General features: G+C 41.1%; 1 protein-coding gene across 1 annotated transcript; it reads left to right on the top strand.

The window, feature by feature from the left end:
- Positions 1–35,428: 35,428 nt before the first annotated feature.
- LOC119723510 lies at positions 35,429–43,737 on the top strand. The gene is made up of 2 exons (XM_038194207.1): positions 35,429–35,766; positions 42,928–43,737. Exon 2 carries the CDS (start codon positions 42,935–42,937, stop codon positions 43,637–43,639), a length of 705 nt encoding a protein of 234 aa, XP_038050135.1. The 5' UTR covers positions 35,429–35,766; positions 42,928–42,934; the 3' UTR covers positions 43,640–43,737.
- The last annotated feature ends 28,352 nt before the right edge of the window (positions 43,738–72,089 follow it).

Here is a 72,089-nt window from a genome sequence, read left to right as displayed (position 1 = left end):
AACGCTAACTGTTTTGTTTAAAAACACATGATGTGTTTAATTTTGTCACATAGTGTTTAAATCTAAAACACTGCGTTCATTTTTTAAACGTGTCACATGTTCTCGCGTTTTACAGTGAAACGAAGTGCATGTGGCATCCTCAGACTAGCATCAAGTTCCTCGGCGTGATCATAGATTCGCGCACTTTGACATTCACCGTGCCCCCACTAAAATTACGAAACTCAAAGTATCAATCGACAAAGTCCTGTCAGATCACGCCCTCTCCATCCCAACCCATGCAAAATCTCTCGCTAGCATCACCGGTCAAATAATATCCATGTCAGTAGCGCTAGGAACAGTAACGCGCCTCATGACACGCGCCACATATCAAACTACCGAATCCAGGTCCTCGTGGTCCGACTGCATGCTCTTATCGGATCGCACAGTCACGGAGTTGAATTTCTGGCAATCAAACTTAGATGCGTACAACGGTTTTTCTATAAAACACCAGCACACGCCGTCTCGCGTAGTTTATTCGGACGCAAGCGATACTGGCTGGGGTGGATACGTGCAAGACCCTCCCCAAATGATTTTTAACGGAACGTGGTCGGAGTCTGAGAAAATACGCAGTTCAACATGGCGCCGGCCACTTGGCGCCGTGATGTGATTATTTGTTTTCACAGCAATACAGCATTCCTTGTAGCCCAACCACTATAGATTTTCCAACCCCCTTTCTTTTGCGTTCCTCTGCAGGGTTCGCTCACGACCGATCCCAATGTTCATTAAAACAAACCTAAAATTGTTGTCATTTTACTTTTTGTCCAATGAATCGTCGCAGTTCGCATGAAGTAACAAAAAGAAAAGAAATGTACTTTCTGACGGAAGAATGGAGGAAGAAAGGTTTACTTCTGTAACCGTGGACGTGAAAATCTGCGGGATATGAAGCCAAGTGTTTTCATAATTTCCCAAGATGAAGATATGACATTCAGTATGTCACCAGGCGTGATCAAATGACCAAGAACAATCGCGAAAATGACGATGAATCATCCAGCGGTTTCATGTATGAAATTCCTGACAATAACAGACGCCCTGATACGTTCTGGCAAAGACCCAAGGAAACTGCACCACCAGATGATGGCCCGTGGTACTGCAATGGCCCAGTAGAAACTAACACTCTAGATTCCAAAATGAACATCATCTCAACCAAAGCTGGATGTAGTAACGTTTACACCAATCACTGCCAGAGAGCAATTTGCGTAACTGTTTAGACAGTGCAGGCTTTGCTAGTCGTAATATCATGTCTGTCACCGGACATCACAGCGAACAGTCAATCAAACACTACAGTAACACAAGCGACAACAAAAAGAAGCAGTTGAGTGCAGCATTGGCATCCCAATTGACTTTGAACCAGCAGGACCAGCTCTATTCAGAACTGGATGATAACTACAATCAATCCACCCATCAGCAACAAAACAGATCCACAACACTGGAGAGCATTAACCTACTTTTGACTTTATAACAAGGGGAAGAAATTCTTCAGGAACTTTCAGCTACCGGTTCAGCTAATTCTCTTAACATCACTAATGATGTGAAATTCACTACAAGCCAAAACTTTAATTTTAATGGTTGTGTTGCTAACTTCTACAATGCCAAACACAAAGGGGACATTGACTTTCACAAATGACATTAAGTTGAAGGAGAGATTACTTTAATAAAGACACTACGCATTTAGTACAATTAAAACCTATACAGACTGTAACTGTTAATTTTCAAAAAGCATTATTGATTTCATATGTTGTAGGCCTAATGTGTGGAATATTGAAAACATTAAATTTGTTCAAAGATACAATTTGTTCCGAACCTTTATTTATGTGTGATTTGAATTTATTCCTCATTTTTTTTAAAAATAAAATCAAATGACAAGGATCTGTGTGTAAGTTATATAAAACAAATATTGAGTGGCTTTAAATTGTGAAATGGGAGGAATATCAATGCTTGTATACCATAAAACCCACGCCAACAGACAACCTTCCCATCCTCTCTGGTATTGAACCACGAAACATTTGCCGCGACTTTATGTTTGCAAAACATGCTCAGAAAGGTCTTAATCCAGACAGCCTAGTGTCCTAGATCCCTGATCTGCAAATTAGCAGCAAACTGAACCGCAATCACTTTGCCCCAGAAGCACTCCGCATCATCACCACTCATCCTCTTTCCCCATCATCTTGGACTGGTGAAAGGAAGCCTGGTCAACATCCTCATCAAGACTCTGTGACTTCGTCCAAACTCCATCCTTCAGACTTACAGTCTGGGATCTTTCTCGTGAGGCCTTGGTCCAATGCAATCGTCTCAGAATTGGTTTTATAATAATTATTATTATATTTACGCTCACAACATTTGAAGGGGGTCACACAAGCATTCTATTCATGTTATAAGCAATGGGTTTTACTTGGAAACAGATTATATTCATAAAGAATGATATAAATAAAATTCAAGCAACTTGAATTTGGTTTCCACTTTTAAACAACTGCACACAAGTTGTAAACCTTCGAAAAACTCGCAACTTGAGTTCTTTTTGGTTGCATTTTCCGGTCATTATCCCCACTTAATCCCCCCATAACTACATGTAATTGTATTCTCTACTAAGCATTGCTAAATCACATAATGATAATATTTTGGCCGACAGGTATTTATCCACTTTTTAGTCGTTTATTCATTCCTTTATTTATTCCATTATTCGTTTCTTCATTTCTTTATTTCGTTCATTTCTTTAGTTAATTTTCTCCTTCATCAATGAAAATCCGGCTCGCATTTTTCACCCGATGTTGTGTAATCTACGTGTAGATTGTGTGTAGCCTCAAGCGCGTTTACCTACCCAACGGTAGGGGCGCCTTTCCTCATGGCCCAATTTAATGACGTCACTGTGTTTTATTGGTCACGGTACCAAAACTTCACAGGTCACGCGTAAGCGACCCGTAAGCGTCGCGAAGGCAGAGAATTAAGAATCTCTTTGAATGCCAAATGCGTTGTGTTCAATTACTCTAGGTTGTATTGTTCTTATTTGCACATCAATCACAAGACAGTATGTGTAATCCAGAATACCTTACGTGTTTACAAACTGTTGAAGTTGAACTTTGGCTGATGTAAAAATAGGTTTCCAAGCAACATTATCGCCATTTCGCTGTTCAAATAGACCACTCATTATTGTTTGCATCGTATTGAGTTCAAAATGCATCGTCGGATGGAAATTGAAAGATAAAAGCTCTGGCGTTGTTTAGGATGCCTGCGTTCTGTATTTACTTGTACAAACGGTTAGTCAGGGAATATAAAACTCAGTAAAATCAGTTAAATAAAAACTGTAAGACAGTAAAAATCATTCGCATAACTATTGTAATAATAATCCGCCTATTTCTCAAGTTTCTTTAAATATGTTTCTGTCATCGACCTGGATTTAAAATATCAAAAAATGTCCTCCAATAGTCCTTCAGACCTGTTTGCAAATGTTCATTGACATACATAAAACCTGTATTTTTTTTTGAACGAGTGTGTGTGATGCAAAGTAGATTTTCAATTTACTTCAGTCACATTTCTGATTGCAATTCATATATAACTTGGTTTTTAACAGGCCAGTCAAGTTTTCATTGTAAACCAACGGACCACAACCACGAGGCCGAGGCCAAGGCCGAGGCCACCACCTCCGAGGCCAAGTCCGAGGCCGAGGCCAGCTATTAAAACACGTAAAAAAATATAAATCACTTAAACAAGGCTAAGATTATGTGGGAGCTTTAACATCTTTTTTAGTTGAATTCACTGAGTTTTGGAGTGCCTGGCTTACAAATTTCTAGCTTGCAATGTTATTTTATAAAGAAAGAAATCTCAAGTATTGTATCACTGAAAAGCGAATTACACAACAAAATCAATGGCGTTTGAATCAGCCTCATTGGAGATACTGTTTTACGAAGCCAGAATGCTTGATTATGGAAATCTAGCGCCCTCTGGTTTCCCCCTGTCCATGAAGTACACAATCTTAGTGTTGTCTTTTGCTGTTCCCTTATTTTACCTAATTATCGTAAATTGCCAACTGGCGCTTTTATTCCCAGGGTCTCTTACCAGCGCATGATGCAATGCCACGCGCGCTACTGCATGCATTATTCATAACAGCAATGTACATGTGCGCGACTGACTACACCTCCCTTCGCCCCAGCGAGCTAAGTTCCTTTCCCCATAGCATGCGTGCTTTGGCGTTCTCCGAGAGACTGCTCAGCGGCACGGAGCATTTCTCTACCCCGTGTGTTACCCATGAACACTAACCGGAGTTCACGGTCCGGTTTTCCAGTCCCGTACTTTGGCCCAAAAAAGTCTCCGGTTTCTGGTATGGAGCTTGCCCAAAAAGTGGTGCGGCGACGCGGCTTTTTTTTTTTTTACCTGATTTGTTTGCTTCAATGTCGGTTGATGACTGCAAATGGTGCCCGCCTAAACTAAGTGCAAATAATGGGAGTCCAGAGAGGCCACATAAAGATTATTCTCGACCATAATCAAATCTAAAAACACGTTAAAATTTCCTCACTTTCGGTAGTGCGGCGAACCACGAAACCAAAGTAGTGCGAACGAACCCTAAACCCAAAGTTGTGCGGCAAAGTTATATGTTGTGCGGTAACTAGTATAATGTGCGGCGAACTCGACTCAGACAGACCGATTGTTGTGCGACTCTTGTCACTGCGAAGCATCGGCCTCCCTCGGTGGTTGAGGCACGGTGAATTAATAGTGCAATCACTAGTACTAGTGTTATTATGAAGCATCCTTCTCCTAGATCCCTCGAGGAGTGTGTAGAAGCTGATGAAATAGTAATATACTAGTCCCAATGGTGCTGTGCGGTTTCGAATGGCCATTGGACTGCTAGTCTTAGCTTGAACATGTGCGGTTGTCTGGTGTTCTAGCCCATCCAGAGCTAGTTCATCCCCGTTACCACAGCGGACCGCTCCCGCTGTGGCCAGCCGGCTCCCCGTAGCCATTCCCCCCGTAGTTCAGCTATGCTAGCCCGGTCTTGTCATAAACACTATCCTTGGTACATAGTGCCTCGATTGACCCGATACGCCACATGCACACTTTGGTTCGAACTGTAGTGCGGCCTGGTACACTTGCTGGCCCCGTCCAGTTGCTGTTGCCTCCCCGGTCACCGTAGCAGACCGCTCCCGCTTCGGTCTGACCGTCGATAACCCGTACCGTGCCGATGCTCACTCAGTTCGTATTGGTTGACATGGTTTTGCCATAGTACATAGTACATGTATAGACTTTGTTGACACCAACCTGTTATCTCTATAACGCCACCAAAAACTACCAAAAGGAGAAACCCTATAGGTTGATGAAATCTAACAAAGTTATGTAAAGTGAAGAGATGAATAAATCAGTGTATTGACATGTGTGACTGTCACCCCAAAGCTCTGTTTCCCTCCAACTTATTGAATTATTGTTGACTCTAATAAATGTTTCATGAACTGCTATTAGGGAACGCAACAATACAACAATTTAAATGGCCAAATTTGGAGTTTCTAGTCTGTAAGATTTACATTATTTACTTTTGGCATGTTTTATAAATGTTATTTTTCAAACCTATCAAAATGTTTAATATCATAGGAATCCCCATTAAATAAACAACAACTTGATTTTTGAATCAGGTTTTTACCACTCATAACCAAAAAGTTACGAACCCCCCCCCCCCCCCCCCCGACCTTCGCACTGTCCAGGCGCGCGCCGAGCAAACACCGCGATGCGACCAGACAATGCCAGACGGCTCGCCGTTAGGCACGGGCAAAGTATAGTTCCGATCCAGCTCCACCCAACGGAATAAGTCTCCACGCATTATCACTGTTAATACCGCGGTGCCAGACAAAGTCTGGCAATGGCCACGCAACACGGCAACACACAACACGGCAACATGGAACATGCGTGCATGATATCACTCAGTTCATCAAAATGACCACGAATTCTCGGGTCATCCGATTTGGATCCAATGGCTTCGAAGAATTTTAAGATCATGGCAAGAGGTAGGGAGTCCAGTGGTTTTGGCTGTATATCTGTAACCACACAAAATTAGTCAATTTCAAACCGTGCTTATACATGTAATATTATCAACATGACTCTAAAAATACAAAAAAAGTATCCTGGTGCCACGAGGAATACTGACACCTATTATTAAAACATTCATTCAGAACTTTGCATTCATTTGGATGGAAAAACGAATTCTGAAATCGCGTTTTCCATATCGACCAATTGCGCCAAACATTACCGTGTGAGCCGGAACTTTCATTAAAACTACCGTGTAAAAATAAAATAAACTTGATAAATCGAAACTGTTTTTATCATATCTTTATGAAAAAAAAATGTTACGGACTAGTGAGGCCAACAAAAAAAGTCTCCGGTTTCTGGTATGGAGCTTGTCCAAAAAGTCGTGCGGCGACGCGGCTTTTTTTTTTTCTTTTTTTTTACCCGACTTTTTTGCTTCAAATGTCGGCTGATGACTGGAAATGGTGCCCGAGCAAATATATGGGAGTCCAGAGAGGCCACATAAAGCTTATTCTCGATCATAACCCAATCTAAAAACACGTTAAAATTGTGCAGCAGCAGAATTCCAGTCAAACCAGTGAGTTTGGCGGTTTTGAGACATCATCTTTCATTGAAAAAAAAAAAAATTCATTTTGCCGACGCGCATGGCTACGGCGACGCGCGCGCATACCAGAAACCGGAGACTTTTTTGGGGGGCCTAAACTCGATCGTACCCAAAAAGTTCAGACTTTTAATAAAACAGTGGCCTAAAGGCCTTTCTTTTGTTTGTAAACATTGGCGCCATTTTGTATGGGAAGCCGTGGTTGGCAACATATTTTTCCAAAAAAGTCCTCATAACGCCATCAACACATAGTAAAAAGGCAAATGTGGGAATTACTTTGTAGCTTTGTTGAAAATGTTGTATTTTCAAGTATCAAATAATATTTTGGTGATCTGTAATAACTCTTCTTCATTTTTGCAGTGTTGGACCTTCCATAGTTTTGCAGGCCGTGGTTGGCAAAAATGCATTTGGCCAACCAAGCGCAGAAAGGTCTATCAAAATAAATGATTAAGCTTGCCGTACCTTGCCGCAAATCATTTTTAAAGGTCGGGGTACAGAGGCGAAACTCAACACTGCAACCAGACTAGTCTACTACCGCATGTTATTGCACGCGGATGGGATTGGTGCCAGACTTATGTAGTCTGGCACGTGGTAACAGTAATAACGCTTGCACGCACGTGGAAAGCTGAAGCGCAGGCTAGGCGAAGATGCTGCGTACGTACGTTCAATGCAACCATTACCAGTGTGTTCATTCGATCGTGCGTACATTGTATATGCGTTCGTTTCACGGAACCCTCTGCGGCAGAATCTCGAAGGTTTGATACTGTAAAAATATAAAATTAATTAGAATAGAAAACACATCAAAATGGGCGGCCTCGAGCCGGCCTCGACCGATTCGCCGAGGCCGGAAGGCTCCGAGGGCCAAGGCCGAGGCCATGAAAATCGGCCTCGAGGCCGGCCTCAAGACATCCAACACTGGTCATTTATTTGTGTTTTGTAGCAAATCAATTTATCTGCTTGAGGGTTGGAGTCAGGTTGGAGTATTTTGTTGACTTACCAAGAACTTCCAGGAAGATTTCTACTTGTCTATTGAGAGTATGTGTTATGACGCAGCAAAGGTACTTCCCTTTATCAAAATCGCTGAAACCTTTAATCACGAGGCCGAAACCTGATAACATTGCATATCTGTTGCTCTAGGGCGAGTCTACACCATTGGAGTAACTGATAAGTTGTTGTCTTGAAGGATCATCCAATGAATTTCCTTTGTACCAAATAACTCCCACTATGATGTCACCTTAGTGGAGCGATGTACATGGAGCCCTGTGCCAAAGCCCGCTCTGTACATGTGCTTTACTTGTAGACCGGCATGATGAATAATCTCTTCTAAAATGAAAGCAAAAATAACTGAGTCGTTCATCAGTGTATTCTATTTAAAACTTTCAATTTCTATTTTTTTCTAAGAACCACTTAATAAAACAAGCATATCGTAAGAACTTCAGTATTTCATGAAAACACTTTTTCAAGAAGATCCTAGAATATCATACAAAGCCTTTGTTTTACATTACTTTGGTTTGACAGCACTTTGGCATTCCGGTCTACTTTAATGAAATGTTGATCACCATCTCTTTATATATATAAACTGTACAGATACATTGTTCATGTTACACTTTAATTCATTTAAATGTAACGGGTTTGAGGCTCTCCTATTATTTTGGTTCCTGGGGCAGACGTGTAGCCGAAGCTGAACCAGAATCCTCCGTTTGAAATACGGCCTTGATGATGATTACCAACTGTAATCGCTCTTTTCCCACTTCCGCCATGGGCATGCACGCCTCGAACTGGCAACTTTACACAATATATATAGCCGGTTCAGTGATTCCCGTGTCGGGGTTCAGATCACTGAACCGGCCCTTTTTATTTTGTAAAGTTGCCAGATCAAGGTTTGCATGCCCAATGGCGGAGTGTGAAAAAAAAAGAGGAAAGGGTCACGTGCTCGGTTATACAGATTAATGCCTCTATAACCCATGAGAATGACTACCATTAAAATGATAACCAAAATACTAGTTTATGAATACAGTATAATCTTTATTTATGCTTATTCGACAATGCGAATGTTAAATGAAAGGTCTATTGAACAAGCTCATTGCAATGCCCGATCCTACATGGAATGGGCTATATAACTTTCCAGCGCCTAGAGGACATATGTCACAAGCAGCCGACAGGCTGCTTGCGAAGATAGCAGTTGCTATTGGCATATATAATCTTATACATCTATGGGGATATACTGCATTTTTCGTCAGCGATCCCCGGTGTCTAAAACTTGTTTCTCTTGAACAATGGTTCCTCTTCAACACGCCTATAATACTGTTTCCTTAGTCTGTCTTTCCAACTGTTCATTTATTATGGCGTCAAGCATCGACCGTCCATTACGCACACGTACAAATAATCGTTGGGGTGTGACGGTTCAAAGGTCACCTATCTATACAATAACATATACACTAAAATATGTGATTATCATCCAGTTCTGGTCAATTTGCAGGTTTACGTTTGTATCATTGTTTGTATAACAGAATCTCATTTTGTTTTCGGAATATTGCTACAAGGTTGAATTTATTCCCGCTAAAGTGCCCAGCTGTGACAGAGACTGTAAAAACTGCGGTGTAAATTCAACACATTGGGATTTTTGACCCTGATTGGAACACTGGTGTAAAACAATAGTGGTACTCTACAGATAATCCCCTTATTACATTGATCACCGCTGTCGTCCACATACGTTCTAATTTTTTTTTCAGTTGAAATTCTGGAAAGGACTTGTATAGAGTCCATAGGGTGATTAAAATAGGTTTGAAGGCAGTGGCGTTAGTCTGTGACGGCGAGTGGGCAGGAGAGGGGGAAGGGGAGGACCAAAATACAAACATTACCGGTTCGTAGAAATTCGAAAAGCGGGAACGGGGGAGGGTGGATACCAAATAAGACTATGGGGGAGCTGTTCATAATACAGATGTACATCTATATGTACACTCGCGCTTAAATCAAAAAGCTCACATCATTTTTGTGTGTGTGTCAAATTCATCGACAGATATACACCCCACCCCACCAACCGGATTTACGCCCCTGTTTAAAGGATGCATTTTAGAGGAATTTCAATCGAAAAAAATGTATCAATTAACTAGAGGACAAGGATTTGTTAATCAAAAGATCACTGGCCTTTTAAGGCTAGTTATGAGTAAATGCATTGATAGTATTTGTATATACCCGTTCATATCTGCCGCGTCGTCGCCTGTTATTATTATTATTATTATTGTCGTTGTCGTTGTCGTCGTCGTCGTTGTTGATATTATTACTACTATTACTGTAATAGGGCGACAGGTTTTGCGAACTCCGTCCACAATAGGGCGATACACCTTATTGAGGCGACAAAATGACTGTCGCCCTTTTATGAAAACGACCCTTAGGACAAGGAATTTTGCTGTTGCTAACCATCTAGATCGATTCCTCATGGTCCAATTAGTATAAATACTAAATTTCGTGGAAAAAACATAAGGTAAACTTGGGTTAGGTGACAGTTTAGGTTTGTGCACAAGTCTATGGGAAAGTCACCCTATTGGGGCGAAAAGAGTTATTATTATTACTATTATTATTAATATTATTTATTCGGCCAAATTTCAAGATATAACGAGCAATCTACAAAAGTAAACAAAACTATACAAAAACAATCCTATTTAAGCTGGCCAGGATTGACAAAGGTATAATAAATATAACACTGTGACTCGAAAGCCTGTCAATCCTAACTTGAATGGTACATGTAACATACAAAAATATTTTTAAAATAGATACAAAGTTCAATGAAAGATAAGACCGCCTTAAAACTAAAACTTAAAAAGATAATTAGATTCAAAGGATTAACAGTTAAAACCATAACAAAAATTTTCAAAGGCAAGAAAAGCTGGCGTTAAAACATAACAACAAGCAGATTATACAAGACTGGGAAAACAGACAAACAAACCAAAACAAAACAAACAAACAAACACCCCAAAAACAAAGCAAAACAAGACAGGAAAAGACTAAACAAAATGAAATCACAAGACAAGACAGGACAGGGCACGGCAGGGTAGAGCACAGCACGGCACGACTAAATAAACACAAGAAACGAAAGATTGGTACAGAAAACAAACCAATTTAAATAATTTAAAATGAAATAAAATCAATAAATGCCGATATTTTTGTGAACAGAGCCTCGCACCTTTAAATGAAATCATTCTAAATTCATCGACGGGCCAACAGGTCTTCATTTTTTTCGTTATACATGTCAGAGACCGTGGATTGACGAGTGCGACCTCTATGTTTTGTTTTCAGACAGTTGGACAATTACTATTCATTTATATGCAAATAGGGCCATACGTAGTCATTTGCATAGGTTTTAATTTACATATTTTCATATGCAACATAAGAACCTTTGACCTCTGTGACTCCTGCTCACAGACAGATCACTGCGTGTATACCTCCGATAAATAGTTAGTGCAAACATTTTTTTGTAAAAGTCAATATTAACGTATAAGGCTTTTAAACCCTGGTCGAAACTTTAATAATTGTATCATTCGGATGTTTTGACTTACAACTATAATGTAGGTTATTAAGATATTATTTTATGAGGATTTTTCACACAGCGTATTAATATAATAACAAGCTGTTCTGTTTACTTAATGTAACAAAAAGTTTCCTCGCTCTCTCTCTTTGGAATGCTCACTCCAAACAGGCGGGCGGCCGCAAATTTTGGATGGCTTCAACCGGTAAAACACCATAGTCAAACTATAAGCAAGGAAAAACAAACAACTATAATGTAGGTTATTAAGATATTATTTAATGAGGATTTTTCACACAGCGTATTAATATAATAACAAGCTGTTCTGTTTACTTAATGTAACAAAAAGTTTCCTCGCTCTCTCTCTTTGGAATGCTCACTCCAAACAGGCGGGCGGCCGCACATTTTGGATGGCTTCAACAGGTAAAACACCATAGTCAAACTATAAGCAAGGAAAAACAAACACACAACGTGTCAGCTTTGTATACCTAAGTATCTAAGTATATTGATCTTATAAGATGGAATTTTGCATCGGTGCGATATAAATCAAATTAGGTTTTGCCCTTCACCGACGTTTTTTAAACACTGTATACTCAGTGTGTTACCTCCCGAGTGAAAGTTGGAAAAAATCACTCGGGTGGGACTCGAACCCACGACCTCCTGCTTTCTAGTGCAGATGTCTTACCACTCGACCACCGAGCTAACGGGATCGGTTGGCCGGTTCGAATCTGATGTACATAGCAGCGGGTACCGCATAAACTATTATAAGATGGAATTTTGCATCGGTGCGATATAAATCAAATTAGGTTTTGCCCTTCACCGACGTTTTTTTAATCACTGTATACTCAGTGTGTTACCTTCCGAGTGAAAGTTGGAAAAATCACTCGGGTGGGACTCGAACCCACGACCTCCTGCTTTCTAGTGCAGATGTCTTACCACTCGACCACCGAGCTAACGGGATCGGTTGGCCGGTTCGAATCTGATGTACATAGCAGCGGGTACCGCATAAACTATTATAAGATGGAATTTTGCATCGGTGCGATATAAATCAAATTAGGTTTTGCCCTTCACCGACGTTTTTTTAAACACTGTATACTCAGTATGTTACCTCCTGAGTGAAAGTTGGAAAAAATCACTCGGGTGGGACTCAAACCCAAGACCTCCTGCTTTCTAGTGCAGATGTCTTACCACTCGACCACCGAGCTAACGGGATCGGTTGGCCGGTTCGAATCTGATGTACATAGCAGCGGGTACCGCATAAACTATTATAAGATGGAATTTTGCATCGGTGCGATATAAATCAAATTAGGTTTTGCCCTTCACCGACGTTTTTTTTAATCACTGTATACTCAGTGTGTTACCTTCCGAGTGAAAGTTGGAAAAAATCACTCGGGTGGGACTCGAACCCACGATCTCCTGCTTTCTAGTGCAGATGTCTTACCACTCGACCACCGAGCTAACGGGATCGGTTGGCCGGTTCGAATCTGATGTACATAGCAGCGGGTACCGCATAAACTATTATAAGATGGAATTTTGCATCGGTGCGATATAAATCAAATTAGGTTTTGCCCTTCACCGACGTTTTTTTAAACACTGTATACTCAGTATGTTACCTCCCGAGTGAAAGTTGGTAAAAATCACTCGGGTGGGACTCAAACCCAAGACCTCCTGCTTTCTAGTGCAGATGTCTTACCACTCGACCACCGAGCTAACGGGATCGGTTGGCCGGTTCGAATCTGATGTACATAGCAACGGGTACCTCATAAACTATAATAAGATGGAATTTTGCATCGGTGCGATATAAATCAAATTAGGTTTTGCCCTTCACCGACGTTTTTTTAAACACTGTATACTCAGTGTGTTACCTCCCGAGTGAAAGTTGGAGAAAATCACTCGGGTGGGACTCGAACCCACGACCTCCTGCTTTCTAGTGCAGATGTCTTACCACTCGACCACCGAGCTAACGGGATCGGTTGGCCGGTTCGAATCTGATGTACATAGCAGCGGGTACCGCATAAACTATTATTGGGGCCACAAAGACAGACCCAATCCGATCAGCCAACCGTGGTTTAATAAAATCCTTGCTTGTGTGGCAAAGTGCATATTGGCGAGGCCGGCAGAGACATCACTGCCAGGCATAAAAAAAACACATAGCACACGAGTGCAGTGGGAAACTTGACAAAATCTGCCATTGTCAAACACTCTGCTGATTTTGATCATGGCGTTGATTGGGAACAAGCGGAAATAATAGCCCCAGAGAAACACTGGTACACGCGTCGTATCAGGGAAGCTATTTAGATCTACAAACATGACCCTGTATCACAAGACATCGGCTATTTCATAAGCAACATATGTCATTCACTAATACCTTGTTGCAACACTCATGGCTCACAGCCAACGTACACCTGAGCGAGCAGGCACTCAGCGGGCTTCACAGCCAATTGACAATGCCCAACAGACAACCAATAATCTTGAAGCACTCCCTACCCTACTACAGCCTACTTAAGCAGCAGCATCTTCAACTCTACTGAGTCTCCTGAGGATGACTAGAGAAAGCTAGTCGAAACGTTGAAACCAAAGACAAGTTCTTTTATAACTTAAAGCAGGACTGTTTAACTAAAATTACTTAGCGAAGTTGATTAAAAGCAGGATAAGATTAGTTCTTTCAGAACTTCCTATCTACTGAGCATTAATGATTTATGGTGTAACAGCAACCCGAAACGATATGTTATAGGCTGGTATTTTTGACATATTATTTGGTTTTATGTATAACCATTGTATCATTTCGAAGAAAGGTGATGGTATATCAAAGAACACAAGCTAACAAACACACTGACCATAGTTTAACAAATTTATTGGAAATGTGTACTGCTGTGAAGCAGTGTGATAACGAATAAAAACCTAACATGGGTGACTGACTCACTTGGACGTCCTCACATATTCGAAAGAGGCAAAACTAATTTCGTGGGCAGACTGGAAAATGAGCTACTTCTATGAAAATAGCACAACTCCTAACCACAGCCACTAATTTCAACAATTGTATATTCATGTGAAAGCAGTTGCTTTTTACACGTACATAATAACAAAAAAAACTAAGATATCTGTAGGAATAAACTGCATGTTTTATCAGCAATTCCCGATGACTAAAACCTGATCCTCTTAAAAATGGCTGCTCTTCAAAATGGCTGCTCTTCAACTGGCCCATAATATTACTGTTTGCTCAGTCTGTCTTTGCAACCATGCATATTTTGGAGTCTAATGTTCAAGCATGGATCACCAATCAAACACACAAGTGTAAACATTTTGAAAAAAGTGTGACGGTTCAAGTAACACCTAAAATTAATGGGTACATGATATAATACACTGCGTATCATCCATTTCTGTTAGATCTGCAAGTTAACGATATCTTATGGAATTGCATTTGTTCCACAGTATTGTTTACATCGTTGAATTTACTCACCGTGAAGTGCACTTCTGTTAGAGAGATAGAACAAAACTGCGGTTGAAATGTAATATATCGTGGATCCCTTGTAGGTAAAACAGTCAACACCTGTTGTTCTATATAGATAGCACCTGTGTTTATTTTAATCTCGCTTATCCATGAAGGTTCTCCTTTTTAAATTCAGAAGAAATTATTTGACAACGGCGATAAAATTGAAACTTTGTAATCCACAGGTTCATATGTTACTTTTGAATTAGAGCCAGCCAAACAGAAATTCGACCACCCAATGAAAGACACACGAAAAAGATTAGGGTATTAATTAATTACATGACAAGTGTGTGTTAATCATCGGAACATTGGCATGTTTCTTTATAATTCAGCCCTATGGGTGATTTAAAATGGCAGTACAGAGAAAAACCATCAAAGTAAATTAAAATTCAATTTTACGGGCCATTTACAAAAGAAAAAAATCAAACAAAATTACATAAAAAATGTTAACATTTTACAGTGGTACAGATGAATTCCGGACTTTAATGAATGTTCAACATTACTATCCATCATATTTGAAAAACAATCACAGCTTAAATGTGTAAGTTTAGAAATTTGTTTCTTTAATTAGTTTTTAAAACATTGCCCGTGACTTACAATTTCACAACATAAAGAGTTACTATTATTGGTAATGAACGTGATGTTATTTCACAGACTCAAGTTAATCAGCCGAAATAAACATGTCCAGTTCTGTTTTCTCCTTCCTTTTCCAGTCAATGCCCACAGGGTTTGTACACGTATTACTTCCACCAGTGCACTTTGCACTTTCGTTAATCCGATCGATTTGGTACATACTTCGACCACCTTCTAAGATGGTCCTAGAAGAATTTGGTCACAATGAAGTCATCGGGTGTCGATAACATCACATTAATAGTGTTTTTTTTTTCTCCATAGGCTTTGTGCACATTTTTCTTCAAATCATACAATTTGGTACTTTAATATTTCTGATTGACTATAGGCTTTGCAGATACTTTAACCAGCAGCCGAAGATGGTCCCCTATGAGTTTCGTAACAATGCCGACCTCATGTGTGCATTTTTTTTTCAAATCAATATAACTTCGAAAGTACAAGTCTGATTAGAATTAAACTTGGTATGCACATCAACAAGGATGTGTTACAGTGGTGAAAATTGACGTGATGTCATCATGACGTCTACATATGTCAAGTGACGTCACGCTAAAAGGGCATTTTTCTAAGGCCTATATCTTAAGAACCATAGGTCCGAGTTTGTTGTAACTTGATGTGTACCCATACTGGGATGTGTTATAGATGGAAATTTAAGTGATGTCATCATGACAAAATCATTTGTCATGTGACGTCACACTAAATCACTTGTCATGTAACGTAAGATTAAATGAACACTTTTCTGAGCACTTTATCTAGAGAGCTATACTTTAGCTCTTCAGAAAAAAAGTCCTCATTGTTGACCCTAGGGCTATAGGGTTGATTTTGTTGCAGCGTAATCACATGTAAAGTGACGTCATATTAATCATAGACCACCACCCGTGGATGGTCCCAGATGATTTTTGACACTATGACGCCATAAGGTGTCAAGTAACGTCACATTAAAGGTACACTTTTCAAAGCCTTATATCTTCTAAAGTACGAATCTGATTGGCTCCAAAAATGTGTAGGTACATAGACAGGATTTTGTTTTAGATAAATATAACGACGTTTTTTCATCACCTTAGAAACAATACCATAGCAACAATAACATCAATAGTAAAACTACAAATGTCTACAATTTGAGTTCAGTAACAACCGTACGTATGCAAAACCAAATCGACAATTGTTTTGAGTTAGGAGCGCAGGTGACAAGGGGAAAAATTGTTGTATAATACACAAACATTGACATACACTATACAAATACAGTATTAGACATGGTAAGGCAGACATGACCCTTAAGTTCTGATAAAAGTCTTGTTTACGGTGTTGTGCACACATGTGTATTGCAATCTATGATGTTGCTAGGAAGCGCATGTTCAAAGGTTCCTCATTTGCATCATCAATCGATAATTGTTGAATTTGTGTATACTTAGAATGTACGTTATCGTATGTTATGTCAATAAAATGACGATTTATCTTGACCGTTTTATACAGTTCCCGAAAATAAGGACTTGTTCGATTCAGGATAATTATTTTGGTCTGCTCGTGCAGGGCAGATTTTGACCCATTTTTCCATATTCTTTGGTAATCTTTAGATTAAGCAGGAAAGCCAGATTCTCTAAAATACGTAATAATGATGTCAGATGGGTGCGATATGAATGGGTGCGATACAGGATCATCATTTTAGTCATTTATGCTCGAAACTACTTTGACACCTGACATTCAAAAGAACGACCTTTAGTAGGCCGTGATTACGTTCAAACTAAACATACTCGCACGGATAGCACGGATTTTTCCCCATGAACTATTAGTGTTCGGCTACTAGAAACATGAACATATATAGCCAGGCCCTGCCGAGCCAGAACGGGATCCGCTCATAAGTCCGACGCCTCTTAAGTCCGACGCCTCATAGCTCTGACGCCTCGTAAGTCCGACGAATTAAATGCCTCGTTTTTCCGTTGTCGGACTTTTAAGGCTTCGGACTAATGAGCCGTCGGACCTATGAGGCGAAATAAATAAATGTTATGCCTCACAAGTCCAACGCCTCATATGTCCGAAACTTCGGACTTATGAGGCGTCGGACCTATGAGGCGTCGGACTTATGATACGGCCCCGCCATAACCGGTTAAAAGCTATTGGTTTTATTTGCTCGATAATTTCTGTAAAATTATAGGGGGTTAAATCATGATTAGAAAACTATGGTAAATGGTCACTCATCACATAGGGAGAGTTGCTGCAACTGCACTGTCAAATTATATATACAATTTTTTTAACTTGACGAGGGGTAAGGTGGCTTGTTCATTTATGTCCGGCGGATTAATTTGCCGAATACTAAACATACACGTTATTCGTTGTAGGTCCGATTTACTGTCAACACAAAGACCACAAAAGTTATGCACACGTTTACTGATACAATTTGAATCTTATTTTGATTAACCCTGTGAGTTTACCAGATTGCGATTTATTCCATTTGCAATTATTAAATGAGTTATAATATTTGCAGATTTATAGCAATGATTTATATACAAATAATTTTTACATTATAAACTAAAAAACACAAAATATATTCGAGGAAATTCGTTATACACTAATAATGAGGAATCTTCCAAATTTGGTAGAGAAACACATCTAAAGGATATTTCGCAAAGAAAGTCGCATGCAGACAAGTGGGAATAGACAACCAGCCACAAAATGGGGCGCAGCACAAAGTGAGAGCATGCTGAATAAGTAGGTAAGAAAAATGAACAGGATGGAAAGAGTGACGTCAGGACAGACACGTGACAGATATGTATGACAAGTATGACAATTGCCAATGACTACAGAGATGATTGGATAACGAACACCGAAAGCAGTAGACGAGTGGCATCGGGAACAGAAAAACCGTCATTTGTGAAATAAAAGCGGCAGTAAAACTACTGACTACTCTCTGTGATTTACTTTGTCTTACACAATAATTCATCGTTTCTCTTTTATTTTTGGTTTGATATTACGCCTAGACCATTTGGGGTCTTTACATCATCGTTGAAGCATGATAACGTAAAAGCTTTATCTTGCAGAAAACGTAATTTCAACTGAAGGATTTTAACAAAAAAATAAGATCGAAGCTGTCTCTAAAGAAGCAGTCAAATCGAAAATGAGAAAATGACCTGAAGGCAACTGAATGACAAAGCTATGTGTTTTCAACTAGTGATCAATTAATAACAGTGAACTGAAAGATCGCAAAACGTGGTCAATTTGCAAAATGGCCGGTAAGAAGTCTACCTAACCATGCCTGATAACAGATGACCAACACAGATGATAAAACATCAAATATGTAACACTGTACATAAAACACCGAATACGTCAATGAAACTACCGTACTTCGGCATTGTTACACATTAACGATAGAAGGAAAAGAAACTACCGTACTTCGGCATTGTTACACATTAACGATAGATAGAAAACAAAATACGTAAACAGCCTAATGATTATGAGTTAATAGCAGGGCACAGCTTGGATTTATAACTGGTATTAACAAAACTGACAAACAATGATAAATTTATATATAAAACTGAAGAAAACTACTACATTGGCTTCCTATAAGTAATGCAGGATTTTTTTTTTATCTTAATATATCTGGGTACCCTGTTGATCTTTTTTTCATCTGGATGCAATGTCATAAACTAAGTGCTACAATGTAGTCCAATAAAGCATCCAGAAAAACTGAATTAAACCTTTTTTGTACGAATTGCTTGCAGTCATGGCACTTAGTCAATGAGAGTGCTATTATGGATTGTTGTAACATTGTTTACATAGCATTCAGTAGGCTATATGAGTTTTGAGCAGGTCCATTTTTCATATGCTTGATGACCTACTTGACTTTATGTGAATATGTATTTTTAATATTGATTGTTTATGTTTATTGTCTGCTATGTTTGCTTGGACCCATGGGAGACAAGTGGTTTCTAATTAATAGACCACCAGTTGAAATGAAAAATGTATAAAAAAAGAATAAAATAGACTCTCTATATGCTAAAACTTTGATATTTTTTAAATGAAATGCACACAAATAAAACAAACAAAAAACTCCAAAAGCTTAAATGGTTGCAGTTTGTTTGGTGTAACTTGATAGCAAAACATTGAAGTATATCACACGTTAATCAGTGTGAAGTAAAGACACGAATTTAAACGCAGCAAATGTAAAACAAAAAAATGCAGCAAATCACCAATTTAAGTGTTCTTTTTTAATTATTGAACGTTTTCTATTCAAGCTTTTATGGTTGTTCACATTATGTTAATAATTTCACGTATATTTCATGATTTAACCATAACTACCTCTCAGTCTTTTTTCTCATATCCGTTTATTTTGTATCTGCCCAATTCGCTCTAAATTCATCTTTAGCACAAATATTTCCTAACGATCCCAATCCGTTTTCCCATTATACTTTTTAAGTTTTTTTGATGTTAAAAAAGAATTCTTCATTTCGATTGTGTTTCTGTTTTGAAAAAGTAACTGAAAGTATTGTTATCTTCTTGGTTTGAACATTTAGTTTTAAAGGTATTTTTCCCTCGTCACTAGATTTTTCAATGCCTCCTGTATAATATTTGTTTCAAATGTATAATTGATATACATTACATTTTTTGATTAAATAAAATAAGAAACTCTACTATAACGAACACCGCTATAACGAACATTTAACTATTACGAACATCTCCTTTGAAACCTGAAGTAGTAAGTTTTGTTATAATAAACAGTCATTTATGAAGAACGATCACTATAACGATTTTGTTTAACCCATAAATAAATACATGGGGTTTTTATCAACCCAGTAAGTAAATACATTTCTTTTGTCTTGTAAATTCCTGTATGCAAATGTCGGTTAGGACACGCCCCGTCGACCTTTATAAGTGTTGAACACGACGACCTTCATTCTAGCGGCTTCATCTCTACAAGTTGTGTTTTCTCGTCATCTTTGCAAGAGAAAAGGTGCAAAGTGTAAACTCGGATGATTAGAACTGGCCTATCAAAAAACACCGAATCATTACGGAAGGCGCATTTCGACATTCCTCTGGAAAGTTCTCATTTTAGGCCTATTAACTATGGTGAACTTTTATTTGCCCTCTTGCACCCACAATGTGATTTAGGTTTAATGACAAATTGAGCATCAATGTTGTGACGTTTTCAAATGAAATATAGAGAGCATTTCTAAACTTGATACTTTTAAACGAACGTACTTTTATACGCCAAGGTAAACGTCTACATTAAAGTGAGATATTCCTCAATAGGTTTTGCTCGTTTTTTTTGTCCAAAGGTGCAACGGTTTTTAACTTGACGAAGATGTGCAATGATGATTCTCTACGGTGGTCGGTTTACCCAACTAATACTATGAGTAAGATTTGAGGTTTGGCATGGTAGAGATACTTAATAATGGAAGGTCTTCAGGAGAGACAGTCAGAGCATACTGACCGGAACGTCGAGTTTATACCTCTGGTTCTTTTCAGAACATTCTCTCAGTTGAGAAATTATTCGCACATGGTGTTTCCGCAAACCTTCCATTATTTAACCATTACTATGGTTGGCGAACCAAAGCATGGCGCTCTAATAATGGGTTGCTTTTTCTCTCAAAATTTTGTTTATGGTATTGTGGGGAAGATGGGGGAAATATTTGGGGGAATTGTGCCTTAAATGATACAAGCATGTCAGTCTAAGTATGTATTAAGAAACATATTTGGATGTAGGGCCATCGCTGATTTGTCCTGTGAAAAAAATATAGGTAGAATAACAAGCAATGATGGCAATTTTAAAAATGATTTTCTTTTCTTGTTATTCTTCATTGACGTTTATAGAGACCAGAACGATTTTCCCCCAAAAAAGTCAAACAGAACTGACGAGATAACAAATAGTCTTGCCCTCCTCCAAAAAGAATTGTATTGGCTTTACAAAGTTTTTTTTTTTTTATTATTATATATATATTTTTTTTGGTTTGAGGGATAAGTTGGTAAAACAATGGCAATGACTTAGTAAATGTATGATGAAAGTAGAAATGAACACTGAAAAGACCCTGATAACTATCTGTCGGTACAGAGATGCATGAGAAAAGGTCCTGTTAAGTATTTTCTTTCCCAATAACTTAACTTACCAACTTCGGGCCGAACGTGTTTGAATATAAAGATGAGAGAACAGCATGCTAAGCTCCTCACTGCAAGACAAGCGATGCTGACAGCACTGATGAACGCGGGGATGGCCTCATCGGGAAAACTTTGCCAAGTCTGTACAGTCTGTTGAAAGGAAATACATAATTACTCGGTTGTTTTGTGTGTTAAGAAATCAAATACCCCTACCTAGAATATTTAAAATATTTCAAAAATATTTCAACTTCAAACGCACGAACAAACTGTATTCGCAGGATGGAACAGAGGATGATGGGTTTGTTACAAAGTGCGTAATTCATACTCACAACAACCAGGTTGCTTATGATGTAGACCAACTCAATCAAACTTGCCAACGGGATGATAAACATCAGCCATTTCCATTTTTTGTATAACTGAAAAATATAACAGCACTATTTCCGTCAACCCTGAAACACTCCTACCTGCATAATTCGATTAAGATTTGTTCATGTTATTTGTATGGATATTTACATTCACTGGAAAAGTATTGACTACTTAGTATTGACTACTTACGAACAAGAAGCCAAGGACGCACATACTAGTGGGATATATAACTCCTACAACCGGGTTCCACATCTCTGACTCTGCCAATCCTTTCTCGTCAATCTTCAATACAATTGCCACGAACGTCAGCTGCCGGAAAGTATACAGTATACAAATGAGTCCCTTCAGCACAGTAAGGACATTCAGCCTACATATTAAGTAAGTATTCACAAAGAACATTCATCTAGAACATACAGTTCACAAAATAACTTTTAAAAATCATATATAACAAACTTGACAGATCATAGAAAAACTGTACTGACCTTATCAAACAATGTAGCATTACAAAATGTGTAGCATTAAAATCAAGTAAATGTACAGCATTGAAAGTGAGTAGAGTGCCTTAATTCTTCCGAGTGTGTTTCAAGAGCTAACCCATATTATACAACGCACAAACAAATTGGTGGGCTTTTGATCACTTGTCACTGAATTATTCCTCCCAACCCACAACACGACCGCACGGCAAATACAGAAGGTCCAATCCACGGTAAATGGAATTGCACGGTCCACTTACGGCGGCTCTGACCAATCATATGACGAGGATTTAATCCGGTGTTGTATAAAACGAATAATGAATTATTCACTTTCGTGCAATGGAAAGAATAGGTTAATTCAGTGACAAAAAGATTTTTCCATATTACACTTGGCTTCACCTCGAAGGATGGAGCATTCCATTTATCACCTCATTAAATTATTTCCTCCATTTTACTTATATACACTCTTAAAAGGCACTCATCATGTGTATACTTACCTCCAGATGAAGATTTAACAACAGCAAACTCATCAGGAACAGATGTTTGACGTTCTCATCTAGCAATACATGAAATTCAAAACATAAAACAAGTACTACAACACTAAATGGTACTAAAAATCTGGCTTTTATATATTGGGTTTTTGTTAATTTGTAAGAACAATCTGTGTGAAAATAAATGTTTTGAGAAATGGAGTGAGCTTTACAGACTGTTTAAGATTGTAAATTAAAATTGATTTACAGTCAATGTTATTAAAAGCCGCAGGATTATCACAGACGCTGGAGAGAAGTCCAGGTTAGCCTTATACGCACTTAAACCTTAGAGTTACCTTGATTATATGTCTCTGCTCCCCACGGAAATATCAATGTTCTTGCCTGCCAGTACTTTCTGAACAAATACATAGCAAGCGAAACGTTTGCAACAACAACGGTTGCAGCCAAGACCACAATTACCTGCAATAGAAAGAAAATCAGTGAATCTTGAGGTGTTGTTTTCAGAAAGACAACACTTGTAGAGTGTTCTATAAGAATTATGAAGACATGACTAATAAAGGAGCCCAACTTGATTTCTTAACTAAATATGAATGACTCTTTTGGGAATTGAACAATTTTGAGGTTGACTGGAGCTTCGTTTGAACCTGCGACCTACTCACTGCAGTTTCAGCGATTCAAAAGCTATGCAACCAAATGTTGGCGGTTCACCATTTTGTCTATTTCTTTGTCCAGAGGCAGTATTTCATAACCGAATGTTGGCGGTTTACCATTCTGACAATGTCTTTGTTCAGGGGGCAATTTCAATAAGACATTAACCTGTATAATGCCAGGGATCACGTGAGTCACGATGCTTAGAACATTGTCAATGTTGCAACCTGGGAAATAGTATAAACTAGGTTCACTGAAAGAAGGTACTGCACAATTCTTTTTAATAAACCACAAAAACTTACTTCATATGAATGAAAAGATATTGCAATACCTTATTTTTACATGGACAAATTTTACTTACGATCTTAGACTTTCGATCTCCATCCAGCATCTGTTCCCGATTAGGTATGGATTCCTTATCCTGTGGCAGTGTGTAGAAATACACTATGCAGTTGGCAACCAGAACCACGTTACACAAGAAATGCAGTAGAAGGCTGTAAGGCATCCTCCAAAACACACCGTGAACAGGATACACCAGAAGGAACACTTTACAAACGAGAGAGATACAGTCTTTAATTATATATTTCAAAAGCAAATCCACCTAATATGTCAAATCACTTGCATCGTTTTCGTGAATGCCAAATCGATTATATTGTTATCATCTGAGTTTTGTTTGTAGTGATTGTTTCAACAAAAATATGGGTTTAAAACTTTCTTTAATTTAAAAAAAAAATGTTAGGTTATTTGTTAATATACATTATCTATCTAGGAAATCACTGGACAATTCACCTCTTCTCTGGAACTGTTTTCCTAGATAATGCTTTTTTTTCCTGTAAACCAAATCTTAAGCTACTCTTTTAATAGATGTATTTAATAAGAATAAACCGAATTTTAGCATATCAAATAGCTTGTGATGGCACATGCAATTCCTTTAAAAGGTTACGCAGCCAAAATCCTTTCAAGTAAATGGCATAAGAGGCACCTAAAAACAGCATTTGTCTAAATGTATTTAAACTGAAGTCTCACTTACCCGCTGTGATACCCAAAACGATTGTCAATACAAATTTTGGCGAATCCGGTTTTTCTTCTGCAAACATCATGATTGACAGAGCCGCTGCACATCCAAAAGCGAAGATGGACAGGATGAATTATAGCCATTCCAATGGAGACAAGTCAGCGAGGGATTGTCTCTTGAACTTCAAAATGGAAGGCTTAGATTCTTTCTCCTGGTAATAAAAAGAATGCTATGCTTGTGAGGAGCACTTCAAAAGCAAAGAATGCAATATCGAAAATCGTAGCTACAGTTATGGGCTGCTTCTAATACATCGATATTTGTATAGGGTTTAAGTTAAACGAAAATGCAAATATATCACAGAAGATGATTAAGTTAAGAATTTCAGCTTTCAAATTGCCGAAAGGTCATAATTTGATGTCGCCGAAGAAAGGAGAATATTTCCAACGTCGTTGAAAGACAAAACCTACATTTACCCGAACAATGATTCAACTGGTACATAAATAATATACGCCATAAATGCATAAAATAACAATTCATTTCTTCTTCTTTTTTAATTTTCAATGTTCCAAAGCTTAACATTATGAACACTATCGACATACATTCGGTGTGTCATCGTCTTCTTTGGCCGTCTGTGTCAGCTCGAAGGTCGACATCTGTTAAACAAAGGATCGTATGTTCGAGTTTTACCTGAAAATAAAACCTGTGCTTTTGTATTTTCTCTTGACAGTCCTCGTAAGCACTGAGAGTACATTTTCAATAAATATGTCCGTGAAGGAATTAACTAAATTATTTTTCCCAACTCTAACTATGCAAAGCAATGCATATACTGGATATGAGTAAACGACGCTTTGAAATGATTAGCAAAAGCAACTTAGCTTCGTAAAAACAACACCAATCTAAAAATAAGACACATTTGCAACAGGAAAAAATAATACAACTAAAACGCCTCCATAGTTCATTAAGCAGCTCTCAAAATGGAGCCTTTGGGGAAAATTGCGTATTGAAATTTACACTTTAGCCAAATTGTTATGTTTGTAAAATCTATTTAAAGTAAAAATGTAGATATAAGTACAAGAAATTGTCAAAATCATTAGAATTTTTTCAATAATAATTATACTTACCGATTTCAGGAATTTAACAAGTAATGAAATAGACGTAATTGAGTGCTACAAACCGCTCGTTTCCTTGAACATATGGCGACTACAGTAAGCATACGCAATACAATGATAGCGCAAAGATTATAAATACTCAGACATGACAAACACAGTAGTTTATCATTAACTTATTAACTCTACACAATTTATCTAGTCTGTGCCGTCACTTTAACCTTTTGAACTTGATTCAATAAACAACTTTGCCTATATAAACACTTCATGAGTCCTTAAACTATCTATTAATAGAGAGAATTGGATATGTGTTATAATTTCCTGGCAACCTGTTTGAGGTCTTTCACAATTGTCTAGTTTGTGGGAAATGTATAGCTTGAAGATACCGAAACTCAGGTTTGGTCATGTTTGGCCGAGACTGCAATTTGCTCAGTCATTTTCAAGTTGTGTAGGTCACAGTATACAACTGGAAAAGCTGATTAAATGACTGTTTCGTGATTGATGAGGAATTCTGCACAAACAGTCGTCGGAAAAAAATGCTCATTCATCCAGGATGTTAAAAAACATTAGGAATTTTCGAACAGCAACGTCAGATTTTATGACTATGACATATTTCAATAATTCTGTATAAAAACTGTTACACTTAATATATTGTTTAAATTTATTTCGTCAGTTTTGTTGCGCTGTACAAATTCATCCGCATATTTGCCAGATGGAAAACCTACTACCGTCGATAGACGAAAAAAGCATAACAAGTAATACAGATTTATTGCTAAATTTAACATAACTGTCACAATCTCAATATTGCTTCAGGGCCAAATATTCGATTGAACTCTCCTTGATTGATTTAGTTGATAAAATAACATCTAACCTTGACAACGTAAACATGCAGTTGGCATTTTGTCTGGACCTTTCTAAGGCATTTGATAATATTCATCATGATATTCTAATTAGTAAACTACAAACATATGGTGTCAGAGGTACTGCACTCGACTTGTTTAAAGATTACTTGAGAAATAGGAAACAATTTGTGGTCTGGCGAAATGAAAAGTCCAATTACAAACCAATCAACTATGGAGTACTTCAGGGCTCAATCCTAGGGCCGATCGTATTTTTTTTTTTTTTATATTAATGATATATGTAATTCTACTCGACTTCTGACGTCCATCTTATTTGCAGATGATACAAATATATTCTACAGTAGTAAACATTTGAATTATGCTGTTGACATAATGAGCAACGAGCTAACTAATGTATTTGAGTGGTTTGTATGTAATAAATTATCTTGAATTCTAAGAAAACACATTGTTGATTCAGATTCGTTTTGACAATAATCATATTGAAAAGGTTAATTCCTGTAAGTTTTTGGGGTGTCATATTCAATTTATAATATAACGTTATACTTACCTCATCTTCAATATGGTATACTTACCTGGGGAAATACTCATAAAACCTACCTTGATAAATTGCTCGTTATACAGAAGAAATCTTTAAGATTGATTAATGGTTTTAGTTTTAAAAATCACTCTGCCCCGCTTTTTGTTAAATTCAACACCTTATCTGTATATGATCTTTATAAATATAAATTGTGTACTCTAATGTATAATTAAAAAAAAAAAATACTGCCTTTGAATCTATCATCGTTTTTTGTAAAGAACACAGATATTCATCATTACGACACATTGTCGTCAAATAAGCTTCATCTTAATAAAACTAGAACATCCATACACCTCTCAACTGTACGACACCAGGGGCCCCTCCTTTGGAACAAAATCCGATCTTCCTGCCCAATGACCTCAATTAGAGCAGGTAAATTGTATTATAAAAAACTACTTCTCACTACGGTTTATGTCAATGGGGAATAAGAGCAAAATTATTACTTTATTGCCAGGTAAAAATATTAACAACACATTTGAAGCCAAGGATGGTAAATTTACTTCAAGCAACTTATTATTCTTTTTTTGTAAAGTTTTGTACGAGCTCATGAATCTAATGTAATATCATATTTTTGATATATTCTATGATTAATCATGAATTGTATAACTACATAATTATATTCTTTGTGAAGGGGGCAGACCTAGTACAAGCTTCGGCTTCTTGTCTGGCTTCCCCATACTATTATTTCAAGTTCCGTTAAAATGTTTATCCGATGTACATTATTTAATTTAATTACCTTACAGTATGGAAATAAACCTGAAACCTGAAACCAAATACGTTGCGACCATTTTTTTAAACTACGTAAGAAGATGATGCCATCGCTGTTTCAGTCGCATATTTACAGGATGTAATAAGAAAAAACCTTACAAATGATATAGCTACGTTACATCAATTAAATAATTGTTGTCTTGGGTCCGTCTGTACATAGATGGCACCTTCTTGCCACGCCCAAGCGTATATATCAGTGGACCTCATCCTATTATCCATTCGCGTAGCGCAGTGATATTTGCAAAACAAATAATATATTGTTCTAATTCGTTACCTCGCTCAAATACATAAAATTACATTTCTTAAAACAACACACTGCCAATTACAAGTTTGAGAGGGCTTAGAGAGAGGCATCCAGGCAAAAAGATAAAGCACGTTTAATAACTTCAATTGTTTCAATTACTTTAGAATGCAAGTGAATGTCACAATTTGCCATATATTGATCTGTAATGCGAAAATCTTTACAATTATTTTGGGTACCCAACGACCATGCTTCTTTATAAATTTGTTGTCTGGAATACATAATGTCATGTTGAGCAGCAGCTCATGATTGGAGATTGGAGTTATAGTTTCTCATACAGTATAGGAAAATTAATTTTGATTTCTGGAGTTAAATGACCGTTTTCGAAAACATTTAACTTTCATGGTTGTATTGAACTTGGAGGATTGTGTAATGATACTTCGAAACTATTCAATTTCTTTCTACACATGATGTAGTTAACTCCAGTCTTCAGTTATTTGGAGTATTCGTCCTTCTTTGCAACATGTATCGAGTTTAGTCTTAACTCTACCGGTACACTTTTTCAAACAAATTGTAGTTAACACAAGACTCATTTTATCCCCACTCCCTACCTACAACAGGTATGCAGAATGTGTGCATGTGTTTCCATAAGGCAAGACTTCTAACTATCATATCGCAAATTCTTCTCATCATATGACCAAACATACACTCATTTATCACCTTGATAACATTAAGGGGGGGACATCATGGCATCCTTGGATGAGAACGACACTGAGCACTATCAAACACTATCGAAAAGCGAAAATTAGAATCTCTGTTAGAGCCAGATGCAATCACAAGAGAGTATGTCTAATCCTGAATACCTTACGTGTTAACGTCAGCGTTTGAAGTTGGATTTGGCTGATGTGAAAATAGGTTTCCAAGCAACAAATCGCCATTTCGTTGTTGAGATAGACCGCATATTATTTGTTTTATAATAAGGTTAAAAATGCAGCGTCTGATGAAGTAAAGATAACCATTGATATTGTGGGGTAAAAGCATTCTTTATTCATTTGTACAAACGGTTACTCATGTACTGTAAATCTCAGTAAATTAGTTGAATCAAATTGTGAGACAGTAAAACCATTCGTATAACTATTACAATCACGTTCCGCCTATTTTTCTAGTTTCTTTAAATATGTTACCCTCATGGAGCTGAAGTTAAAATATTGAAACATTTTACTCCAATGGTCCTTCAGAGCTGTTTGCAAAAGTTAATTGTCATAATCACATTAAACTTCCAAACTACCACACTTTTGTATGCTATTTTAAACCGAATGTTTGTAATGCAAAGTTGATTTTCAAATTAATTCAGTCACATTAATGCCAGTTGATTGCTGTTTATACACAACTGGTATTTGTTTCCACACTAGTTCGACTAGTCAAATCAAGATTTTATCGTAGGTCAACAGACCTTCATTTGATTGGGGTTCGCTCATAAGTCAGACGCCTCACAAGTCCGAAACTTCGGACTTATGAGGCGTCGGAACTATGAGGCAGCGGACTTATGACACGGTCCCTTTGATTTCACAGGAATACGGCTAAAATAACTCTTTCTAACATAAAATCATTACTTATTAATTGGTATTAAATATCCTTTCGGATATTACGTGTTCTTTTCTCGAATGTACACAATAACTGTGTTTAAGTAGTCACATATGGTGTGTCCTATTTGTGTTCGTCCCAAGGGAGACAAGCCTGACTGACCGACTGACTGACCGACCTACCGACCGACTGACTATCACAAATGAATTCGACTGGTTGCATATATCCCTTCCACTTGTTATGCGAAGTGTGCCTTTTCATATGTGTTTTATAGTATGTAATCCACGTGCTTTAGTCTGGCAGAGCTAGTTTCATGAACATTTTAGAAACATTTTTTTAGCAAGTAGTCAATTCGCAACGCCAATTGCGAGAGTGTATTTTCGCAACCTAACTAAAACAAAAACTAAAACTTATTCTACGACATATTTAGCCCTTCTTAATCTTCTAAATATAAGTTTGTGAGCTCTGGTATCAGTTTTAATAAGCTTGCATTGTCTTGTTAAACTTAAAAGATGTGTTATTTACATATAGGTATGTTTTGCACAGTACAGTACGAACATTACGTATTAGTTGTTAAACGGCGAAGGATGTTTTATAAAGTTTGCTTGAGTCACTTTCTGAAAACTTAGAAAATAGTTTATATCTATCCAGTGTATATATCGACTTAAACCCCGATTCTTCTATGTTCTCATTACGAATGCCATACATGTCACAAATACTAACATATTGAAACTACAGTCGTTAAACTTCCAGTGTACAGTACATCATTGTTTAAATATGGCACATCTAAGCAAGAATAGCTGTTGGAGATATTTATGTAGCCAGAAAGTGAGCGTAATATACTTCATTAAGCATGTGTTACTTTGATTCATGTTATCATGTACATCTGATTTACATAAAGGATTGTCTGGAAAGAGTCGTTGCAACCATTTATGTTGCTGTCGTGTCTGCTCAGCAGAAGCAATTTCAGAAAACAAACACTACATTTAGGCAGATTGCCAAAGTCTCAATGAAACTGCAACTCAATTGGGCAGCGTGGACACAGGCAACAAGTAGAAAGTTGCAAAGGGCTAGCAACTTGGTGGAAATTCTTGTGCTACTCGGTGAACAGAACAAGTTTATAACAGTGTTGGAGCAAAGGCTTTGACCCTCAAGGCCAAGGCCAAGGCCAAGGCTTTGACTCTCAAGGCCAAGGCCAAGGCCAAGGCTTTGACCCTCAAGCCTCGAGGCCAAGGCCAAGGCTTAACCCTCAAGGCCAAGGCCAAGGCCAAGCCCTGTTTTATGAAATGACCACTGATATAGAACTAATTATAGTCACATGAGTGACACATCATCACGCAAGGGCGGATCCAGAACACAATTTGGGGAGGGGGCAAAGAAATTTTGGTCCCCCCCAAAAAGTGGGTCAAAAAATTACGGCTTGGGCTTCGGGGCCCGCTTAAGGGCCCCGAAAAAAAAAATTGGATTCGAGATGCTCTGTGGTGCGATTTGAGGCAATTTCTGACCATTTTAACCGATGTTTTTTTGAGGAAAAGATGGTGGTGTACTCATTGCCTGCCTTTATTACGACGTCACATGAAAAAAAAAATGGTTTCGTTTTTTTTTTGGGGGGGGGGGCATGGCCCCTTTTGGCCCCCCTGGATCCGCCCTTATCATCACGAATTGCTCGTTACGAAGAACAACATTTCTTTAATTGCAATCAACATGCTCGCATAGGCCTATACCGTTTTATGACTGCACTGTGTCTATTAAAGTATAAGTTCAGGTCTTCAATATGGTTTAACTAAACAAAATAATGATTTACTTCTATATTGACACACAATTCTCCCAAGTGTAACAAAAGGGGGATCCAAGAAACTGATTTGGGAAATATTTATTTGCTGGCCCAACATGGTCAGAAATATCAGCATTATCTAAAACAGATACATGCAAATCTTTAGCACTTATCAGGGAGACATAATTATACAACCAATCAGATCTATTCCATAGTTATATGCAATTAAAGTGATCATCTCATTAGCCCCACAAGTGTACGGAATATTTTTGTAGCAAATCTACTACAATGGTAACAAAATGTGATGCTACAAAAGTTGAATTGTGCCCAACACACAAATCTATAGGGTGCTTCCCTCCTCCATGGTAATACGATTAAAATGGTAACAGCAAAATTTCGAACAGATTTATCTGGAAAATGCAAAAATCTATGGGCCTTGAAGAGCCTTGACTCAAAATTGCAAGGCCCTGAACCCTCAAGGCCAAGGCCAAGGCCAAGGCTTTTGCCCTCAAGCCTCGAGGCCAAGGCCAAGGCCCTAAAATCAAGCCTTAAGGCAGCCTTAAGGCCAAGGCCCAGCATCAAGGCACTACATCACTGGTTTATAACAAAGCATTTGGAAGGTCCCAACAGAGTGAAGTACCTTGATTCTATAATTCACAATGAGATTATAGAATTGATGGCCGAGATGGTTCAAGAAGAAATCAGTCGTGAGTTGACAAACTCGAAACAGTTATCCAACATGGTTAACAAATCAAAGGATATCAGCAACAGAAAAAAAAAATAAGTGGTGGTGAGATATGTTTATCAGAACTGCATCAATTAAGAGTCCCTTGCATTCATAAGACTACAAGAGTTGAATACCAGATATGTGCAAAAAAGATGGCTTAAGTGCCGTGTATGTTGAATAAATTGAAACATTGTTATGGCATATTTACAGCTGTTCGACATCAATTAGCGTGGACAGGAGCAGTTCAGAGAAGCGTTCGCCCCACAAATTTACTCCGTCATGGTTGACAAACCAAAAGGCATTAGCAAGAGAGAACAGCTCTCAGTGGGGGCGAGAGATATGTTTATCTGAACTGCATGGATCTATAAATAGTTCCTTGCTTTTTCGAGACTGCAAGAGTTGAATGCCAGATATGTGAAAAACAGGATAGCTGAAGTGCCGAGGAAATGTAAAACAAACTCAAAACATTATTTTGCAGTATATTTACAGGTGTTCGGCTACAATCAGGTGTACACTGTGCAGAAGCTTTTCGGAGAATAGTTCGCCCTACTGGCAGCATACATCAACTGCTCAACTACATACTAAATGTTGTCATAGTGGATGGTGTTAAGTGTATAAGGCTAGCTTATTATTTCTTCTGTACACTGAACAAGTAGTATAAGTTCATTTCGTTCCATACACCTTATGGGATATTTCTCAGGGAACAGGAGAAGCATGACAAAGATGCCAGCCACAAAAAATTAATACAATTATAAATACTCGATGCGTCCGTCCCGGTGTATCTTGATCTTGGGATCTTGGGGTAGGATCAGTAGCGCTTGTGATGGTCCGTAACTTGTCCGCCGCTGCGGTCCGGCCCTGTCGCTTCTGGTCTTCTGGTCAAAGGTTGCACTATTCTCAACCCCCCAAAAGCTAGGAATGTGGGCGATTCCTAGCTTGTCCAAGGTTTCAGCGGCTTGGCTCTCACTAGCTCAAGCTTAAAATATACTAATGCCGTAGGCTGGCTGAGCCCTCTCCTTTGGCTTCTCCGTATCAAAATTTCTCACAAATTATTTCTTAAAATCATCGAGGCTGGCCTCTGCCCTCTCCTCGGAATCTCATCTGAAAATCTGCCCCATTCCAAACTCGTTTTGCTTATAAACCTCGAGAAAAACATTTCAGCAATTCTACATACTGAGGCCCAAGAATTTAATAAATGCATTCACTTGGCAAAATGAATATTCAACACTTAAATTTATGCAAAGTACCAATACACTAACCAATGGCAACTCTACTGGAGTTGACTGCGCCATTCTTTGATGGTTCAATAACTGATTCTAGAAATAATTGGGTGTGGCGGCCCCAAGGAAAATAAATTGTGTTTCTCTAAACCACTTCAGTTTAACCGAACTCAGAAATTGTAGCCCCCTACAAATAAATTAGTGTTTGTCAGTTTAAAGAGTCATTTCGATTAAAAACCAAATATCACTTTGTGACAAACACTTTGCCAAAAAAACTTTCTTCCAACAAATTGGTCTTTCATAAAATCAAGCCTTTAACTACTTATTTATGAAAAAAAGTGTATCACAGAATATGTATTTTTTTTACTTAATTTGTATTAGCCTCTACACTGTACAGAATGACAGCAAAAACTTCCTTTTTCTTTTCCTTTACCATGTTTTTATCATCATCGCAAATCTGCCTAGGGAAAGGCATTGATGTTTTTTTTAATTATGTTTCAATAAATGAATTGCTCATCTTTGTGAAGTCCACAAAAAGGGGGCTTCAGCATTTGCATTCCTTTACCAAATAGTATCCCAGTGTACAGTTCGCTATCTTTTATAACCGATAATGGTATTTTCTTTTTCACGCTTTGTTTGAGGAAATCACAGAAATCCTTTGGAATGTCACCATGCAGTAGACAGAGAGTTTCTTTATGAAACCAGGCGCCGGCTCCATCACTGCCGGTGTCCTTTTTTACGCTACGAAACCCTGTAGGAGTTACTTTATACAAAGACAATCGGAGGTCTGCCAAAAAACTGACGTTTTTTCTGCAACGTGGCTCGAGTGATTTTGCAACTGCAGAAAACGCATCGTCATCAAACTGCTTATTTAGACGAAGATCAAGCTTTTTCAGCTTCGGAACGTTTTCAGGTTTACGTACCAAGTTGCAAATATCTTTCGAACTCAAAATTGTTCCCAGAAGAACGAGGTTTTCAAGCTTCGGTAGATACGACAGGCATCCAACTAATTTGCCTGATGCGCTTGTTTGGTGACATTCACCAGAACGGAAATTGGTTTTGGAAACAGAACCTTGAATTCCAGAACCCGACCCTTGAATACCCAGCGGCGGCGTTTTAGACTGTGCCGTTCGATCAGGCTTACTTGCGGGAAACGTTTCCTTCGCCCCCTGTTTGTGCAGTTCACCTGCCTGACACTCCAGAAACGCATAAAGCCCCAACGACTGCACGGTACGAAGGACACTGATGTCTGACTGGTCTGGAGAAAACTGAGGCATGTCTTTGTTTCTGGATTCTACTCTTTCACGCAACTTTGTCAGTGTTCCATTTTCTGAACACCTTTGCATCTCTTCAGTTTCCTGTATGTCCTCTTCCAGATTCAAAGGTAAAAAGTACTCAAAGTATTCCCGAAACTCTTCCCAGTCACCTTTCTCATCTAGTCGCAACAACTCAACAGATTCAACCTCCAAAGCAACACCTTCTGCCGACTTGTTTGCATGTTCGAACAAATACGACAGCATTCTGATTGTGTGACCAGAAACGCCTCCGAGACGAACTATCCCTCCCCCAAACAGGCCGGCAAACTTGGCATTCAACAAACCTTTGCAGTTTCCTTCAAAATTCAGCAGTAGACACAATTGGATCATTGTTTGCATACCAATGACATTGGTTGTTTCTTTGTCTTTGCAGTCTGCTATCTTTTGCACAAGTCCACTGCAAACCGTTTGACTCTTCCTACACGCAAACGCATATATATTTGAAAACGATTTAGCTGCACTCATCAAATCAAAGTGCTGAAGTTCAGCCATCCAGTTTTCATTTTGTTCAGCAGTATGAGCCAAGGAAAGACCAGCGCAGAAGTCCCGAAGTATTTCGAGGACGAAGTAAACATCCGTATCCCCTTCACAACGGACAAGACCAATTTCAAGTGACACGTCTAAGATTGCCTGACCGTTATCACACGAATTCACGAAATGTGCCTTGGAAAATGTAGCTTGACATTCATTTTCATACATCTTCGGCAGAATTACCTCTCCTAACTTTTCCAATATTTCAAGCTGTACCTTTGATAGGCCTGTTACGTCATCAAACTCCACATGTTTTTTCAAAGCCTCCTGTGATCTGGAATCATCATCATCGCCGCTATCACTGCTTCTCACAAACAAACATTTCACCAACCTGATAAACAAGTCACCCATAGTAGTGTGGCGAAACAGGGTGCCTACAGACTAGTCTAATCTATGAATTATGTATGCGCGCATAGGTCATTAATATTAATGGCGCGCGTAGACCAATCCGCAATGAAATATATGGCGTGATTTGAGCATCAATAATGCATGAACGCGCGTAAGCCAATCACCAGCGCGCATTGCCCAAATCGGGGCGCTTATAAAGCGGTGTTTGACACCGCCAAGCCTCTTCGTTCCAAGATGGCGACGGTGCTGTAACTGGAGACCTCATTGTGACTCATTCCTGCGATTTCGTGCTAAATCCTGAGGGTTATTCAGATTTAGGGACAACGTCCGATCGACATCCTTGGTGCGACCGGTGAGTTGGTGGAGTCTCTCAGGTTTTGTTATTGACTCAATTAACTGTCTATTATCTTGGAGAATTGGTGACAAAGATTTAGTCGGGATTTAAGACTGACTATTTTGTCTGGGTAATTAGTGCTAGAACATAAGTGGCTAGGAGTTGTGGAACTTGGTTGAGAGGCTAGTGGGGCTGCGATTGCTTGTCGTGGGTTGGACACCATTCGGTGGGGTTTTATGACTGAGGCGATCATTGCCGTAATAGCTTGCCTGACGAGTTACTCTGTGCCGCGTTCTGAGCACTTGTGAGGGTTACCGGTTTTGTGTGTGTGGGTTATTGCACATAAAGATTATATTGTGTAATCGTGTTGAGGCTCACCTTTCCTGGGTGAGGGTTATTGCAATTACACAGTTCAACCTGCTTCGACGCTGAGTCAGGTTGAGGGTTACCTTTATTGTGTGAGTTATAGGGACAGTTCAACCTGTGTGAGGGTTATTAGTGCTACTTCATTATAATTGTATTAGTTAATACACACGGTGCAGTTGACCGCATAAAGTTCATCTTCCTGTTTATATTGTTAAGTGGTGCAGTTGACCACGTAAGGATTACATTAGACTAAGTTACTTCAAAAGGGTGCAGTTGACCCTGGAGGTAACGAGTGAGGGTTATTGAGATATTTCCGTCCATAATATTTACCACCTCGTTCATTGTATATTATTGTAAATTATTGTAGTGATTATTGAACAAATCCATTGGTGATTAAGATTCTTGAATAAATCTCATCTATAATCGTCTTTGTAATCACTTGTCTCTGTGAGGGTTACTCAGTATCATCGTGAGGGTTACCAGGATCACTGCGAGTGTTACTCAGGTTCATCGTGAGGGTTACCAGGTTCGCTGAGGGTTACCTAGGTCTGCCGTGAGGGTTACCTGATTCACCTTGAGGCCTACTGTCGCTACCTGTGTTGCTCTAGTTCCATTCAATTAATTACTCAGTCACAAAACGGTGGTATATTTCCACCAAACGAACAGCCCCTAGGCTTAGTCCACCGTTCGTTAATTGTCCCCCCTTTCGTTTGGGTAGCCGCTCACCCGTTCGTTAGGCTAATAAATATTTTTGTGGGATAATAGGTGTGGGTTGGAGTCCTGGGATAAACAAGATCAGTCCCCTGGGTTCCGCTAGCGCCCCGGTTTCGCCACAAATGGTGTCAGAAGTGGGATCTTTTGTGATTGTATAAATTCAATTGTTGTAAGTTGTGAACTTGTAATAAAGAGAAATAAAGAGTAGTTGATTTTTTTGGTTAATGAGTGGACCTCATTGAGGTTCACTGTGAGGATTATTGGTGACGAGGTTAGCGGGTTATGTTAACCTGGGTCGTTACTGCTTTGGGTATTGTTTTGTTTGTTGTATTGTTGGTTGATGTGCGGATTCTGTTGGGGATTCGAGCGGAGTTGCGATCTTTGCGAAATACTGCGAGACAGCAACTGCCAATCCTGTTAAGAATCCACCAGGTGGTAGTCGGTACGCAGGTTTTGGTAAATTTGGGAGGCCCTGGACAAGTAGTCCCGCAGCCTGAATTTACTGGTGAGGTACCGTTATCGCCGAGTGGTCAGTGGCCAAGTGTAGTGAGTCTGGTGGAGACTGAGTTTCCTAGTCAAGAGGAAACGTCAGTATGAGTAAGGGCGGTGGTGTCACCTCGGTTGAGGGGGACAAAGGCTCTGTCCATGATGAGCTTAACCGCTCAAGAATGGAGGTTCAGTGGCTGAAGTGGGAGAGGGCTCGTCTCTCTTCGGAGTTAGAGGCTGTCAGAAAGGGGGCACAGCCAAAGATTGTGAGTGAGGTTACCCCTAAGAGTCGGGCTACGCCTCTGGTTGAGGTTGATTCTGAGATTAGTTGGAAGTTGCCGGAGGATACCTCGGGGTATGCCTCAGTGGCACGCGATCGTTCCAGTGTTGGCATGTCACCCAAGTTGGTTCCAAGGGACGCAAGGCACGCGGAGAGTACACCTTTGAGGTCTATTCCCACGCGAGGTCCTTGCACCAATCCCTTCTTGAACCGTAAGGAAGATTGTGCTAAAAAGGAGCGAGCTTTACACAGTGAGTTGCTGAGTTTTGCAACTAGTCCCGCTGTGGGGAAATCCAACAAGGTTGTCGATGAGGTTGACTCACCTGGAGTAGGCCCATGGCCTCTTAAAAGGGAGTCACGGTTGGTGGGTGATGAGGTGGGCGGTAAACCTCACGGTGGTAGGCCTCGCAAGCCTACAATTACCCCCGACCGATATAATGGTAAGGTTCTGTGGAACGATTATTACCGCCACTTTGAGGCGTGTAAGCAGGTGAATCAGTGGAGTGAGGAGCAAGCGACCGAATTCTTGGCCGCTTGTCTCCAGGGTGAAGCACTTCGTATTCTCGGTGATGGCTCGAAGAAGTTCACTTATAGTGAACTTGTAAAGGTGTTGTCAAAGAGATTCGGTCCTGGACGACAGGCCGAAAATTATTTGGTGGAGTTAAGGCACCGACGCCAGGGGCCTAAAGAAACACTTCAGGAGTTGGGCCAGGCAATCCGAGATTTAACGTTGAAGGCCTACCCTGAGATCCCCGAAGAGGCACGGGAGCGCCTGGGGAAGAATCATTTCGTTGATGCCGTGACTAGTCAGGTCGTTAGGGAAGGCGTTTATCGCGATCGCCCAAAGACATTGGACGAAGCTATACGTGCTGCCCTTGAGACCGAGAATTTTGAGAAGGTTGAGTGTGAGAGAAGGGCCGAAGTTAAACCTGTGAAGTTTACTAGGGCAGTCGACTCTGACACAGAGAGGCGTCTTCTAAAGTTAGAAGAAAATGCCGGTCAACAGACAAAGAAAATAGACCAAGTGGTTGAGCTCCTGACAGGGCTAACCCAGCAAGGTCTAGCCCAGGGCAACAAGGCGAGTTTTCCTCAGAGGCATTCACCAAAGCCTGAAAGGAAAACGCCTGGTGGGTTGAAATGTTTCAAGTGTGGTGAGGTCGGTCATTTCAGACGGGAATGTACCAAACCTCGTAAGGAGAAATGGGCACAGGGAAACGCCAGCCAGCCGACCGGTGGGCCCGCGGGCAGGCTGGGCATTTCCGAGGGCCCAAGAGAGGACAAGAGTCGGGGACAAACAAAGCCGCCGGTAGGCGAGGACCAGAAGGCAGAGAGCCAGTAGGCACTCGGCCAAGCAGTGGTACTCGGCCTAGGTATGGGCTGTTTGTTAATGGTGTTGTGAGGGGAGCAAAGTGTAGGTTCCTGGTTGATTCGGGGTCGACCGACACACTAATTAGTAGTCGTGTCTACCATAGAATTGCCAAGGAACAGAGGCCTGTGCTGGAAGCGGAAGAGTCCAGCATTCAACAAGTTGATGGGAGTCCTCTGGCTGTAATGGGCGCTGCCTGGGTGGACATACAGTTGGGTAAAACTGCTTACCCAGTGCGTGTTATTTTCGCTCATGTCAAGTATGACGGCATATTGGGCATGGATTTCTTGTTACCCACTGGAGGTAACTTAGATTTCCAACGCCTTGAGTTGAGGTTAAACGGGGACCGGGTAAAATGCACAAGTGGTGCCGGAGAACCGTTCGTTGGCAGGGTGATGGTGGCCGAAACCACAGAGATTCTGGCGGGCCATGAGGCTGTTGTGCCTGGTACTGTTAGCAGTATCGCTGAGGCATTGGGACAGCCGGCAATCATTGAGCCTGTGGAAGGTGGGGGCGAGTTGGCTCAGCGAGGGCTAATTCTAGCCCGGTCGCTGGTTCAGTCACAACCCGAGTCTCTCGCTCTGCGGATATTCAATCCGAATGAGGAGAGTCGAGTTGTTCGGCGGGGAACAACTGTGGGCACTATTGCAACAGTTGAAGTCGATTCGATAGTAGTTCCGGGTGAGGATCGTGGGTGTGAGGTCTATGGTGACATGCCGTCTCACCTGCACGATTTGTACGACCGGAGCAAAGTCAACCTCAGTGGGGAGCATCACGAGGAGGTGAAGGCTTGTTTGATTGAATTTCATGATGTATTTTCTTCTGGTGAGGGTGACATAGGGCGGACTGATGTGGTTAAGCACCACATCAGTACTGGCGATGCGAGGCCAATCAAGGAGAGGCCCCGGCGCCATCCCCTGTGTAATCAGGAGGAAATAATGAGGCAAGTTGGAGATTTGCAGCAGCGAGGGGTTATTGAACCATCTGATAGTCCCTGGGCTGCGAATGTTGTGTTAGTCCGGAAGAAGGACGGGACTAAACGATTTTGTGTCGACTACAGAGGTCTGAATAGGGTAACAATTAAAGATGCTTACCCTGTTCCTCGTATCGACGAGACGCTAGATGCGTTGGCGAGTGCAGAGTGGTTTTCCACTCTGGACTTGGCATCCGGATATTGGCAGGTTGCCCTCGATGAGGACGCCAGCCAGAAGTCAACCTTTGTGGTGAGGAACGGTTTATACAGGTGGCGCTGCATGCCTTTCGGGCTTTGCAACGCCCCTGCGACGTTTGAAAGGTTGATGGAGAAGGTGATGGCAGGTCTTCAGTGGGACATCCTGCTGATATACCTAGATGATATCATCGTGTTTGGCAAGACTGTGAGAGAAGAGATTGAGCGTCTGCGGGTTGTTTTTTCCAGGTTGAGGCAAGCTGGGTTGAAGCTGAAGCCTAGTAAGTGCTTTTTGTTTCAGCGATCAGTGGGCTATTTGGGACATGTTGTGTCGGCGGAAGGTGTGGCTACCGATCCTGAAAAGGTTCGGGCCGTGGCGGAATGGCCAACACCTAAGTGTGTCAAGGAAGTTCGAAGCTTTTTAGGCCTCGCTTCCTATTATCGGAAGTTTATCAGGGGATTTGCCGAGGTTGCTTCGCCTCTGCATGCGCTGACTGAAAAGTCGCGAGAGTTTCGCTGGACAGATGTCTGCCAGCAGGCATTTGAAGAGTTGAAACAGAGGCTGCAGACTGCACCCGTTTTGGCATATCCTGTTCCAGATAGTGACTACATCGTAGATACAGATGCTAGTGGAGATGGAATAGGGGCAGTTTTGTCTCAGGTCCATGAGGGGCAGGAGAAGGTCCTCGCCTTTGCGAGTCGTAAACTCAGCAAGGCAGAGAGGAACTATTGTGTTACACGGCGGGAACTGTTGGCGGTAGTTGTCTACCTCAAGAAGTTTAGACAGTACTTGTATGGTCAGAAGGTTCTGCTTCGAACCGATCACGCTGCTCTCCGGTGGCTCCTTAATTTTAAGGACCCCGAGGGTCAGCTTGCGAGGTGGCTCGAGGTGATCAGCGAGTATGATGTGACAATTCAACACAGGCCTGGGCGTAAGCATGGAAATGCTGACGGGTTGTCCCGGAAGACCTGCAAGCAGTGCGGTCGTGCCGACGTTGATGAAGCGACAGCGACCGTCGGGGCATCGGATGATGCCAAAGTGACCAAGACCAGTGAGGGTTACCATGAGGTTGACTCTGACTTGCCGATTCCTGAGGCGAGTGTGAGGGGCATCTTTGCCCAACCACACTTGCCTAGGAATGCAGTCAGAGAAGCACAACTTGGTGATCCTAGTATTGGGTGGATTGTTCGGGCAAAAGAGGAGTCGGGCAGTCGTCCCAGTTGGGAGACTGTATCGGCCGCGTCCTCGGCGCACAAGACACTCTGGTCCCAGTGGGATCAGTTGGAGGTGCGGGACAGTGTCCTTTATAGGAACTGGGAATCCGACGACGGGAAGTTGTTTAGGTGGCGACTAGTACTTCCTGAGCAATTTAGAGAGGTTGTACTTCAGGAGTTACATGGTGGTCGGACTAGCGGTCACCTAGGTGTCAAGAAGACTTTGGCCAAGGTGAAGTTTCGATACTATTGGCCGGGAATGACAGCGGATGTGAGGTCATTCATCAGACGTTGTGAGCTGTGTGGGAGGAGGAAATCTCCTGTGAAAAGGAGAGTTTCTCCACTCCAACAGTATTTGGTGGGCGAGCCCATGGAGAGAGTGGCCGTGGACTTGCTGGGGCCACTGCCCCGGAGCGATAGTGGCAACGTCTGGGTCATGGTAGTCGGTGACTACTGCTCCAAATGGATGGAGGCGTACGCTCTGCCTGATGCTAAGGCAGAGACGGTGGCTAACAAGTTTGTCAGTGATTTTGTCTGTCGGTTTGGCATTCCCTTGGAATTGCATTCCGATCAGGGGACAAACTTTGAATCGGCCGTATTTGGGGAAATGTGCAAGGTCCTTGGAATTTCCAAGACGAGGACCACGGCGTACAACCCAAAGTCCGATGGAATGGTTGAACGCTTCAACAAGACATTGGTCAACATGGTTGCGGTTATGATCGAACCGAGGAGGAGACAGCGTGACTGGGACGAGTGCCTCCCGTATGCAAGTTTTGCCTACCGGTGCACTCCCCAAGAGTCAACTGGCGAGTCTCCAAACATGATGATGCTTGGGAGAGAGACGAGGCTTCCAGTAGATTTGTTGGTAGAAGGTCCTACAATAGAGGACACAACGGCGACGGATTTCGCTCAGAGGTTACGGCAGAATCTGCAAGAGGCACATGGCAGAGCCAGGGAGTGCCTGAGGCAGAGTGCTAGAAACCAGAAGCGAAACTACGATCGCCGGGTACATGGCGAAGGCCTGCAGCAAGGCCAGTTCGCCTGGCTGTACAACAAAGCCAAGAAGAAGGGGAGGTCTCAGAAACTCGAACTGCGATGGGTAGGACCATATTTGGTGGTTAAGAGACTATCCGATGTTACCTACCGTATTCAGATAAAGCCTGGTGGTAAGGCTTTTGTAGTTCATGGGGATAGGCTCAAGCCATACACTGGTGAGAACCTAAAACCGTGGAAGTATGAGCCTGACATGGCTGAGGAACAACTGGTGACACCAGAAGAAACTTCTGATTGCACTGAAGTTAGCCACGAAGTGGCTGTTGTTGAGGAACCTGTGTCCGAGGTTCCGGAGGCTACGCTCAGTCATGAGCAACAGCTGAGTGTAGAGCCTGATCTAAGTGAAGAACCTCTTGAGGATCTAACTGTTGACCAAATAAGTAATGGGGAAGGGGAAGTGACAAGTAGCCCTGGGAGGACCCCAAGGTACCCCCGTAGGGAACATCGACTTCCAGTTAGGTATAGATAGGTTAGTCACCTCAAGCAGAGAGCGATACTAACCAAACATTTTGTCTGTTTTTTTGTTGGCAGGTTGAGGATGACTTTGCAGTGTTTCCTGTGTGAGCGTACATTCAACACGAAGCAAGGCCTCTGGAGGCATCGCAAGCTGGTGCACGGCCCCCCTGTGTATCTGTGCTGCGAGCATTGCGAGTACCGGGACAAGCGAAGGGACAACTTAACCCGACACGTCCGCATCTGTCATCCACAGAGCGTGGTTAGCCATCCCGAATTCAAGAAAGTCGGAATCATGGAGGGACGCCAAGGAGGCATCAAGATGCCGGTTTCCATCAACAGAAAGCTGCTTCCTGGGAAGTGGGGGCACGGGCCGCAAGCAGAGGCCCCGGCCCCAGCTACGGCGAGTCGGCCGCCGAGGAGTCCGTCTAGAGAGGCGGTTATTTCGCTCTCGCCCTGTCCCATATCACCCTTGGTAGGGCGCACATCATCACCCATCATCCGTCTCACCGGAAAGCCCAAGGCGTACCTGAGCCAACTGTTGGAGGCACGAGGTGCAGAGACGTCCAGAACCCCTGAATCTATGCCTCCTCTCAGCCCAATCACACAGGCTGGATCTGAGCTGGAGGAAGCCGTCGACGAGCCACCGGTGAAGAGGATGCGGCAGGCCATTGTTGAGGAACGCATATTCCGCAACACCTACCTAGATGGGAAACTGGTACACGAGGAGGTGTCTCATCACAAATACAAGAAGGCGGTGGACGCCAATATCTACGAAGTACCAAAGTAGGACAACGGGAGTACAAGAAGTTTAATGAACATTAATGACTCTGAAATTTGTGTACTTTTTGTGTGATTTTGCTTAATTATGCATGATTCTACTTATTAGCTCACCATGTTTTCCAAAGTGTTATATATTTTTTGTGCTTAAGGGATTTCGCTTTGTCTATTTTTATAGAGATTTTTTATAAAGTGTTGCGGACCACCATACAACCGTATGGCTTGTTAAAATAAAACATGTATATTTCCAAAGACATTGATTATTGTAAGTTAGTAAACTACCTCAAATGTGTACATCTTTTATTATGGTATAAATCACTTCTGACGTTAGGTAAACCTCAAGCGGTGGTTAACTTGTATATTATGGACGCTTCATTGTTATAATTGTATTAAGGATGTCGGTCTCACACGGCACTTGTCGTGTGGGTAAACCTCACACGTGGAATTTAGTTATATTATAATTGTATAAAATATATGGGCCCTGTTTCTTATAATTGTATTAAGCTATTTAATCCGGGACGGATTAAGCTTTGCTGGGGCCTGTGTGGCGAAACAGGGTGCCTACAGACTAGTCTAATCTATGAATTATGTATGCGCGCATAGGTCATTAATATTAATGGCGCGCGTAGACCAATCCGCAATGAAATATATGGCGTGATTTGAGCATCAATAATGCATGAACGCGCGTAAGCCAATCACCAGCGCGCATTGCCCAAATCGGGGCGCTTATAAAGCGGTGTTTGACACCGCCAAGCCTCTTCGTTCCAAGATGGCGACGGTGCTGTAACTGGAGACCTCATTGTGACTCATTCCTGCGATTTCGTGCTAAATCCTGAGGGTTATTCAGATTTAGGGACAACGTCCGATCGACATCCTTGGTGCGACCGGTGAGTTGGTGGAGTCTCTCAGGTTTTGTTATTGACTCAATTAACTGTCTATTATCTTGGAGAATTGGTGACAAAGATTTAGTCGGGAATTAAGACTGACTATTTTGTCTGGGTAATTAGTGCTAGAACATAAGTGGCTAGGAGTTGTGGAACTTGGTTGAGAGGCTAGTGGGGCTGCGATTGCTTGTCGTGGGTTGGACACCATTCGGTGGGGTTTTATGACTGAGGCGATCATTGCCGTAATAGCTTGCCTGACGAGTTACTCTGTGCCGCGTTCTGAGCACTTGTGAGGGTTACCGGTTTTGTGTGTGTGGGTTATTGCACATAAAGATTATATTGTGTAATCGTGTTGAGGCTCACCTTTCCTGGGTGAGGGTTATTGCAATTACACAGTTCAACCTGCTTCGACGCTGAGTCAGGTTGAGGGTTACCTTTATTGTGTGAGTTATAGGGACAGTTCAACCTGTGTGAGGGTTATTAGTGCTACTTCATTATAATTGTATTAGTTAATACACACGGTGCAGTTGACCGCATAAAGTTCATCTTCCTGTTTATATTGTTAAGTGGTGCAGTTGACCACGTAAGGATTACATTAGACTAAGTTACTTCAAAAGGGTGCAGTTGACCCTGGAGGTAACGAGTGAGGGTTATTGAGATATTTCCGTCCATAATATTTACCACCTCGTTCATTGTATATTATTGTAAATTATTGTAGTGATTATTGAACAAATCCATTGGTGATTAAGATTCTTGAATAAATCTCATCTATAATCGTCTTTGGAATCACTTGTCTCTGTGAGGGTTACTCAGTATCATCGTGAGGGTTACCAGGATCACTGCGAGTGTTACTCAGGTTCATCGTGAGGGTTACCAGGTTCGCTGAGGGTTACCTAGGTCTGCCGTGAGGGTTACCTGATTCACCTTGAGGCCTACTGTCGCTACCTGTGTTGCTCTAGTTCCATTCAATTAATTACTCAGTCACAAAACGGTGGTATATTTCCACCAAACGAACAGCCCCTAGGCTTAGTCCACCGTTCGTTAATTGTCCCCCCTTTCGTTTGGGTAGCCGCTCACCCGTTCGTTAGGCTAATAAATATTTTTGTGGGATAATAGGTGTGGGTTGGAGTCCTGGGATAAACAAGATCAGTCCCCTGGGTTCCGCTAGCGCCCCGGTTTCGCCACAGTAGGATCACCTTGGAAAGCCATCCAATCAGTCCAAAGAGATAACTGACAAAGAGTCGTTATGATAACGGGAAGACAAGCCACATTTGGGTGTAGAATGTTTGCATCTAGGTAGCTGAGAAAGATTGAATGCAATATTCGATTTTGATTTTCACAGCTGTTGTCGGATTTGTCACAACGTCTTTGTAACTCTGTATCGTCTTGTTCCTTGTGTTCTTGTGTTTCGTCATGACTTCCACTAGTTTGAGTCTGATTTTTGGTACAATTGCGACTGAATGCATCACATTGGCTTTCAACGTACGCCTTTGCACTTTCTTGGGTAAAACCAGTAATGGTTATGTGGCGCAGTTTATGATGTTTGCTAGTTTCTTCCGCAAACCTTGTGTGTCTTGCACCTACCACTATTTGACACCCCAAAAGACCTTGTTCCGTCACGATCTTCATGACGTTATCTATGTCGTGTGTGTCATTGCAGCCGTCAACAAGAATGGCCACTTCGTCGGGGTGCTTTGAACTGTATTCATTGATCGAATTTGCCCAATGCTTCGTGCCTTCTTTAAGCATGTATTGAACAACTGCTTGTCCAACATTCCTAACTTTTATGAGAGTTTTTGCCGGCAGAACAAAGACCATCTTTTTCTGACCGAGTACTGCGTGCGGCTTTTCCAGTGACCAATCAGATGCCATTTTGCTTAAGAAGGCAGTTTTACCACAACCTGATCTACCTTCAAGGAGTACATGACAACTAGACAATTCAGAAATACCGTCATCAAAGAGTTCAGACTCTGACTCTATTCTATATCTAGCTTTACAACCTGCAATAGATACATTGAGGTGCATTTCCAGTGGTGTGTATACATCATCCATCGCTGCGTAGCTGTCATCACCTGTCACCCAAGGCGTGATGGGCAGTCTGTTCATTTTCTCTGACAGAAACTCCCGGACCATCGTAGCGATCGCCGACCCGCTAAATTTTCTGGCAGGTTCTGTTAAGAAACAAAGAATACAATTTTGACATTCAGTGACAAGAATGGGACGAAGTAAACTTCAGCAAGTATGTTTAACTTCCAAATGTATACTCTCGTTTGGCGTACACACATATCTACACTGCGTGTATAGCAATGCCCGGAAAAACTTTAAAATTAAGAGACCTGCATTACTTGTGTAGTTTAATTTCGGTGATAGGAACTATGATAATATTCAGAATGGCGTCACCATCAATGGCGTACAATCAAGGAAACATCAATATTGCATGATTACAGCCACGAAAAAATAGTCGCGTGTTTTAACGCCACTAACCTGTTTTAGGAATTGGGTGGTAGACAACTTGTTCCAAAACGTGAGGTGCATTCCGTTTGCGTAGCTTCCACATCAAACACGCAATGATACACACGAGAACAAGTACAGAAAAACAGACAAGTGCAGCTATGATACCAATGTTAGACGGGTTGATGGCATCTGTAAAAGTCAACGAGATATGAATACAGCGGTAGTTAAATTTACATTGTATCATCCTCAGAAAAACCTTTTGAGAGAGTGTTTGTTCAGCTTGAGCCCCCCACCCCCCTTCCACCCCGAAGACATTTTTAGGGGGTACATTTCTTTTGTTAGGCCACATCACCAAAGTCAAATCGTTGGACTATTTTTGAATAGTATCAGAGGGGTGTAAATGGCGCCACTAACATCAAAATAGTACGTCCTCCCCCGATTATCGGATACATCTCTCATTTTATTTAGATACTTTGCGTAAATGCATTGATCACTTCATGGACCAAGTAGACAGGTTTTTCGTACAAAATTTAGTTGGAATGACCACAAATTACTCAGGGAATCTTACCTCTCACGATCACATCCACGTAGGACCTTCGTAACGCTTCACCATGGGAAAACACATGACACCAGAATCTGACAGCATTATTTTGAGAGCAGTTTGTTAGAAGGAGAGAACCTTCAAGTGTTAAGCCGAAGCACTTGTGGCCGTCTATGTCAGACAGCCATTTGAAGCCAGCCGGTAGATCTAGTTTGCCAACCACAGTGGTCAGTTGTGCATCAACAACACCAAATGACCAAATCAATGTGACTCTGCTACCTATAGGTACACCTTCAATGGCTGGACAGTGCAGTGTGAATTTGCTATCAGATTCAAATGCTATGACGTCTCCTTTAGTTGCGCTTCCTCCATCCAACGGAAACATATCCCCTGTGTAATACAACAATAACAACAAGTCACAGCCCAGTGTTTAAAAACAAGTAGTTTGCTTACCGCGACCAACGTCGTATACATGACAATTACATGAAAAGGAAAAAAGTCAAACCTACAATCAGAATTGTCCGAGATATAAACAATGTTACACTAAAGTCAAATGAGCGTGCAGAACAAAAATGATCCCACCCAATGACAGAAAAGACTGAACACTTACCAATTACACGGACTTCGACAAGTCCTTCGTTGGCTTCAGGGTTTGCAGAGCAGCTGTAGTTCCCACCGTCATCCTCATCAACAGACTTGATTACCAGACCGAAGTCAAGAGCAAGGTCAAACGATGGATCAGCATGAACAGTACTGGTGGGCACCGTGTAATTGATGAGGATATGGTGGCTAGAGATATCAACTTTAAACCATTGCACCAAACATGTTACATTGCCAGGTTTCCAAGTTGTACAAGGAATGATCTGCCTCGTTCCCTTCAGCAGGTAGAATGATGCTTCTGACGCCCTGAGAGGACCAAGTAATGGAGTCGCACCTAATGTACGTGAACAAAGATGAGATAAATAATGTTAATCTTTGATTGTAAATGTGCAGGCATCTATACTAAGATCGACGCTCTTGTTTAAGTTCAAACATGATGTTCATATTGATTGGCGATGCTAGAAACAGCGAAAATTTAACAGTTGTCTGATTATGATATTCACATTTGAAACTCTCTATAATAAACCATAATACCTAATACGTGGACATCTATGTAGCAATCGGTCTGTGATCCGTCTGAGTGAAACACATGACACCAGAACCTCGCTGCGTCATTTAAAGCGCCGACAGAATTCACTGTGAGTGTCCCGTCGCTGTCAATGCTGTAATCAACGCCATTTTGGAACTGTAGTGTAGCACCATCAGCAAAACGTGCACCAATGATCTCTGTATCTTCAATTATGCCTTCTCCCATTGACCAATACACAACGGATATTGCGTTTGGTGTCAGTGGAGTGCACTGACACAGTAGCGTCTGTCTGCCTTCTCGCTGCAATTTAGCAGTGGACGATGTGTACTTGGTTCTGGCCAGAAAAGAATCACCTGAACACATAATAATGCAATAAAAAGCTGTGTGACATGAATTCCTTCAAATGAATTAAAACAACTGTCAAAAATAAAAAAAAGACTTTGTTTTTTTACATCAACGTTGATGTACATTTCCAATGTTGTTTGTTTATGTTTTTATGCAGATGATTTTATTATTTGCTTGACAATCAAGCGATGTCGGCGAGTAATTTTGGTCTTTCTTATTATACACTCTAAAAACTAAAGTGTTCAATTCAACTTTATAAATAAAAACTTTAACACTTGCTAAGTGTGCGGTCAGCAACCACACTTTAAAAGTTGATTCAACACTTTCAAAAGTGTTACGAATTCCAACACTGTTAGAAAGTTACAAAAGTGTCGATCCCTTTTGCAACACTTTTCCAAGTGTTAAAAAGTGTTGGGATCCAGCATTTTGAAAATGTTACAACTACTATTCAGTTACCTCTTTACCCATTGCCAAGTGTTAAGAAAGTGTTGATATCCAACCCTTTGAAATTGTTGAGACAACTATTTGTTACCCTTTAAATGTGTTACTTTGTATGGAAACGTTAAAGGGACATAATACAAACTAAAAAAAAAAATTAAGTCATAATTATGACTTTTATCTCATAATTACGACTTAGTAATTGTTAAATCATAATCATGACTTATATCTCATCATTATGACTTAGTATTAAGTCATAATTATGACTTGCAACTCATAATTATGACTTAATATTAAGTCATAATTATGAGATATCCTAAGTCGTAGTTACGACTTAGTACTAAGTCGTAATTATAAGATATGTCATAATTATGATTTAACAATTACTTAGTATCCCGATATAACCATTTGAGAAAATGTGAGATTTGTTTATACTGAGATATTATCGTAGGAACACTGCACATTTTTATGTAAATTCTGCTTTTATATCGTACGAAATTCACAGATAATTTTAGACCCCAAAACAGATGAGTGTCGCTATACATGTTCGTACGTTCATACGTGGATTGGATTTGCCTGATGTATCGGTACATGGTCCTCGTATGGAAATACATGTACACATAACTGAGACTGTAAAGATTCAAGATCCTGCCCTTATATCTCAGTGTAAAAAAATCTCACCTTTACTCAGCTGGTTATATCATGATGGTCAGCGATGTTGGTCGATGTAGGACAACAGTTTATGAAGAACGCAACGCCATATTGGAGCTCGGACGGAAGAAAATCTAGTGCGCGCGCAGCGCGCTGAACTCACTATCCAATCAAAATGCTCAGTCGCGTAATACAATACTGCGCATGCGTCTATGCAGGAAAGCTCACAACACTTTTATAATGTGAAAAGTCACATCTTGAAGTTGGTTAACGTTAGCATTACAAAGAGTTGGAATAACCTTTTGCGCAACATTTGAAATGTTTTGGTAGTAACACTTCGAAAATGTTAAAATTCAACACCTCAGTTTTTTAAAGTGTATCATGATGATTATGTTATAATAATCTCCTCATTAAAATAATTTTAAAATGCAGTTGAAACAGGAGGTAAGGCGACAGGTGGAGAATACACCACTGAAGAGGAAGATAATTTTCCAATACCAAAGGTTAAGTCTGCCAAATGATACAATGATATGGCTTGAGGAAACATATAGACAAAAAATAGCAAACATAATACACAATGATTAATCATAATGAGCGTTAAAATAAATCAAGTAAAACATAAATACCTTTCATTGTTGTAGTTTAAAACAGCAGCATTGCCAAAACAACGTTTCTGGCTAACAAAATATCATAGTATTGTGGCGCGCTCGACCGTCTATGGATAAGGGATTACACCCACACCAACAAGAGCTGACTATCCCACAAAAAAATTTAATGACCTTACATGCGCATGAGCGGTTATACGCAAATAAGGGGGGACAACGTCACGAACGGAGGATTCAAGTCCTAGGCCTGTCCGTTTGTTGGAAATATACCAACGCTAAAGGAATACCAATTCACGTAGCAAGCAACCTAGAGGTGACCAGGGAAACTCAATAAACCTCACTACACGTGTCTTAGAGAACAAGAAACAACTCTTTATTCGGCCCAATACACAGGCTTAAAGTTCAATGAGTGGCCAATAAACCTCGCAGAACAACGTTCCCCGCTGCTCTAGGTTTATCCCTATAAAGTAAGCCTTACACAACAATAACCCCTTATTGTACAATGCTTACAACAACCAGCCTAACCAGGCTCTATGTAATTAACCTCGTTGATTAGCTAGAACGATTATCCCACAGTGGCAAGAACCTCACTGTGCACACCCAGTGCGATCAACAGCAACGAGTTATGAACTGCACACACTGATTAAGACTTTACCAGAGTAACCCTCACATGCAACCTAGCATAAAGAAATCACTGGGCTCAGGTTACGGAGCGCGGTTTATAACCCCGAGGTGACTCCTGGCGACAAAGGTCGACAGGCGACAGGCAACCCAATTCCCGACCAGGGAATACTGCTGCACATACCACACGAACCTTAGGTCTCCTGTCACCAGCTCAACCCACAGCCACCTAGGCTAATTTCCCCTTACAACAAAAGGTCTAGCTTGCTAATTATGACTCTAAAATCTCACCATACGCCTTCAACAGCACGCCGCGATGTCCACGCTTCCGATAGCAGCAGCGGCGAACATGCACGAGGTTAACTCAGCAATCGGCAATAATTGCGTTCCGAAGTTCACTCAACAGCGTCTGCAGACGAACTGCCTATAAATCTCTGACTGCGCGCTATACCCTACGCACGACGTCGGGGAACCAGGCGAGCCATGATAAACTCGCACCAGTCCACCGACTGTTTCGCCACACAGGGCCCAGCAAAGCTTAGGCCGCCTCGGCCTAAACAGCTTAAAAATACATAATTAGAAACAGTGTGGACTACTTGTCCATTATACAAAATAACATACACCTCACACTTGAGGTTTACTGATACAGTAAAAATAGTCTGCGAGGTTCACTAAATAGAAAATACATTGAAAACACATAACACCATAAACCTTATTTAAAATATACATGCATAAAAATAGAAACTTTAACAGCCTAAACCTTGTTCAAAAACCGGTAGAAAAATATTCTCTTCTCTTTTCTTAAGTCGAAGGATCAAGAGTTGAATTAAGGATTTTTTTTTTACCATTGGAATGTTTGATTGGCAAGATTACAGTTTTTTTTTCTTGGGGGATGGATGTCTAGTCGGCTGGCTCCACAGTGAACAGGTCCGCATCAACAGGCTGATTTTGCACTTCGACCCGTTCCTCCCGCTGTACGACTTGTCCGTCCAGGTGAACGAACTTGGAATGTCGTTCCTCCACCAGAGCGATCCTCAGGCGTTTCCCTCTATCGATATCTGACCGGAAGCTTATGCTCTCTCCTTGGATATCTTCTGGAAACCTCAACCTCCTTGTGAGGTCCATTACTTGTAACCTGTTGGTTGCTCGGGCGAGGTCTCTGGCATCGCAGTGGACTCCATCCCATCTTGCCCCATATCACCACTTACAGTAGGCTCATCGGCCGCAACCTCATGTGCGTCACTTACAGCTGTCCCAATTTCAGCAACCTCGTGTGCGGTATCCTCAGAGCTTTCTGTCACTCTATAAGGTCGATACACCCACGGCTGCAAGTTGTCGCCAGAATAGGGCTTCAACCTATCTGCGTGAACCACGAGAGGCTTACTCCCTTTCCTCAACTGAACCCTGTAAGTTACATCGGACAACTTCTTTACGACCAAATATGGCCCCTCCCAGCGTAGCTATAATTTAGGTGTGACACCCTTCTGCCTGGAATGGCTAAACAACCAAACAAACTGGCCCTCTTTCAGGCCTTTCCCAGCAACCTTGCGGTCGTAGTTTCGCTTCTGTCGGCGGGCACTCTGCTTCAGACACTCACCGGCCCGGCAATGGGCCTCCTGCAACCTACGTCGCAACTCCCAAGCAAAATCAGTTTCGACCTCGACTTCAGGACATTCAACCATCAAATCAACAGGCAGCGTCACCTCACGTCCCAACATCATCATGTTAGGTGACTCACCGGTGGATTCTTGTGGACTGCAACGGTAAGCAAAGGTCGCATAAGGTAGACACTCGTCCCAGTCCCTCTGCTTCCTCTTGGGCTCAATCAGCATGGAAACAATGTTAACCAAAGTTTTGTTGAAACGCTCTACCATCCAGTCAGATTTCGGGTTGTAAGCCGTCGTCCTCGATTTCTTGATTCTAGGACTCTACACATCTCTGCAAAAACTGCAGACTCAAAATTGCTCCCCTGATCAGAATGAAGCTCCCGTGGGACACCAAAACGGCATACAAACTCAGTGACAAACTTCGATGCCACTGTCTTCGCCCTTGCATCGGGAAGTGGATAAGCCTCCATCCACTTGGAGCAATAGTCACCCACAACAAGAATCCACACATTTCCACTGTCACTCTGGGTCAGTGGACCCAGCAGGTCCGGAGCTACCCTCTCAACGGGAGCACCTACTCTGTATTGCTGCAAAGGAGAAACTCTCCTTTTCGATGGCGACTTCCGCCTCTGACACAATTCACAACATCGAAGGAAGGACCTCACATCGGCCGTCATGTTTGGCCAATAGTAACGTAACCTCACCTTGGCCAATGTTTTTCTCATGCCAAGATGACCACTCGTCCGTCCACCATGAAGTGCTTGCAGAACATCACTCCGGAGCTTTTCCGGCAGCAACAACTGCCAGCGGATTGACCGACCATCATTGGATTCCCACCTTCTGCTCAGCATTTGTTGCCGCACCTCCATTTGAGCCCACATATACCAAAGCGTCTTATGGGCCTTGGAAGTGTGTGAGACACTACTCCAGTCCGGCCGACCCCTCGCACCTTCTTTCGCCTCGATCAACCACCTCATATCGGGATCTGCCATCTGTGCCTCCCTCACTACCTCTTGAGATAGATGAGGCTCAGCAAGAATTCCCCTCACTGCTGACTCGGCAACCTCTGAGACTCCTGAGACAGACTCTGTAGAAACCTCACAAGCCTCAACAGTTTCGGACACCTCACCAAGGTCCACCTTACCAGGGTCTTCACTACGCCCACACTGCTTGCTCTGCCTGCGGGACAGAGCATCTGCGTTTGCATGTTTCCGTCCAGGCCTGTGCTGAATTGACACGTCATTTTCAGAAACCACCTCTAGCCACCTCGCAAGCTGGCCCTCAGGGTTCTTGAAGTTGAGCAACCACCTTAACGCAGCATGATCCGTTCTCACGGTAATCTTTCGACCATACAGATATTGCTTGAAGTGTTTGAGATAAACCACTACAGCCAACAGCTCTTGCCTCGTGACGCAATAGTTTCTCTCAGCCTTGCTCAGCTTACGGCTTGCATAGGCCACAACCTTCTCCCCCTGTTGGACTTGGGACAGGACCGCCCCTATCCCAACTCCACTCGCATCTGTATCCAAGATGTAGTCACCAACAGACAAAGGATAATCCAGAACAGGAGCCTCCTGCAGTCTTTGTTTCAATTCCTCAAAGGCCTGTAGACACGCCGCTGTCCACAGAAACTCCCTAGACTTCCCTGTCAACTCATGCAGCGGAGATGCAACTTCCTCAAAACCCCGGATGAACTTCCGGTAGTAGGAAGCAAGTCCTAGAAAGCTCCTTACTTCCTTGACACATTTCGGGACCGGCCAATCGGCCACAGCTGACACCTTTTTAGGATCAGTTGCCACACCTTCGGCCGACACAACGTGGCCAAGGTAACCTACTGACCGCTGAAACAGACTACACTTGCTGGGCTTCAGCTTAAGTCTAGCCTCCCGCAGTCTCTCGAACACAACCCTGGGACGCTGTACCTCTTCCTCCACAGTCTTCCCAAAGACAATTACATCATCAAGATAAATCAAGAGGATGTCCCACTGGAGACCAGCCATGACCTTCTCCAATAGTCTTTCAAATGTCGCCGGAGCATTGCAAAGGCCGAAAGGCATGCATTTCCAGCTATACAAGCCGTTGAAAACAACAAAACTTGACTTCTGGCTGGCGTCCTTGTCAAGGGCAACCTGCCAATAGCCCGAGGCCAAATCGAGCGTGGAAAACCATTGAGCTCCTCCTAACGCATCCAACCTCTCATCTATCCTGGGAACAGGGTAGGCATCCTTGATGGTACATGCGTCCAGGCCCCTATAGTCGACACAAAACCGCTTCGTACCATCTTTCTTCTTGACCAAGACAACGTTGGCAGCCCAAGGACTATCCGACGGCTCGATGACACCCCTTTCCTCCAGGTCACGGACTTGCCTAATGATCTCCTGTTGATTACAACTCGGGTAACGCCTAGGCCTCTCTTTAATTGGCCCCGCACCGCCCGTGTTAATGTGATGCTTCACAACCTCGGTTCGACCAATATCGTGCTCACCCCGAGAAAACACATCATTATACTCCGACAGACACTTCATCACCTGATAATGATCCTCATCCCTCAGAAACCTCACGCTTCTACTGTACAGGTCCCGTACATGTTCGGGGAGGTTACCCTCAACCTCGCCTCTTCTACAGGGAATATCATGACCACGGTCAACCTCAGCCTGACAGACCATCCCTACGGTGGTACCCCGCCGCACGACGCGCATCTCCCTACAAGGGTTAAGCACCCGTAGCGGCAACACGTCCAAGTCACCCTCAACCAGTGACCTAGCAAGGACTAAACCTCGCTGTGCTAACTCACCACCTCCCTCCACAGGCTCAACAAGAACAGGACCCTCAACAACCTCACACAACCTTGAAATGGTGCCGTGCACCACAGCCTCATGGCCAGAGGGAATCTCCGTAGTCTCAGTGACAACTACCCTCCCCACAAACGACTCACCAGCACTATTAGTGCATTTAATGTGCTCACCATTTAACCTCAGTTGAAGAGATTGCAGATCCAAACTGGCACCCAAGGGCAACAGGAAATTCATCCCCAGAATTCCTGAATACAGGACGTCGGCAAAGATCACCTTCGCAGTGGCTACTGTCTTCCCTATCTGTACCTCCACCCAGGCAGCCCCAACCACTGCCAACGGACTACCATCAACTTGCTCCACCTTCAGTCCTGTCTCCAAAATTGGTCTTTGTTCCCGTGGAATTTGGTGATACACTATGCTGCTCACCACAGTGTCGGTCGACCCGGTATCGATGAGAAACCTACACTTGGTGCCCCGTATCGTCCCATCCACGAACAAACCATATTTTGCCTTTCCCCCACCCATGGGGCCTGCGCCATTACTTGTTCGCTTGCCCCACCTGAGGGTCTCTTCTGACTACAACCTCCTGTGGGCTCAGTGAACTTTCCAGCCTGCCCGCAAGCCCACCGGTCGGCTGGACGGCGTTTCCCTGCTTGTAACCTTGCTTCGGCCGCGGCCCCTTACATGCTCGCTGGAAATGACCTGGTTCATCGCAGTTAAAACACCTCAGATCACCTCTCTAGTTCTTCGGAGTTTTAGGTGATCTCGACGGAGACACTACCATCTCAGTTTCCCCATTTTCCTTTTGCTTCGACAACTCAGTAAACAATGACTCGACCATGGAACACACCCTCTTTTCGATGGCATGCCCCATCTCCTCAAGCCTATCCTCCGGACTACTGTCGAGTGCTCTCGCAAACTTGGTCGGCTTGTTATCTTGCCTCCGCTGCTGCTCAACTCTTTCAAAATTCTCAGTTTCCAGTGCCGCCCTAACAGCTTCATCAAGACCCCTGGGACAGGCTTGGTGAATGCCCTCCCGCACTGACTGACTCTCTACAGCATCCATGAAATGATTCTTGGCAAGCCTATCCCTGGCTTCTTCCTGTATCTCAGGATAAGCCTTCACCGTCAACTCTCTAATAGCCTGATCCAACTCACGAAGAGTCTCCTTTCGTTTCTGCCGACGATGCCGTAAATCCACCTAAAAGTTCTCAGCTTGTTGACTATGCCCAAACCTCTGCTCTAACAACTTCACAAGCTCACCATAGGTGTGCACGCGACCAGACGGTGTACCCTCACCAATCAACCTCAGTGCACTACCCTGTAAACTTGCGGACAAGTACTTGACAGCCTGCAAATCGGTCCAACCATTCACTTCCCGACAGGATTCAAAATGCCTGAAATACTCATTCCAAACAACCTTCCCGTCATACCTGTCTGGCACAATGTGAGGGCGACGGGACGTCCCACTCACAGACCCCGGACAATTAACCTCACCCGCGGCTCCCTCTTGAGTTTCCAAGGAACTGCTTCAGTGTTACTACAACTCTCTGTGAGGTTGCTAGTACACCTCGTTGGCGGTCGTGTCGCAAAACTCATTAAGTCCGTATGCAGCTTTCGTGCATCACTCGCAACAACCCCTACAAACGGATTTGTGACTGGACTCAGTCCAAAATCACCACCAGACCTCACCCCAGGCGAAGACTTTCCCTGTGGTGTACTGGTACTAAGGTTCGCCCCACCAGGTTGAGCCAAACCTCCTTTGGGTTCACCCTCAAATGAAGCATACCCCGCGGTTTCCCTCGGCAACCTAAAATTGATCCCCGAATCAACCTCAGACCGAACACGACCCTCTTCAGCAGGCGTGCTCGAAGTTTTTCCCTTCCGGAAGTTCCGCCGTAGCTCAGCTTTCAACTGTTGAACCTCCCATTGCAACAATTGATTCACTGCCTCCAGGGACTTGTCATCGTTAACTCCCAGGGAATCAACCTCACCCGAAGTGACAACACTACCCTTGAAACTGTCGCTCATTTAGACGTCTCAAGTTCTTCCGTGTAGGTGTTAAACCTCACACCCGTCAACCACTGTTAACCTCGTCACTGTTGGTCTGCTAGCCGAACCACTACATGCAACCGACCACAGTTGCAGTGAAAAACAGAATAACCAAAATGAGTGCAATCAATAACAAACAAAATATTGACGACAACACCTCACAAGAGGGTTATTAGTAAACCTCAGCAACCTTACACAGGATGCTGTCAACCTCATGAAAAGTAAACCTAAAGTGTTCCACTTCTGACACCATTTGTGGCGCGCTCGACCGTCTATGAATAAGGGATTACACCCACACCAATAAGAGCTGACTATCCCACAAAAATATTTAATGACCTTACATGCGCATGAGCGGTTATACGCAAATAAGGGGGACAACGTCACGAACGGAGGATTCAAGTCCTAGGCCTGTCCGTTTGTTGGAAATATACCAACGCTAAAGGAATACCAATTCACGTGGCAAGCAACCTAGAGGTGACCAGGGAACCTCAATAAACCTCACTACAAGTGTCTTAGAGAACAAGAAACAACTCTTTATTCGGCCCAATACACAGGCTTAAAGTTCAATGAGTGGCCAATAAACCTCGCAGAACAACGTTCCCCGCTGCTCTAGGTTTATCCCTATAAAGTAAGCCTTACACAACAATAACCCCTTATTGTACAATGCTTACAACAACCAGCCTAACCATGCTCTATGTAATTAACCTCGTTGATTAGCTAGAACGATTATCCCACAGTGGCAAGAACCTCACTGTGCACACCCAGTGCGATCAACAGCAACAAGTTATGAACTGCACACACTGATTAAGACTTTACCAGAGTAACCCTCACATGCAACCTAGCATACAGAAATCACTGGGCTCAGGTTACGGAGCGCGGTTTATAACCCCGAGGTGACTCCTGGCGACAAAGGTCGACAGGCGACAGGCAACCCAATTCCCGACCAGGGAATACTGCTGCACATACCACACGAACTTTAGGTCCCCAGTCACCAGCTCAACCCACAGCCACCCAGGCTAATTTTCCCTTAAAACAAAAGGTCTAGCTTGCTAATTATGACTCTAAAGTCTGACCATACGCCTTCAACAGCACGCCGCGATGTCCACACTTCCGATAGCAGCAGCGGCGAACATGCACGAGGTTAACTCAGCAATCGGCAATAATTGCGTTCCGAAGTTCACTCAACAGCGTCTGCAGACGAACTGCCTATAAATCTCTGACTGCGCGCTATACCCTACGCACGACGTCGAGGAAACAGGCGAGCCATGGTAAACTCGCACAAGTCCACCGACTGTTTCGCCACAGTATCTAACACTGATCATCACTATGCTAAGCCAGGGAGGATACATATTTAACATAATTGTTCCTTAACAGTATATTTGACACAATCACTGAATTTGATTAATTTGCAAGTGAATATGTTTCCCGATTTCATGGCTTTTCTACGCAAGGAATGGCTTTATGTTTACAAATTGACAACATCAGGAGTAATCAAAGACTTTTAGGTATTGCCTCCAACATGTTTGGAGGGAATGGTCTGGTACTGTCAAGACATGGAAAGCGATTTTGCTGCATTTTTTTTCCATGCATAGTCAACTTCGGACCAATTCGTAATACCGGTGTACAATGATCCTGTAGCGTTCACTTTAAGTTTCACTGTACTGCGCCTTAACGTACCTTGTATACATTTCATATGTTACATGTAGTCATGTAGTCAGAGGTCAACCTTCGTGCATTCGTTCATTGAGTCTCGTTTCGTTATCGTTCTTCTATACTAGTTTTCTGTCACACACGCAATTTACTTTCGCTTGGTAGTTACAAGCTAGAATCAACACTATTTTGTACATGAGTTAGTAAACATCGGCAGAGCTATACCAATAAGCAATCCAAGCTTCTCTCGTGGATTTTTGTGAGTGTTTATTGACCGAACTTTGTGTGCATATTCACCACGTGGGCTAAAACCAACTCGCCCCGCATTCACGGCGCGGGCAGTTGCCCCGTTCGCGTTGCGTTGTGCATGGACTCGGCCCAGTTTTGGCTGTTTGTATACTTCAACTTGGTGAGTCATTTAACTTGCAATTAACTCGGAGTTATAGTAGGACAGTATAACTTTTCCTTACAATCCATAGGACCATGTGAGACATTGTGATTATACAATCAAAATCTGCCGTAACAGATTGTAGCTTTGTCTTTGGTAGATGAAGAGTGCTTGGTATTGACACAAGATCAGAATTGCCAATGGAAAAACTCTTGCTACAGCTTTGTATCCACAATAGATCGGGACCGTACATAATTAAGTCCGACGCCTTATAAGTCCAACAATGGACAAATCTAATGGCGCGCCCAGGATTTGTTTTTTTTTGGGGGGGGCACCCAAATAATATTCACAAATTTGTTAAAAGTTGAATTTTTTTTCAAAAAAAATTGCCCAAATTTTTGGCCGCGGAAAAAAATTGTTTTTTTTAAGGGGCGGCCTACTTCGATGTTGGTGGCGCCACTTACCCCCCCCCCCTATTTTATTACATTACTCGAAAACAGGCCACATTCATATCACCAAGGCCAAATCGTGGGACTAAAAAAAATATATAAAACAAAATTGCAACCTCTTTGGGGAAGCCCCCGAGCCCACCCCCCCCCCCCCTTGGGTGCGCCACTGGACAAATTCTGTTTTGGACCTATGAGGCGTCGAAGCTATGAGGCGTCGGACTCATGCGGCGTTTGACCTATAAGGCCAAAAAATACAATAATCGGTCTCTGGTCAGACCGAAGTTCTGGAATTGATGCGGCGACGCGGGTTTTTTGTTGGCTTTTTTTAAAGCTTGAATTTTACAGACAAGGTGGGTACTATTTTGCTTTTTTGTGTCCTCATATACATTCGTGTCCTCCATCATTTGCCATGGTGCCCTCCATAATTTGCCTTGTTGCCCTCCATTATTTGCCTTGACGCAAATTTCTCCATTCCTTGTTGCTCTTTAGTACAACGATTTGCAGGGAAAAAGGTTGATGTGCATGATTAAAATCGACGGGCACGCTGACCAGAGACCGGCTATTTTTTTTTCTTTTTTCGGCCTAAGGCGGAATTAACACATTGTACGCCTCATAAGTCTGACGCCTCGGAAGTTTCGGACAAATGAGGCGTCGGACTTAGGAGCGGACCCTAATGGATCATTGTCAAGTACCATGTCTAAGATGTAACCAGTGACAACATTGGTACAATGATATCCTGTTAAACTTACCAAGAACTTCCAGGACAATATTTCCCGTGATGAAAGCATCATCAGTTAGGACGAGACAAAGGTACCTCCCTTCATCCGATTCACTGACATCTTTAATCACGAGGCTGGAACCTGATGACATTGCATATCTGTCGCTCGAGGGATGGTCTACACCATGGGCGTGACTGATAAGTTGTTGTTTTGAAGGATCATCCATTGAATTTCCTTTGTACCAAATAACTCCCTTCGTGATGTCGCCTTCGCGGTGCGATGGACAAGGAATCCTGTGCCAAAGCCCGCTTTGTACATGTGCTTTACTCTCAGACTGGCCAAATGCGTCATGAATAATCTCTTCTGAAATAAAATTAAAACTAAATTGATTGGGAAGAACATGAGCATATTCTATTTGAAACTTTTAAAGTATTTCTCTCCAACAACTTTAAGACAATTATAAAGTAAGAAAATTGTAGTACTTCATTGTTTTCCTGAAAACACTCGCTTCTTTCACAAAGATACTATAATATACTACGAAACCTTTTTGTTACATTACAGCAATGTTGTGGACTTTCATATCGGTTTGGCTGTCTGGTTTCACATGTATGAAATTGTAAACCCTATTTCCTTTATATAAGTTGCTCTACAGTTGCATATATCCGGTTTACTTGAATTCATTTCAATGTAAAGGGTCGGAGTCTCTCCTGTTCTTCTGCTTGCAGGGGCAGACTAGAATGCGAACCTGAAAACGAATTCTCTGTCTATATTGAAATGCCTCAAAAAATCAATCAGAAAGGGTACCATTACAAATATAGTAGAAGACGAATACAAGATCATCTTCTTTAAATGCTTACTCAACATGTTGAGTGCAATCCCAATGTAAAATGAGAGGTTTGTCGAACAAGCTGGTTGGTACACCCGACTCTTCATTGAATAAGTGATATAACTTACCAGTGCCTAGAGGGCATATGTCATATGCAGCAGACAGGCTGCTCGCGAAGATAGCAGTCGCTATTAACACATTCATAATAACACAAAACCTGAGATATCTGTAGGTATATACAGTATGTTTCATTAGCGATTCCCAAAAACTTGATCCTTTTAAAAAATGGCTGCCCAGTCTGCAACACGCCCACATTATACTGTATGCTTAGTCTGACCCATGCATATTTGAGGGTCCAATGTGCAAGCATGGATCACCAATCAAGCACACAAGTGTAAATATTATAAAAATAGTGCGACGGTTCAAAGAACAACTAAACTAATGGGTACATAATATGACATAAGGCATATCATCCATTTCTGTTAGATCTGCAAGTTTACCTTATTGAATCTCATTTGTTTCACAGTATTGTTGAAATTGTTGAATTTACTCACCTTGAAGTGCCCTGCTGTTAGAGAGACGGAACAAAACTGCGGTTTAAATGTAATATTTCATGGATCCCTTTTGGGAACACGGGTTTGAAACAAATCAACACCTGTGGTGCTCAATAGATAGCCACGATGTCAAATTTAATACCGCTTATCCATGAAGGTTCTCCTTTTTTAATTCAGAGGAAATTATTTGACAACGGCTATAAAATTATAACTTTGTTATCCACGGGTGTATATGTTACTTTTGAATTAGAGCCAGCCAAACAGAAATTCGACCTTCCAATGAATGACAGACGAAAATGATTAGGGTATTAATTAATTACATGATAAGTGTGTGTTATTCAACAGAACATTAGCATGTTTCTTTATAATTTTAATGGTTTACTGAAGCCACTCTCGTGGCCCTACGGCTGATTTGAAATGGCAATACAGAGAAAAACCATGACAATAAATTAAATTTCAATTTTACAGGCACTTTACTAAAGAAAAAATCAGAAGAAATTACCTAAAAATTTAAAAAAATAAAGATTACAGTGGTGCAGATAAATTCCTGACTTTAATGAATTTTCAACATTACTGTATTATATTTAAAAAAAACAATCACAATATAAAGGTATAAATTTAGAAACTTGTTTCCTGAAATTGTTTTAAAACCATTGCCCATGACTAACAATTTCACAACATAGGGAGTTACTATTATATTTGGGTATTGAACGTGATGTTATTTCACAGACTCATTTCAATCGGCCGAAACAGATCGTGTTTATCCACAAACACATGTCTAGTTCTTTTTTCTCCTTCCTTTTCCAGTCATTGCCCACAGGGTTTGTACACGTATTTTTCCACCAGTGCGCTTTGGCACTTTTGTAAATCCGATCGTCTTGGTACATACTTCGACCACCGCCTAAAATGATCCTAGAAGAATTTCGTCACAATAAGGTCATTGGGTGTCGAGTTACGTCACATTAAAGGTGTTATTTTTTCTCTCAATGGGTTTTGTACACATTTTTCTTCAAACCATACAATTTGGTTCTTTCATATTTCTGATTGACTTCAGACATGGCAGATACTTTAACCAGCAGCCGAATATGGTTCCCGATGAGATTCGTAACAATGCCGACATCATGTGTTACGTGACGTCATAATAAATGTGCATTTTTTAAATCCCTACAACTTCGGAAGTTCAAGTCTGACTAGGATTGAACTTGGTATGCACATAAACAAGGATGTGTTACACTGGCGCAAATTTACGTGATGTCATCATGACGTCATCACATGTCAAGTAACGTCACGCTAAAAGGGCACTTTTCTAAGGCCTATATCTTAAGCGTAGGTCCGATTTGGTTGTAACTTGATATGTATCCATACCGGGATGTGTTATGGATGGAAATTCAAGTGATGTCATCATGACGAAATCATTTGTCATGTGACGTCACATTAAATCACTTGTCATGTAACGTCACATTAAATGGGCACTTTTCTGAGCACTCTATCTAAAGAGCTATAATATACCTCTTCAAATAAAGTCCTTAGAATAGGTTTAAAGGCGGTGTCTCGTGGAGCTTTTTGCCTGTAAGGCAGTCGGAGGAACTAGCCTTGTGTAAGGACACACATGCAGACCCTACTCTATAAGCCACTGTTTTATCAATCAACAGTCAGATCAGATAATTGACCACAAAGTCCCCAGTGGTCAGCCTGGCTACTGCCAGCCGCTGGTCGTAAACTTAATGGTTCCCATATGGATGGGCTGGGAGCTGAGGTTTCTTATACAGCCTATCCATATAACAATACAGGTAGTCTGGCACAGCAGAGGTATTTGTGGATGTTCTGAAATGCGATCCTATTTCTTTGTGGATCTGCTAGTTGGAAAGTTTTTTTGGAACACTATAAAGACGGAGAATTAGTTTTTCCTTCCTAGGCTATACCACACTCATCCACAAACTGTCCCTGATCTGTTTCAACAATTCATACTCAACAAGGCAAGGGCAAAATCACCATTTTTTTTGGACTGTTCAGACTGGGGTGGGGGGGATTTCATCTGCGAATCAAAGTGTCTGGTTTATTTGTCGTGATGAATGCTATTCATATACAAGATAATGAAAAGCGTATATAGGGCCTATGCCTGTACATTTCTATTCATCTTCTTGTTATACTATCTCGATTGATATTAAGCAACATACAAATGTTAAAGCTGTCATGTAATTGTGGTACTTGATTTCATTGATTTTATCGGTAAGATTGGAATACGGAATCTAACCGCAATTGGGATTTACCCACACGGGTCATTTGTACCAACTGTACAAAAGTAGTCATAAACTTTTGAAGACCCCAACTGATTTTTAGTAGATTCTAATAGAGGAAGACATGCTCTAGCAAGTTATTTTTATTTCGTTGATTTTCGGAATGATACAATGTTACAAAAATTGGGTCAAAGGTCACGATAGCATATTAAAGGTCACGTGACCTACTTTTCACAAAATTTAATTTTGACAAAAGAAGTGATTTGAGCATGCAATCCTCATTATTTTAATACCAAATTCACATATATTCGATGAAAATTGCCATAGTTTTGACATATTTATACCAAAAGGGTGGTATTTTACTCTAAAAACGCCGATTTTTTTTGGCTTCTGTCCTGACCACATAATAGGTCGGATCGGGCTAAAAATTGGTGTGTATTCATTGCTCATTAGGACCTACAAGCACAGCAATTGTTATTAAAATGGGAAGACATGAGGTAAAAAAGTGCGTTGGTCTGACATGGAATGACCCACATGAGTAATTTTGTCCATGGGTATGATTTGACCACACTGAAATTAATTCAAAACATGTTTCTATCGACTACATTATATGTGCAACCCCTCCAGCTAAAGTGGGATGCATTTTTTTTGTTCTGATAAACAAGATGCGAAATTGAACTGGGATACGAAATATTTCGACTGACTTCTGATAAAACCAAATGGTCAGGCCAATTGTTGAATTCCGGAAATTCCACTACGTTATACATTTGTCATGCACAATCTTTCATTTGCTATACTGGTACGGTACTTTTTTAGATTAATAAAATCAAGGTCATCCAAACCTAACATATTTTTTTTAAACAATGGAAAGCAAAAACGGTAAAGGGGTGAAAAAAGAGTGAATGCTATACAAAGAAGAATGACATAAACAATACGGATTTGAATTGTTTATGTTAATTTCATGAATGAAAACTGATATGTCAGATTCGTTTGAGTCATCTGCTTTTTGAAATTTTGCAAGATTAATCCGGACGTGGATGATAGCCCATACAATTCATTGGATGTAACCGGAAGCCACGTCCTGTTACATCCAAACCTTGTTTTGTTCGTAAATAATACTTCAAAATGCTTCAAATTCACACCAAACTTGAGTTTATCATCAAACGGCTTCATTTAATAATATTCATACTTATCTACTTTTAAAGACTGCTAAAACTGTTATTTCCAACAACAACAAAAAATAATGGTTGTGGATCACGGTATAACGTGGGACACCACTACATCACAATGCTGTACTCTTCATCTCGATATGAATGGAACTAAATGTTGCTTGTGTTTAGAAATGTTGTCCCCAAATCTCTGTTACAAGGGCAATTGCAGATTGCAGGTCATGATTTTCATACTTATTTTAGGCATGACAATGTCAACTGGTTGTGGATGTACACAGGACACCATGTGCCCACAGGCATACGATTTTCTTTATATTTGGTTAAAACATTTATTTGCATAGACTACGATCACATTATTTTACAAATACCAGTTCAATCATGAAATATTGGGGTCAATCGGACCTTAATTGCTGCCAAAAAAAAATTGCACAAGCCAGTTGTAGATGTAACATAACATGAAACAAGGGACACCATATGTTACATCCACAACCCAATTTTTAATTGTGCATGTCATTTTGGCAAAAAAAAATAATAACATCTGATTGTTTTTTTTTTTCTTTTTTTCAATAGAAAGGGTTCATCTGCTTGCTATAGTTTTTGTAAAACCTCAACTCCAGTCCACTTGTTTTCTTTTAAAAATTAGTTATTTTTGAACTGTAGGTTTCTTTGCCGTCACACTTTTTCCTATATTTTTTATGCCGGACGCCATAACATTTACAGAATTTGGGTATGAAAGTTATTTTCGAATATCATCGAGCGTGGTTTCATTTGTAAAAGCTTATCTTATAGCCTTATTGTCAAATGACATTTGTTTCAGAAATAACCACTCCATAACAAGGAAAAAATATGGCCTAGTCCTCGACTTCATGGAATGACCAACATGTCAATATTTTGTAGGGGTTGGTGCAATGTTTAAGTTCGATAAATTTCGATGAAGTTGATAAATGTGTGACTTTTTCAGAGCATGTGTGGGATGTAATGAAGGGAATTAACATAACAATGATAACTATGCAAATACCTACACCTCCCCTACTTCTGGAATTAGAAGGTTGCCCCACACGGGCTGCCCAGTCTTTTTAAACTTGCTTGAGTAGCCTACATGGCTCATCTTCTTTCCCAGTCGTATTTCATTTTATTTGTAAAAGGATAGTTTTTGACGTTCCATTTTAATAATTTTGCAAAAGTGCAGAAAACTTAATCATCATCACTTCTCCCCCAATGAAAACTGGATCCACCCTTGCTTTCTTTTACAAATTTATATTTCAACATAATAAAGTATTTACAATTACAGCTCAATGAATTTTTACAAAGACAATGTTTTTATTTTAACACTGCAAATCAATTTGTTCCTTTCGGAGGTGGGGTGGAAAATGACAAGTTAATACAAAAAAGGACACTTCAAAATAACTACCAATAAAATTATGGATAGTTCTGCAAAGGCACATTCATTGAGCTGCGTATTAATTTTAGTTCTATGAAACGGGTGAAGGATTTTATCACCAGAGTGCATCATGTGTATGCATTGTACACACACTGCAAGTGGCCGGCTACAGCTGAAAAAATACAAAGTGACTAACTGGCTTCGAAGTCTGTGGTTCGGCCAGTGATTTCCTTTTAAAGAAAACACATGTCCCTAGCCTGCACATAAAGTAGAAACAAATGACAACACTTACGGTACACGCGCCAAACAAAATGGAGGGACACAAATCAGTCTCTCTTCTAAAATGTACTTTCACTTTGAGAATTGCATGTACCTTTTCTCTCAGCATGGAGCTAGCTGCTCTCAGTAATCCAAACTTTTTTTTTTCTACAACATAGGGCTCCCGGTTTCGAATAGGCCTATACATGTCTATATACTTTTCGCTCAGCACATGCATGCACTCTCATTTCAAGGACCTTTCTGCTCTTGTTTACTTTGCCCCATATATTATATAACTGGTGGTAAACTGCTGGCCAGTGTGTATTCCCCCTGGCACTGTCAATTAATTGCTTGACGCACCATTGGGACTTGGAAGACATATTGTTTACCACTTAAATTACACTAAAGTCGCAGGATGGTGCTGTTAAAAAAAAAATAAGTGGCACCTTGAATGCTATGAATGAACCCACGAGCATGGGCCTTTAAGGCGGGTCGATTTGGTTGCAACGTAATCACATGTCAAGTGACGTCACATTAATCATAGACCACCACCCACAGATGGTCCCAGAAGATTTTCGACATCATGACGTCATCAGGTGTCAAGTAACGTCAAATGACATTTGTTTCAGAAATTACCACTCCATAACAAGGAAAGATTATGGCCTAGTCCTCGACTTCATGGAATGACCAACATGTCAATATTTTGTAGGGGTTGGTGCAATGTTTAAGTTCGATAAATTTCGATGAAGTTGATAAATGTGTGACTTTTTCAGAGCATGTGTGGGATGTAATGAAGGGAATTAACATAACAATGATAACTATGCAATTACCTACACCTCCCCTACTTCTGGAATTAGAAGGTTGCCCCACACGGGCTGCCCAGTCTTTTTAAACTTGCTTGAGTAGCCTACATGGCTCATCTTCTTTCCCAGTCGTATTTCATTTTATTTGTAAAAGGATAGTTTTTGACGTTCCATTTTAATAATTTTGCAAAAGTGCAGAAAACATAATCATCATCACTTCTCCCCCAACGAAAACTGGATCCGCCCTTGCTTTCTTTTACAAATTTATATTTCAACATAATAAAGTATTTACAATTACAGCTCAATGAATTTTTACAAAGACAATGTTTTTTTTTAACACTGCAAATCAATTTGTTCCTTTCGGAGGTGGGGTGGAAAATGACAAGTTAATACAAAAAAGGACACTTCAAAATAACTACCAATACAATTATGGATAGTTCTGCAAAGGCACATTCCTTGAGCTGCGTATTAATTTTAGTTCTATGAAACGGGTGAAGGATTTTATCACCAGAGTGCATCATGTGTATGCATTGTACACACACTGCAAGTGGCCGGCTACAGCTGAAAAAATACAAAGTGACTAACTGGCTTCGAAGTCTGTGGTTCGGCCAATGATTTCCTTTTAAAGAAAACACATGTCCCTAGCCTGCACATAAAGTAGAAACAAATGACAACACTTACGGTACACGCGCCAAACAAAATGGAGGGACACAAATCAGTCTCTCTTCTAAAATGTACTTTCACTTTGAAAATTGCATGTACCTTTTCTCTCAGCATGGAGCTAGCTGCTCTCAGTAATCCAAACTTTTTTTTTCTACAACATAGGGCTCCCGGTTTCGAATAGGCCTATACATGTCTATATACTTTTCGCTCAGCACATGCATGCACTCTCATTTCAAGGACCTTTCTGCTCTTGTTTACTTTGCCCCATATATTATATAACTGGTGGTAAACTGCTGGCCAGTGTGTATTCCCCCTGGCACTGTCAATTAATTGCTTGACACACCATTGGGAATTGGAAGACATCTTGTTTACCACTTAAATTACACTAAAGTCGCAGGATGGCGCTGTTAAAAAAAAAAATAAGTGGCACCTTGAATGCTATGAATGAACCCACGAGCATGGGCCTTTAAGGCGGGTCGATTTGGTTGCAACGTAATCACATGTCAAGTGACGTCACATTAATCATAGACCACCACCCACAGATGGTCCCAGAAGATTTCGACATCATGACGTCATCAGGTGTCAAGTAACGTCACATTAAAGTGCATTTTTTAAGCCTTATATCTTCTTGAGTACGAATCAAATTGGCACGAAAATGTGTAGGTACATAGGCAGGAACTTGTTTTAGATAAATATGAAGTGACGTCATGATGATGCATCACATGTCATGGGACGTCACATTAAAGGGGCGTTTTTCTAAGTATTGTATTTGAAGAGCTAGGGTCGATTTGGTTGTATCTTGATATTAACCTATAAGAGGATGAGTTATTGATAAAAGTGCAATAATCATAATCACACCTCATGTGGCGTCACATTAAAGGGGCCTTCGAAAAAGCTGGTCATTGCAACAGCGCTCATTACTCCATTTGGAAGAAGTCTTGGAAAAGGACTGTTTTGTTTCCTCTGGCCTCTACTTGGTAGCCTCTTTAACGGATGCAAGTTTCAGCTCGATTGCGGCAGTCAGATATCAGTCACCGAGAACAAAAAGGAGAGGCGGAACTTGTTTTTAATTGTCAATAACTCAATATATGTTTACCCGATTCGAAATATTTTTATTCCAGGCTAATGACTATACTCGCCAAATATGTATCGATAAATCCGATATTTTGTTGAAATGTCCGAATACTCACTTACTTTGCATTACAAACTTGTAAGGCCTAAGACAAAGTCAGCTTAAAATGGACGTATTTTCACTACCATAGCAACAATAACATAGAAACAATAACATCAATAGTAGAACTACCATCTTCTACACAAACATTGACATACACTATACAAATACAGTATCAGACATGGTAAGGCAGACATAACCCTTAAGTTCGGATAAAATTCTTCTTTTCGGTGTTATGCACACATGTGTAATGCAATCTATGATGTTGCTAGAAAGCACATGTTCAAAGGTTCCTCATTTGCATCTTTAATCGATAATCGTTGAATTTGTATGGAGTTATAGTGTACGTTTTCGTAAGTTATGTCAATAAAATGACGGTTTATACAGTTCCAGATAAATAATAATCAAGAAATATGGACACGTTGATTCAGGATAATTATTTTGGTCTGCTCGGTGCTTGGCAGATTTTGCCTCATTTTTCCATATTCTTTGCTAATCTTTTGAAAGATTGAGCAGGAATGCGCGACACCATAAAATACGTAATAATGATGTCAGATGGGTGCGATATGGATGGGTGCAATACAGGATCAGACTCTACCTCATTTTTAGTCATTCATGCTCGAAACTACTTTGACCCATGACCTTGATTACCTTCAAACTAAACATGCTCGCACGAATATCACGGATTTTTCCCCATGAACTATTAGTATGTGTCTTCTATAAACAGTTAACCGATATAGCCATGTCTCCCAACCGGTTAAAAGCTATCTGTTTTATTTGCTCGATAATTTCTTTGGAATTGTAGGGGCTTATATTATGTTTTGGAAGACTATGGTAAATGGTCACTCATCTTGTAGGGGGAGTTGCTGCAGCTGCACTGTCAAGTTTATATATACAAATTTTCAAACTCGACGAAGGCTGTAGGTGGCTTGTTCATTTATGCCCGGCAGACTGATTTTCCGAATACTAAACATTCACGTTATTCGTTTATTGATACAATTTGAATCTTATTTTGAATAACCCTGTGAGTTTACCAGATTGCAATTCACTCCATTTGTAATTATTATATGAGTTACAATATTTGCAGATTTATAGCAATGATCTATACACACATGCTCGTTGCATAATAAATTTTAAATCACAAAATGTATTCAAAAAAATACGTTATACACTAATAATGAGGAATCTTCCAAATTTGGTAGAGAAAGACACCTAAAGGATATTTGGCAAAGAAAGTCTCATGCAGACAAGTGGGCATAGACAACCAGCCACAAAATGTGGCTCAGCACAAAGTGAGAGCATGCTGAATATGTAGGTAAGAAAAAGGAACAGGAGGGAAAGAGGGACACGTCAGGACAGACACGTGACAGATACGTATGACAAGTATGACAATTGCCAATGGCTTCACAGATGATTGGGTAACGAACAAGAACAAGCATTAGACGAGTGGCATCGGGAAAGAGAAAAACGGTCAATTGTGACATAAAATCGGCTGTAAAGGCAACAGTAAAACAACTGGCTACTCTTTCTGTGATTTGCTTCATATCTTACACAATATATCATCGTTTCTCTTTTATTTTTTGGTTTAATAATACGCCTAAATCATTTGGGGTCTTTACATCATTGTGGAATCATGATAATGTAAGAGCTTCATCTTGCAGCAAACGCAATTTCTACTGGAGGATTGGTACGCAAAATAGCAGTCAAATCTAAAACAGAAAAAATGATATGGAACCAACTATATGACAAACGTTTTCGTGTGTTCAACACATGATCAGGTAGCAGTGAACTTAAAGGTCGCAAAACGTGGCCAGTTTTCAAAACGTGGCCAATAATTCATTCAATTCAAACAACTCGTAAACAAACTACATACTAATGATTATGAGTAAATAGCAAGGCACATCGTGTATTTATAGCTGTTATATAAAACTGACAAACAATGATGAGTGAATAGGCATAATATGAAACGAGAGAAAATTTCAAAATAATCTTTATATAAGTAAGATTCATTGTTTTTTCTCTTTTAGTGTATTTTTGGTACCCTGTTGATTTATGTTCATCTGGATGCAA

This window comes from Patiria miniata, unplaced genomic scaffold, assembly GCF_015706575.1.
Source record: "Patiria miniata isolate m_02_andy unplaced genomic scaffold, ASM1570657v1 HiC_scaffold_1, whole genome shotgun sequence".
In the NCBI taxonomy this organism is placed as follows: domain Eukaryota; kingdom Metazoa; phylum Echinodermata; class Asteroidea; order Valvatida; family Asterinidae; genus Patiria; species Patiria miniata.
The sequence above is the reverse complement of the archived record's forward strand: the minus strand, read 5'-3'. Positions and strand labels throughout refer to the sequence as shown.

Coding starts and splice junctions, on each gene's coding strand:
- LOC119723510 (XM_038194207.1), top strand. CDS start 42,935: ATGACTTTGCAGTGTTTCCTGTGTGAGCGTACATTCAACACGAAGCAA.